Source organism: Thalia democratica, chromosome 7 (assembly GCF_965202585.1).
Source record: "Thalia democratica chromosome 7, ktThaDemo2.hap1.1, whole genome shotgun sequence".
NCBI classification, from domain to species: domain Eukaryota; kingdom Metazoa; phylum Chordata; class Thaliacea; order Salpida; family Salpidae; genus Thalia; species Thalia democratica.
This window is the reverse complement of record NC_139171.1, coordinates 13,986,445-14,058,533: the sequence shown is the minus strand read 5'-3', so window position 1 is coordinate 14,058,533 and position 72,089 is coordinate 13,986,445.

The following is a 72,089-nucleotide window of genomic DNA, read 5'->3' as shown; positions in this document are numbered from 1 at the left end:
TAGTGTTATTTTATTAATTTTACTGTAATAATTAATGTAACTTTTAAAACTAAAACGAGCCTAAGACCCCTTTTTCGCTTTGTATCATGAATTCCAAAATATCTAGTGTAAGTTTAATTCTTTTCTGCATTATGTATTGTAAAACTTCTCTAAAATCGCCTTAAAACGTTTTTGGTTTTTATTACAAAGTTACAAATATTAAGTTTAAGTTTCATGTTTATTAGTAAGTAGTAGTAATATCTATATTGACTTTAAAAATTTTCCCGTAGTATTTAGTAACAGTTTTAAAACTACCTTAAAATACGCCTAAGATCTTTTTTTGCTCTTCATTAGTGTAATAATAAAAATCTCAAAAAAATTTCGAAACTTTTAAGTATGTCTTTTACTTGTTTTAGTAGAAGAAGCTAAAAAGAATAAGGTATTGTCATTGACTTAACGGATCCATAATATTAGGACTCAGCTAAATTCGGTAAAAACTATCAAAATTTGATCCGGCTGTATCTGGATATTCTTTAAGATTAATTTCCGATTGAATCCGGATCTGAAACGGCGTTATCCGACCGGATCAGAGTACAAATACTAGGATCATGTCGATCACTAAAAAGTATTGTATGAAACTAGCTAGTGATATTGCTTGCTGAAAGACCACATTAAATTTCTAATGCTTTCTCATAATGCTGAATCTCTGTAACTAAAAGTAGTTTACAACTATGTTATTGTATAGCTTTCAATAGAGTATAGCTTTGTATAGAGTATCAAGTTATATTTACTTAATGTAAACATATTCACATACTAACATTCTTAAAATTAAGGTAAATGATATATTATTTTACTTAAAATAGTAGTATTGAATAATACTTTGATACACAACTTTGATTATTTGAAATTTGTACAAGTTTTTGCATTAAAAACTGCTTTTCGTTCTCTTCCTTTAAAAAAGAATAAAAACTTTTTAGCTAAGTTTGGACAGTTTTGAACAAAATGTTGAAAGGATATACCAAACCTGGGAAAGTTTATTTCAAGAAATCAGAAATAACTCTGATATTGAACGGTTTCAAAGGATTATTGATCAAAACAATTGGAACTTTAACACTGAGCGTTACAGCAAGATGCGATGTCTGAACAAATATATACATCAAATCGACGCGGAACTGAAAGAGAATACCATATGCCTGAAAAACTTGCAGAACCAACGCTTTGCGTCAAACATGACGAAGAAACAAGCTATTATTCGACAAACTCATAAGATACAATTTATTGAAAGAAGGCGTACAAATATTGAGCAAGCTGAAGTAAGGCTTGAGTTGCTTCGAGACAGGTTTTATCAAAAGTTAAATGAAATAAATGATCGTCTTCGAAACTTTGTTCTGAATCAACAGCAAAATGATATTCAATCACAAGGCTTGTCTTCAGAAACAATTAAGACATTCCATCTTTTTACAGCCGATGAGTCCCTTGTTGGGGATCAGTGTAGTATTTGCATGGAAGATATAGATGTTGGTAGAAAAATGAGACGTCTCACTTGCAATGGTCAGCATCATTTTTGTCAGGAATGCATTGAAGGATGGTTTGCTAAACACAACACTTGTCCTTTATGTAGGCATAAGTTTGATTAAAATTATTTTTACAGCTATAAACGTTTTATTTTTCAAATAATTGTCGTTGAAGTTCATTGCTATCAATAAGTTTTAGCAATATTCTAATATCTTTTTATAAATAATGTGATAAAATAATTTAAATACGTATATTTTGGTTTTTAAAAAATTTCTTTTTACATTAATCTTTCTCAAAGTCAAAAGTTTTTCAGTTGGTACATAACTTTTTTTTTGTATTTCGATTACTTCATAACAAACTTAATGTTATAGTTTGTAGTTTAAAAATATTTTTTGTTTATTTCCAGTTATAAAGTTTTTTAAATTAGGTTATGTTTGACGAATAGTTTTTTGTGTATTTATAACTATATGTGCACTTTTTTAAGTTTTTTTTCAATTACAATTAGCTTTTTATTTATAAAATTTGACCGACTGATTAAGGATTCACTTATCAAATATTTTAGAAAAAATGTTTACATATAATTGTTTATATTTTCATCTGATTCGTATACTAAACGTTGTGTAAAGAAATTATATTACAATATAATTTAGCTATAAATATTAAAACAGACTCGTTTTTTTTTAAGTAAGTCTACTTTAAAACTAAATTTGGATTGATGTCAAGTTTTAAGTAGTAATTTAAATTTTTTTTATGTTCGTCAGAGACTTTAAAACAGGAATAAATGTATAAACTATCAAACTTAAAGAGTCTATCTCTTAAGTACACATAAATCCGTAGTAGACATGAAAATTACTTTTTGACTTAATTTAAAATTACTTAAACTCAAATAAAATTAAATAGACAAATCATGTCAAATATCAGCCTACAGACAAGAATTTAAACTTTTTTAAAACCATCTCGTTTCAAAAACCTTTAGATACAAACTTTTTCTTAGTATTGATGTTAATAAAGTCCTTGTAAGAATACATGTTTGTAGCTTAATTAAAAACTTTATAATTAGATCTCAATGACCTTCCAACAGTTCGAACATCTGTCTAAAGTCTTTCAAATCCTAGATTAAATCGTTTAAACAAACCTAGCTTCATAAAAAATCATTTGAATCAAAGCCTCTATGATGTTCGAACAACGAGAGTAATATTTTTTATAACTAATTTAAATTACCGAAGTACACAAAACTTTTTGTTGAAAATTTTAGAAAACATTGTTATAGTTTGCTACAGTTTTTTATAATCACTAATAACAAATTTTATCAGCCTTTTGATAGTCATTTGATCTAATACGCAGAAATCAAAGTTTATTTAATTAAGTAAATGTTTACAAAATCCGAAGCTACAGTAAATGTGAGTTAACCATCAAAAAAAATCAATTATTAAATAGCACAACTCCTAAGCAATTTAAATTTGAGGATATCTTCTTCTTAGTTTGACCTATTTACAAACAAATTTTCAACGGCAACCTAAATACTGTTACTAAAGTATTTTTTTTGATAGTTTTAACCCCAGTCACCAGAGTTTTGTAGGTATTTATTGTCCTAGTATCATATCATTATTAGTGTTGCAGAAAACCTTGTTTTAGGCTTGATACCCGAAATAAATACTCAGGTTTTGTGGAGTTTAGTTCTTAGGATTAACAACATCTTTAAATTATTTTTACGATCCTCTTCATTGATAAACATCACGTTAGTACTCAGTACATTCTTTTAAATGTTTCAAATCTTTATCGTATTCGTGACTATGACGCAGCTAGCGTCATTAACGTAACAATCTAACATTTTTAAAACACTTCCGCCTTCGAAACTGGTGCTTTTGCTTGTAAAGATTTTAATTTTGACATAACAGTATTCACATTCTGGCTACTCCTGCACTTTGATCGTCACATTAGTTTCAGATTGTTTATCGCCACTAGTAAACACAAAACAGTCATCATACTCGAATAAACACAATACTGTCCTCATGCTCGAATTAACACAATACAGTCTTCATGCTTGAACAAACACAATACAGTCTTCATGCTTGAATAGCATCGTTAAAGTGGTGTATTTCTCAAGAAAAACTGTCAGTGCTGCCACTTTTGATCTTACCGTCGTCTACTTGGTTTGTCCTTTAACAAGCAGTCTTATATTTAACAAAGTAATATTAACTCGAGTTTTTTGGTTTTACAAACAAAATAACTTTCATTAAAACAAGATATTTTACTTAAAATTTTGATAAACCTTTTGATAACTTGCGGTCGATATTTGAATTTTTTTACTGTACTGAATTGGTCATTCTCAATAAAACAACGTTTATTATTAAATTGCTTTATTAAGCCTTATTTAATACTTTTATAATACTAACCAATTTTATTTTTTATCTGTAACTAATTTGTTGTGTGTGATAAAATGTTTGTCTAATAACATCTAAAAAGAAGAAACCAAATGAGGTTATAAAACAGTATAAAAATTTACTGAAAAGATTAGTTTAGTTATGTCAATAACTGAAATAAGACATTTAATATTTAATACTCAGTTTTTGCTTCAAAACTATGTACTTAACTTACAAAAACAAAAGATTAATAAACAAGTTTATAAGATTAATTTTTTAGTAACTAGAGTTGATTAGTGTAAATTTTATTGCTTAATAGTTTTCTATCCTTAGCTGCTACTATTAGCTCTCTTAGCTTTAACTGATTTTATTGAATGCTATATGTATCCTAAACACTAGATTATTAAGGTTTTAAGTTCCTACTTAGTTCTATAAGTGTAATACTTTAAAAATTTAGTTACACTTATTTTTTTTTGCCACAATTGATACTTTTAAAACTATAAGCGTATGAAATACTAACTAATAGAATAGTAAATTAATTATCTACGAAATATAAGGTCTGAAACTTTTTTTTTTACTTTCTTTTTCATATCCCAGAAAATCTAATTCAACGAGAATCTACATGCTCGCGTAGAATGAGATTAGTAGTAAAGCCAAATATACCATACAATACAAGCAGCAAAATTTCGTTAAAATTATAAGAATAAAACTTAAAATTTTGTACTCACTATCGTAAAAAATTGCACGAGGGGACAAAATTGCGCAAAGAGTCACTTTTGCACGAGCAGACAATTTCGCATATTTTTTGACGGCTCGAGTATTTTATTTATTAACATATTTAATATTTTTATTACTTTAATTTTTTTGATACTTAGTTTTTATGTTTATTTAATTAATTATTTTACCTTAATTCTTAACCTCGGTAGGTAACTTTGTTTTTATTTTTTTTAATAAATTTTTTTTAACTACCACTATAACCTCTTACCCTTTATCTCGGTCGGTAGATTTTTTTGATTTATTTATTTTTGTTTATTCATTTTTCTTTTTTATTTTTAATAATAATTTATATAAGTTATTTTTTATTTTTACTATCACTGTCACCTATAACCCTCACTCTCAGTCAGTAAGTTTTTTTGTGTTTTATTAATTTATCATTTATTTCCTTTTTCTTTTTTTTATTGTTTATTTAGTTTTTTTTTTTAATTCTCGTGCAAAGTTGATTCACCGTGCAAAATTGACCCTTGGTGCAAAAATTTCTTCGTGCAATTTAGACTAAAAAATTTAGCAAAATTAGATTAAAGTATATAGTAATCAGTTTTACGGTATTTGATACTATATAACAAGTTATAACTATAACTTGTTATATAATATTAAGTTAGTAAGTTAGCTTAGTAAGTTAATGTAAATTACAAAACTGAAATAACTTTTTTGTTCAGTTTTATTTTTAATTAGAATTTGTCTTTTAACTTCTGAAAAATTTTTATAACTATTTATATAACTAACTCCAATTTCATTTTAAATAACTTAAAGTATAGCTAATCTAGACTATAGGATAAAAACAGTTGTTTTACTTTTTTTTTTCTAAACTTATTTAGCATTAAATTTTATGATAGAATAAACATACTTTTAGGTTAACGTATAAAATTTTATTTTGTGTATCCGATATTTTTAGGACAGAACAGTGCCTTACCGTTTATTGACCACATGTTTGTTAAGCAAATCTGTTTTATATCTAGCAAAAAACTCAATGAATGAGTTATCGTTAAAAAACGGATAGCATACTAATTGTAAACAACCTTATTCTTAACTTCATAATTTTAAGGTCAAAATAAAATTAAATGATAAACTAAGTCAACATAAAAATCTAAAATGCAATTAACTATATAAAAAGATATCAGATACTATCATACATTAGACTAAACATCACATACATCTGTTTTAGAAATATTTGATTTGAAATAAAAACAAAAACATAATTGTTTACTTCGCTACTTCATCGAAAACTGTAATTTAGGGTAAAAAAGTATTTAAAATATACTATTGTTGCTGTACATATACTTAAATTAAAACTTATAAAACAGTGTAAAACTAATAACTGAATTTTGTAATTTTAAAACTATTAAAACTTACGCACAAAATAAAAACATGATAATTAAAAATGATTACTAGCCTTGTTACCTGGCAATATAAGATAAGCTTTAAAATGCCTCCAATTGTAAAGCAGAAAAATAAACTGTTATGTTTGATAACTACCTTAGGTACAATATAAGTTGTATAATCTTTACATGTTTAATTTAAGACAAATTTATCTATTAGACTATCAGAATGTTTTTAAAGATATTATATTTTTTTACTGGATAATGTTTAATAACTTAAATGTACAAAAAGTTGTTTGATTTTTTGATAAAACCTTAAATTTATAACTATTCCATTAGTTTTTGATATAATAAATCGTATCTACAACACTTTAAATTATCTATTATGTTATGAAAATGTAGTTATTGTATGAGTGAGTGATCATGTATTGTTCTTAAACATATAAAACATTCAAAGTAAAGTTTTCACATAGTTTCACAGATTTAAAACAAAATGTTTTAACTTTGTTATTTAGATTTTAAAGTAGAATTCTGGTATAGAAACATTTAAAAACCATTTAGAAACAAAATTTAATCACTCTTTAGTATCACTTAATTAACTTAAAGTAGATAAACTTATACTTATAACTATTTAAATATTTTAATGATTAGAAGTGATTAAGAAGAAAAGCAATATCAAAACGACAACGATAAATAACAGACATAAATAGACCAAAAATTTATAAACAAAACTTTTAAAACTCCTCATAAACCAATAAGTTTGCGTTTGTGGTTGAGTTGTTGTATCTTCATTAAGTATAATATCGTTTTCGTTATCTATGTATATTGTACTTTGTTGATTTGCTGAGGTATTTTGCATATTTACCTTATCATTCTGTAGAATACTTTTTGGTTTTAATAGATTTTTTTTTTGAGTAGAAATCTCCTTCAAATGACTCTTGTCTTTACAGGTTACGTTTTTATTTAACCAAGGGTGCTCTAATATTTCTTCTTCTGTCAGTCTATCTTTCACTTCTTTTGAAAGCATGCTTCTTACCAGATTCTCACATTCTTTACTAACTTCGACTTTAAACTCAATTTCTTTGTTAAGAACCGCTTCATCATCTTCAAAAGCGAAATCGCCTTGCAAACAGAAGTATAACGTTTGAGCTATACACCAAAAGTCGACATCTTTTGAATAACAATCCGCTTCTTCTTCAATTTGTTGAGGCATTCGTAGACCAAAAGTTCCATAAACAAACTCTATTTCTAGATTAGTTTCTGTATCATTAAAAACAGAGTGACCGAAATCTAATAGTTTTATTTCCCCTGTTTTCGAGTTATAAAGGAAATTTTCTGGCTTAATATCATGATGAAATATTCCATTTTGGTTTAGTTTAAAAATCAGTTTACAAATTAGTTTAAAAATAGTTTTGCATTTTTCTTCAGTAAAATGTTTATCAGGTTGTTTAGTGGTGCAATAAAATAAAGATTCAAAATCCTTATCATATTCTGATATAATGACAAAACAATTGTCATAAACATACCAATCTAACACTTTTAAAACTCTTCCATTACCATTGTCGACACTAAAGTTTTGTACTATGCTTTGCACATAAAACTATTTAGGCATTCCGTTTTCTGTAAGATAACCTTTAATATCTCTACACTGGAATCTCTTAATTGCAACTTTGATCCTAGACTTTTTAATTTTACCGATAAAAACAATGCAAAGTTCACTTTCAAACAGCACAGAATTTATACTGTATTTTTCGTGAAAATTAATAGTGCTACCATTTTTCAACTCTTTGTTATCAATTCGAACTAAACTACCGTATTTGGACTTATAAGTAACACAAGAACTACTTCTTGTTAAAATTTTTTCAAAACACTTTTCGTTTTTATCCTGACTGCTTTGATTCACAAGATCTTTTGACTTAATCATTACTGTTATTAAGCGATCTGTTTCAAATTGACTGTCTACGTGAGTATTAATATAAACTTCATATTAATTATATTTATAAGTGATAATGTTGTTGAAAAACAGACTAAAATTTGAATGTTTTATTGAATATTTATATGTTTTTTGTACTGCTAAAAATAAGTTTAATCTATCTTAGTCATTAACATTTTTTTAAGATAAATTTTGTAAATTGATCGCGACTAGTAAGTTAAATTAACTACATAAACTATACAACATCAAGCTATCTCAGTACTAATTCAGAACATCATATATAGTAAAAAAAAAGCCTATTATTTATTTTACTACAAAAAATAATACTTACAAATATATGCAGTTGAAATTTTTAAAGTTACAAAAAACGAAAAATATAACTAAATCTATTGATGTAAAGTCTAGCCTAGCTTAACTTAAAAGATTTAATTTTAGTGTAATGTTTATTTAAGTTTTACGGTATTTTTTATTTTATTTTAAAAATCTTTAACAAGGTTAGACTACGTAAAAAGTTTTCATTCTTTTTTCGAAGGCTTCTTAACTGTTGATTGTTTAAAATATTTAAGTATAAAAAAAAGGTATATTGTAACATTCATTTGATATATTTAAAAAACACATTTACTTAAATAGCTAATGTATGGATTTCCAGGAACGTATATAGATATCTAAACAAAAAATGTTTATTTTACCTGTATTCTAATTTTTATGATAGTTGAGTTAGAATACTTATAAGTTTCAAAAACAACTTTTTAGGTATTTTCCTATAAAATTAAAATACTCTGTTATGTTTTTCAGTTCATAAAAAGTTGATAATTTTAAACTTTCTTTTTTAATAAGTTTTATGTGCTATAATGATGACATATATTGTTGTTTAAGAAATGGTCCGTAAGGTTAGTCATAATGAAAATTATAGAATAATTAATAATTAAAATAATAGAACTGTTATAAACAAGGCGTTTAGTATAAATATTAGTATATAATTCTAAAAACTAATTAAGTTGAAAAACAAAATTAGTCACCTTGAAGACTTTAAAAAAAAAATTTAATAAAAAATTATACTTTTTTGTAAAAGAACTTTGATTATACAAAACAAAACCTAAGTATGTTTATACAGATATGTAATATAACTAATAAATAGCATATAAATAGACATAACATAGTTTTGAGCAACATTCTAATTTGGCTTTAGATACAAATTAATCTTTTAATCACATTAACTTTAAACCAGATCTCACAATTTGAAAACTAACAGAGAAAATCTAAAAACAATAGTTTATAAGTCCGATTTCACGTGTTTACAGTATCATGTTCAGCTGGATAGAAAAAAAAAAGTCATATGACGATTATAATTCTAAATATTAGTTTAAATTTGTACACAATGACATTTTGATAATTTTATAAAATTAAATTTTAGGCAAAAATTATAAAAAGTATTTTAGTTTATCTAACGAAATAGTTGTGCTCTTTAACTTAAAAAATTATAAATAATAAAATGATTAAAAATTTCAAAACTGAAATTTATCTTTAACAGTTTTTAATTTAAATTAATGTTTTAAGCAATAGTATATGGTTTACCGTAAACGGAAAACACTAAAAATTAACCAAAATTAAAAATAATTATTTTAGACTTTTAAAGCACAATAAAGTAATAAAATAAGTAGAAGGTTATACATGAGTCTTTAGGTGTTTTATAAAACTAATAAAAGTTTTATAGACAAAAACTAAAAGGATTGTAAATTTATTATTTTAATTTTAAACAATTTAGGTAAGTATAACAAATTGGTAAAGCTAATGAACTTTAAGTTTAAATTGAGACAAAAATTAATTTTAATTTTTTTAATTAACTAAAGTGGAAGCATTTTTGTTTTAAAGTCTACTTAAATAATAAACAAGATAACTAATAAAAGTACACAAATTGAGTTTAATTTTAAAAGAAGTTTTATACTTAAACAAATAGTTTTTATCTGATTAAATATCAAAATATAATCAGCATGCTGTTTTAAATGTTTTGCTATATTTTTAGAATTTATAGTCTGGTAGTAATCCAAAATCAAATCATTAAATCAAAAGTTTAGCAAAGTAAAACTCTTGCGCTAGATTCTAACTTGCAAACAAAAAATTTAATCCAGAAAAGTTATATTAGCTTAAAACTAACTTATGCAAAAAAATATTTAATCTCAATCTAATAATAATTTTCTATTATTATATAAATTTATAGTTAACCTTGACATTCACACTGAATCTTTTTTGTTTTTTAACTCAGAGACTAAACAAAAAATTATAAACTTTATCATATAAGCCGGCTACCAAAACGATTACTGATAAACTTTTTAAAAGGAATTTTTATAATTAATGCTGTCTAGTTAGTAAAAAAGTCTTTATATTTTTTAATTTAATATAAAAACAGCAAAGGAAGCAGCAATTATAAGTGTAAATGTTAGTTATATATAAAAAAAAAAATTTAAATTTTTGTAAGTTAAGTTCAGAGCTTAAACGATTAAAATTAAGTTTCTTAAGCAAATACCAATAATTTAATACAAATAATTAAAAAAATTATTTTTCATCTCCTAGAACTGTTTTTGATATGTAATCTTTTGTTTATATAAATTAACAATAGCGAATTTTATAAAAACAACACTTAGTTTTTTGTAGACTCTGTATACAAACCATGAACTTTAAAAGCCTTAAAAATTTTTCAATACATTTCGTTTTTTTTAAATTTAAACTTTAATAACTTAAATTTAAGCTATGACACCTTTTAGTGAAAAAAAAAGAAAAATTTAATTTTTTTATATGTTTTACAAATTTTCAATTTGTTTACACTATACTTTAAATTTTTACTTTAAATTTTTTTAGAATAGAAATTTACGTTTTTGTTGCTTCTTTAAATGAACTATTTAGCTTTGAAACTAAAAATAAATACATCTAGTATCTGGTGTAATAATAAGTAGTTGATTAGTGAAAAAATAATAATATGAAAATATATGTGTTAGTTCTTACATAAAATATTCTGTAAAAGATGTTTAACAGATTTATGTATAGTAACATTATTATTATTATCATTATCAAAGTAACACTATTACTGTAAGTTCTAAGTGTACTAGTTCAATATAAATGTTTTACATTTTTTTAGTATTTCAAATGTAAATTTATATTAATAATGCGGACTTTTATTTTTCTCATATGTTTTTATACTTTTTAATAATTACTTCTCAAAGATTAACAACAAAATGAACCTAACTTGTCAAAGAGTTAACATCAACTTTACATTTCAAAGTATTTTAATTAAGTTTTAATGTTGTATGAACATGTAAAACTTACTAGAGTTATCGTAAATGACTGACATATTTTCTAGATTATTTAAACAAAATTGCAATTAGCTCATAGATAAGGAATCGGCAAACTGTGGCTCACGCGCCAAATGCGGTTAGCAAAATAAAGATTGCGACTTTCGAGGTATATTAAATTTAAAATATACTTAAAAGCAGAGTGTTTTTGTTAAAATTCACAATTACACTCTACATTTCATATTTACATGTTACTTATGCTCTATTATTGTTGTTTTTTCTACATTTTTTTTCTAACAAAAGTATCTGAAATAATAACTTCAGTTATTTCAAAAAATAGTAGTCAGTATTTAGTACACTATAATGTACCTTTGTTTTATAATATTCAATAAGTTTTTAGCCCTACTAAGTATTAAAAAAATTAAAGTTAAATGTACAAGATTTTTTGGCTTTTAGTAAACTATATTGTCAAATACTAAGTCTTATATAGATGCAAACAAATAAAAATAAAACAACATAAATAGATAATTCTTTTATTACAGAGTACTAGAACGTGCTAAAACTTTTAACTATACTAAAATACATTTACTGAAACCTATGCCTACATAAAGGACATGTGTTGTGGTTAGCAAACCATGCTTCAATACATTCCTGGCAAAATGTATGTCGACCATCGCAATCGAGACGCATCATTTTCCTTCCAACTTCAATGACGATCTTGCATATGGTGCATTGATCACCAACAAGTGGCACAACAGCTTCAAAATGGTGAAACTGTTGGATTCTTTCTGCTGTCAAACCTTGTTGCAGACCGTAGTTAGGTAGATCGTTAGGTAGTTGTATAGGATATCCTATACTTCTCTGTATGTATGTTAAACTATGAAAAATGTTGTTTTATATTTGAACATTGAAAACTGATAGATATTTAGTGAATATGTAGAACTTTTAAATTAAAATAGTTTCAACACTTTGTTTATTTAACCAAAAATAGCTTATTTTTTTTGCTCCCATCTACTAGATACTTATTTTGTTTTTTACCTTGAAAATAACACGAATATACTGTTTACCTTTTTTAACTACAAGTTAATCTTTATATCATACTTTTTTTTGTTATTTTCGTGTTTATGCTGAAACTAACTTTTTATTATCACCATCTTTTTCTTTATTTATTATTTATGATTAAAATATGTACACCATTAAACTTATTTAGCGAATTTAACTTTGTATTTTGTAAGGAATTTTATTCTTAATGGCTAATACATCGGTTATTTTTTGCTTTAAAAACTATTAAACAATTAACATCTTAAAGTAAAAAATATAATAATATATGCAACAAGATAAATGAATTTAAAACACAATAAATAGAAGCCTTGACATAGTATTTCAAACAGTATTACAAATAAATGCATTAAAACAGTAGAACATTACAGTGCTAAACAATTTGACTACAGATCAACTGTTCAGACTTGAGTTTGATGTGCTAAAATAAACTTATTTTAAAATTAGTTTTATCAACATATTTAATTTAAATTTTTAGTTAAAAATTAATTTACTTGTTTTATTAAAAAAACATTATTTTTTTTAATTAAAAACTAGACAAACCAAAAAGTTGATGGCGTTTTGATTGACAGCTTGAAGTTCACGTACAATTCTTTGAATTTCAGCTTGAAGTTCACGTACAGCTGTTTGAACTTTAGCTTGAAGTTCACGTACAGCTGTTTGAACTTTAGCTTGAAGTTCACGTACAGCTGTTTGAACTTCAGCTTAAAATTTACGTACAGTTGTTTGAACTTCAGCTTGAAGTTCACGTACAGCTGTTTGAACTTCAGCTTGAAGTTCACGTACAGCTGTTTGAACTTCAGCTTGAAGTTCACGTACAGCTGTTTGAACTTTAGCTTGAAGTTCACGTACAGCTGTTTGAACTTCAGCTTGAAGTTCACGTACAGCAGTTTGAACTTCAGCTTGAAGTTCACGTACAGCTGTTTGAACTTCAGCAGCAACCTGGTTTGCTGATTGCTCCAATATTTGAGTGGCATCGGTAAGGGAATCTTGCATTCTTTGTAAGTAGTTATCCATTTTTAATGTTTGATTAAGCTTCAAAAAAGTATAATTTAAAAATAGTTTAATTAAAATTTAAAAAAATTAAAATCTAACTAAAATACATATCTCAAAAGCTCGTCTAGTGTTCTTTAAGTTACTTAAAATGTGTGCATACCAGAATCAAAAAAATTGCTCATCAAGCTGTAATTTAAGAATCTACTAATATTAAGACTACATAGACTTTGTACGTAACCGTTTTGATTCACAAAAATAATTTTAGCGCTTATATAACATTGATCTTGACTTATTTTCACAGGGATAACTTCTTTATACTTAAGGTTAAAAGTAAGTATTTTAATCAGATAATCCTCTCTGAAGGAAAATTAAATACTTCGTTTATCTTAATTTTAGAATATAAATTTGTTAATATAGCTTTTATCAACTAATAAAATTAAAAGATTATAAAATTTTTACCTAATTCAAACATTTTTAATGTTATTAATAACTACAGACTTAAATTAACTGGCAATAACTATCTGTTTCAAGAAACACTCCATTTAAGAAAATGACTTAACAAAAACAACTAAGTCGGTTTAAAATACATATCTCTCTCTATCTACATGATACTAATATTGATCATTTTAAGTGTATGTATGTTTAATTCCGAATTATGCACGGGTAATAATTTATGTGCAGTTTTGAACTGAGCTGTTCTCGATTTCTACACAGTTAGGTTAATGACTATACATGGTCATTTATACATGGTTTGCGTTCTATGAAGTTCCTTTTGCGCTCGATAAAATTCATGACTAAAAACACTATCTCTTCTTTCTTTGAAACATAATATTAAACTTAAGCTATTATTAAAATAATAAATGTTTTAAATTAATTTTAATTTATGTAAAGAAGACGTTTTTAAAAATATTTTTGAAAATCCCTGATTTAGAGTTTGTTACAATATTGCCAATCTTTGAACGAAAACATAGCTTAAGATACATCAAGCAAGCCCAGTTTTTGAAGAAAATTTAATTTAATAAAACCAAAATATTATTTTCAGCCAAAAAATTAAAAAATTTTTTAAATAAAGCTTTACTGTCTTAAAGTATAAAGTTTAAGAAATGAGGTTAAAAAACACAAAACTTTGAAAACTTGTAAAGTTTTAGATTCAGGAAAAATATTAAAAATTGTCTGAGTCTTTCAAAAGTAGTACAAAAAAATCTGTATCAACTGAATTTTATAAAAAAAATGGGCTACTGGTTTTAAATAATTTTTCCAGGTTTTCTGATCTTCTTTCTTGATTTAAAATAACAAGTTTTATTGTTCATCATCAGAATTCATAGTTCATATATAAGTAAAAACTAAATAATATTGTAAATTAGTGGTCTTCAAGCTGATTAAAACTTGTGCAGCCTAAAATGCAAAAAATATAAATGGTGCATTTCAAGACTTAAGTAAGTGCGGCAGTAGTGCATAAAAACTTGTAAACACATTTAATTGTTTTTATTAGGCCTTAACGAAAACCTCTGTGCTTTCAGTTGTTTAAAACGATGTTTGTAACATGAAAATACTCTATGAACTAAACTGAGAATATATAAACAAACAAACAGTTGACCTTATGTCCATTTAAGTAATTTTTTGTTGAATTTAACATGTTTTAAGAATAGTATTTTACCTATACTTCATAAGATCTTACACACTTTTTAAACAACATTTCTACAATGACTATTAAAAATTAATCCTCCTAATATACATTTTTAACAATTAATATTTAGTCAAGTTAATTTAATCAACTTTCAAGAGTGATTGCAATCTTTTATAAATAAAAATATTTAAATAAAAACTATGAAAAAAATGAAAAACAAAACAAATAAATATCCAAACAGTTACAAAGGCAGCATCACATGTATTCTGGATAATGGCTGAAATATTTCTGTATGTTGTTGCTGGCATTTCATTTGTTAGGTGCTGTGAGAATTATTGCTGAAATATAAAGAAAATAAATAAACTAATAAAACCTAAATAGTTTAAAAAGTTTACGATTCAAACTTGTTTTAATCTTATTTAATAAACAGCTTGGACATTAGTAAAAACTAAGTATTCTTCTTTGAAAATTCTTTTCAAAAAGCTTAAAGTAGGAGTAAAGTATCTAACTTATAAATTACTGAAAAATTTAGTTTAATAACTGAAATTTTCGTTAGCTACAAATTAAAAAGCAGTATTTACTAGATAAATTAAATTAATAACTTTATCAATTTTTAAAGTTTAAAACAGTACAAAGAATTTGTAGATTGGCTTATTTTGTGTTATGTATATATTTTTCAAATAATATTAATTTAATTAATATTAGTTAATTGTACTTTAATTTCATATGAGATCTGATTTCTTTTCCGTCAAGTATAAATGCTATAAACAAAACTTAACTTTTATAAATATACTTTAAAATTGTTCTTTATAAATATAAAATAAAAATTTAATTTATTATACTAAAAAAGATACTAAAAAAAATTATTATAAAACTTATATCCACTAACTATGCAAAGAAATTTAAACCATTAAAATCATGGTAACATATTCTATGAAAAAAAATTCTTTTGTATTTAAGGAAGTTTATGTAAAAATACGGTGTATATTTTTTTGTTTAGTTTTACTTTTACAAGCAGTAAAAAAGTTATGATTTAAGTTTAGTTAGAAATATCTTACTAATTAAACTAATTAAAAAAAATTATATTTAAAAATTTTAGATTTAGCCTGGTATAATGAATAATTAAATAAAATACTTAATTTAAACAATAGTAGGTTATTTTAATTTTTATTTTTTGTTCCTACCAAACAAAACTTACTAATTTTAAAATATAAGAAGTAAAAAATTTTGCAACTTAAACAACTTAAACTGTGGTAACATTTACAAGATTTAATAATTTAGTAGCTATCTTAACTAGAGGAGGAATAGAATATAAAGTTAGTCTAGGAAAAATGTTTAGCTTTGTTTTTATCAGTGTAAACATAACATCTTTATTTGTTTTTTTCTAAGAAGTTGTCTTTTTAATAGAGGGCTTTAACTTAATTTTTTTAATACTAATTGATATCAGTGTTTAACTAAAAGTGAACATACCAACCATGTGTAAGTGATTATTATAAAGTTGTCTAAACTTTCTAAATAAACATGTCTTAAGTAGTTGATGACAATTTTTTATTAAATAAGTTTTAAAATTACTGTGAATTACATCTACACTGGTTATATGGCATCAAAACTTACTATAATGAAACTTTTTTATAAAAATTTATGTGTTCTATCTAAAAACTAAGTTAAATTTATTTTAAATGTTCAGATTTTGATGGACAAAAAAAAAAACTTATACTTACTTAAAGCTTCCATATTTTAAACATTTTTAGAACTATTCTTAGCTTTATTTAAAAATTAAATTTAATTTGAAAAATAGAGAATGTTAAAGTAGATGTGATTAAAAAATAAGTTTTTAGTACTTATTTAAAAAACGAACAACTTAAATTTATTTGTATTTATAATTTAAAATGAAAACGCTCAAAAAAAAGCATTAATAAATTGTGTGTAGATTGAGTCTTTTAAAATACATTTAGATTAGGGTTTCCCAGTTTTTTTTCAAGTGGCCCCCTTTAAAAAGATTATTCAAAAAACAATCATTAAAAGCACCTAAGACCTTTTTTATTTCTTTTTTTATTTTTTAGTCATCATTAAAAACCAAAAATATTTGGTGTAAATTTTAAATTATAATCTCAAGGCCTCCTCTTGCTCCTTAACTGTACATAGTCTTTGCTGCTTTTGGCGCCTTTGCTGCTGATGGCCCACTTTATGAAACCGTGATTTAGATCATTTGACAACATATTTAAGCTTTTTTTGTATTTTTTATCTAATTCATACTTATCTTAAGAAAAATACTTTTTTAATTTTTCTTAAAAGTTGTAAAAAAGACTATTTTGATATTTATATCAATTTTTTAGTCTATCAAACTACTTTCTTTTTTATTAAAAAAAAAATTGGTCCTTTTTGAAGCTAATTTCTTAAGAACATTATTATTTTTTCTAAATAGAGACCAGTGGAAAGCAACATTAAATGATATTAAATTATGTTTTAGTTTTGAACAAAATCATTTTGTACATATATATATATATATATATATATATATATATACTGATATAATTAATAAAATTAGTTTTTAATAAATGTAATTCAGCCCATTAAAATTTATTCTAAATAGTTGATCTGTTCTCAAAATATTTAACACTTTTTAGTTTTATTACACGAACACCTTTAATTTTGTTTTTGATATCACCTTAATTATTTTTTCAAGATACTTTTTTTCTGATTGTTTGGAAATCATCTAAATTTTTACATTTATTATAAAAACTGTCGTCTGTTGAGTAGATTGAAAATAGTAAAAAATATACTTTAAGCAATGTATTAGCCCTTACAGTTTAATGTTCTTCAGTATGAATAATTGGTTAAAATAAACAAACTATATAGTTTATTTTTGTTATTTATCATATTTTTAAAAATAAATGTTTTGTTCAAAAGTATAGCATATTATAAACAAAAACAATGAAATCTCAATTAACTTTGTTTTAAAATCTGATCTAAACTTCATTTTATAAATATAAAATGTGTACACAATGTGTTGCTGCTTAGCAATATAAAGAAAACAAAAACATTAAAATAAATTTGTTCTTATAAACTAAAATGAAATACAAAAAGTGTTAAATCTGTTTAGATGTTAACTTCTGAACTATATGAATATTTTACTATTTTTAATTCTGCATTCAGGAAAGATTTAAGAAACAAGCCCTAGAGAGATATAATAAACAAAAAGGTCTGACAGCTGAAAGAGTTCAAAAGTTCCATCAGTTTGAAGCTGATGAGTCACTAGTTGCTGATCAATGCGCTTTATGCGATATGGATGTTGAATATGGAAGAAAAATGATGCGTCTCGATTGCGAGGGTCAACACACATTTTGCCAGAGTTGCATCGAAGGATGGTTTAAGAACCATAACACATGCCCTGACTGCGGACATAAGTTTGAGTAATTATTGACTTGATCGTGGATTACTATTGAAAAAAAAACCGTTAACACAAACTTGTTGTATGTTAAATTATATTAGTTGTGTAGTTTATAGTTGATTCTAAGTGAACAGTTTCGTTTGTTCACTTGAGTTTGAAAATCAGAATATAAGTTTTAAATTTTAAAGAATTCTTTTAAAAAACTTCAAAAGAAGTTGGTATGATAAAAGCATTCGTGTTCCTAAATGTATTTAAAAATAAAGAGTTCAGTAGGTTTAATACTACGTCTGCACAATATTTTAAAACCTTAACTCATTAGATATAAAAAAATTAGTTAGTAAACAAATACACGATTCTAAATTCTTATAATTGTTAATTATTAATTTTCGTTTTAAATGACTTGAAAACTAGTTAAGTAGAAGTCTTTTTAAGTACTTTTAAAAGGACTTTACTATCCATGCTTAATTTATTTGCTTCAGTCTAAGATGCTTCGTTATTTTTAGATGTGTTGTTGATTGCACTATTTTCGTCATTGTTTTCGTTCTTGCTGCAGATCAAGTTGTTTTCATATACTCACAAGTAATTTTTTTTCTCATTTGAGAAAATTGTTAAATATTAGAGACTTTAAACTTGTCAAGTTTGCAACTTCTGGGCAGCTGTCGAATAATTCTTTAAGAGCTTGATGCTCATCTTGGAAACCAAAACTGGCCACCTTTTTATTTCAAATTGTAAAATTTTACTATACCAGTTTACAGGGGAGCCGATCATTTCTAACCCGCTATCATTTCTAACCCGATCACTTCTAACCCGATCACTTCTAACCCGATCATTTCTAACCCGATCGTTTCTAACCCGATCCATCTAACTCGATTACTTCTAACCCGATCACTTCTAACCCGAACATTTATAACCAGATCATTTCTAACCCGATCACTTCTAACCCAATCACTTCTAACCCGATCACTTCTAACTCGATTACTTCTAACCCGATCACTTCTAACCCGATCACTTCTAACTTAATTATTTCAAACAAGATCATTTCTAACCCGATTACTTCTAACCCGATTCAACCCAATCATTTCTAACCCGATCATTTCTAACCCGATCACTTCTAACCCGATCATTTCTAACCCGATCATTTCTAACCCGATCACTTCTAACCCGATCACTTCTAACCTTATCATTTCTAACCCAATCTACTTGTTTATTTTATTTCTTAATTTTAATATATATTGTTTCAAAAACTAACTAGTCTTATAAAGTTATTAAAGTTTTTTTTTTTAGTTTCTTTGAAGCATTGTAATTTTAATGTCTTACGTAAAAAAACATTGTTAGTATGAACTTTAACTTTAGTATTAACTAAACATAAGTTTTTTTTTACTTTTATCACCTTATTTTTTAATATTTCATTCTACACATAATTTTTTTTTTTTCATTATTTCATATTTTTTTGTTCTTTAAATCTACTTTAATAGCCGTTTTTCTTTAATAACATACAATTCACTAAATCGTTTACTTTACAATATTTTGAACTATTCTTTGTAGGATTTTAAAGTAAGCACTTATAACTATATTTAAGTTGGATCTTATAACAATTCACGTGACTATGATAATTTTAACATAAGTAAATTTTAAAAAGTAAACCTTGACAATTGTAATATTCAGCTACAAATAACCTTAATATTACGGTCCAAAAACTACAATGTAAGTCTGTTGTAAATGTTGTATTATTGCTCACTAATGTACTAGCGATTTATAGTAGGTTATTTTTAAGTCTCATTTTAATAATTTTTACAAATTTTTATACAACTTACATAGGCCTATTAAGATAATCGAATCTAAACAAACACAAGTAAAAATTAAATACTTTTGTTCTGTTAAGTGTAAAAGTCTGAATTTTAGGTATAACCTAGATATTAAAACAGTTATGTCGTATAACAAACTGCAAAAGTATATTACGTCGATTGAGCGTCTTGATTTCACATCACTAATAAATTCCTACTTAGTCTTAAAGCAAAAAACGTCAATAACAATTAAACAGACATGTTTGTTTGTATAACAAGTCCGAGGTTAATCAAATCTCGCCCAGGTAATCTTCTTTAAAACCTTCACTTAAATCTATATAACATACAAAATGTTTTAATTACGACTTAAGTTAGTACTTTAGTAGACAAAAGTTCTTTAAAATTTACTTCATTGTGAACAGTTGAAATAACGTAAGTATAAACGAAACAAATACTGAAAAACATTTTGAAATAGAGTAACAAATTAAATATAGTTAAATTAAGTATAACTAGAAGCAAAAATTTATACAAACTACATCAAGTTTTTTGTTTCCTTTAATCAACTATTTTTTCAGACGATTATTACACGCAACATATTTACTTTTTATTCATTACAGTAAAGCCAGCTTAAAATCTATTGACTTTGTTCACGGTGTTTTTTTTGCACCTCTAAATTTCTAAAAACGATTTTTGCACCTCTAATTTTCTATAAACCTATATTAGAGTTTCACAACACAAACAAATTTTATTATTTTATTATAAATTTTAGAAATATATAAATTAATCAAGTAACTTATACTCATATTTCATATTTAACTTTAGCTGAATAATTATAAGTTCTTGTGTTTTTGGAAACCTGTAACTCAATAACTTTTAAAAGATATCAAGAAATTTTTTAAAGAAGTTTCTACTATTAATCGTGAGAAGCTGTTTTTGAAATTTAAATTTTGAAAACTTTTAAATTTTCATGTTAAATGTAAATTTGTTTTTCTTTATATACATCATATTTTGAAAGAAAATGAAAAGCAAAATAATAAGTTTTCGACACTTAACTTTTATAGTTAAGTTTATTATGTAATATATCTTAATAAATTTTTATATATAAATTACCATTTGCTAAATGAAAGAAACTTAAATTTAAGTTGTAGTAAATGACAGGTTCTAAATTTTGAAAAACGTCTACCTCTACTTTTGACTATTTAAACAGTATACACTTTCGTTTTAAGAACTTAAAATTTAATTAAAATAATTTAAATGAAACCACCATACTAATAAAGATTACTAAATTTTATTAAGTGTATTATTTCGAGTTTCATTTATACTGATATTAATATTCTTAAAAAGTTGTATTTTATATAAATTCGCCTTAAATTTGAATGCAACTTGCCAATCTGGTCTCCATAACTAAAAAAATGTATATTAACCATATAAAATCTCTTCAAAGAAAAAGTACGGAGTAGTCTTTAATGGCTGCAAAACTCATTGTATTTCTTACATTGACGACTATCAAAACTTAATACTTAATGTTTAAAAGACAGAAGACTTAGAATTTTCGTAGTGCTATTTAAAACTAATTAACTACAGCTAACGATTAATTCATTTTAACTTTATTTAAATAACTAATTAACACGAAAATAAACCATTGATTTATAAACCTAACGAAAATAAACCATTATAAACCATTGATTTAACATGTAGAACTTGGGTAACCCTATAGTTTAATTTTGTTAGCAGCGCCTTTCCTCTGTAAATAATGCAAGGTTTTTCAATATTTTCGATAGATATTTATTTAGCCTGTGTTCCTAATGTGCTTTGGACTTTAAATTTAGTGGTCAGTCAATGAACTTATTTTTTTTATTTTTTTTTTACAATTGTCTGTACCTTAATTCCAATAATATTTATTTTAGTTGTATCGATTATGCTTTAGCAAAGCGACAAAAATAATTGATAAGAAAACAATGAAATACAAAATGTTTGCACAAATGTACAGAACCTAACTCTAAAAGTCAGGATGTGTATATCCGTTTGATTTTTGAACAAAAAAAAAATTTATTCATGAACTTATGTAGTTTGTTTGAATTCGGACATTTAGTATGTTCTAAAAGAATTTTATAAAAGTAACCATTAACCTTCTTTTAATGAAAAAGTGCGTAATTCAGACTGTTTTGCTGATTGCTGCACTAAAATTATTGAAATAATTTACTAAATCGTCTCAATATGTGTTGCTGAAGTTTTTTGGGAAAGTTTTTTGTTGGAAAGAAAGTGGAGGTTAATTCTAAATTGAAATATTGTGCAGCTATTTTTGGTTTTATTGGAACTCACTGATCGATGAAAGAATTGATGTTAAATTTGCTTATTCAGAAGTTAAAACCAAATTTGTTAAAAACCTTCTTCTTCAAATCATAAATAAGTCAATTATTATTATACAAAAGTGTTAAATTCTTTTGCTGTTAATCTTTAAATACTAGATAAAACTATAGGTTTTGATTTAAAGGTATATAAATTTGCGTCTCTTTGTTACGTGGCATTCAGTTTAACTGGCCCAGATTTTGATGCCTGGGTCTAGTGTAGGATAACAAACTTCCAATGGCAAAGAATATCAAAATTAAATTTTAACAAAGCTAACTAAACATTTAGTTTTATTTTAAACAAAACTAACTAAATTTCATTAAAAAACAATTTTGTTGAGATTAATTTGTTTTAAAAACAAATCCTTATTTTAAAACAATAATAAACAAATATATTAATATAGATCGGGTTAATAATTGTCAGGTTAGATTGGGTTAGAAAAGATCGGGTTAGATATGATCAGGTTAGAAATGATCAGGTTAGATTTGATCGGGTTAGAAATGATCGGGTTAGAAATGATTGGGTTAAATCGGGTTAGAAGTGATCGGGTTAGAAATGATCTTGTTAGAAATGAACGGGTTAAAAGCAGTGGCGTAGCGTGGTGTTTTGGTCAGGGGGTGCGCAATTTTTTTTCTCAAAAAATCCCCTAAGTTGCAACTTTTGTAATTAGCTATAAAAAGATCTTTTTATAAGTAATATAATTGAAAAAAATTCATTAAGTAAAATAAGTTTAAAGCAACTGTTTTAAAAAATAATTATTTATTACAAAATTAAATAATTAAAAAAAGTATAAACTTTATTAGAACTACTTATACTTATACAAATGTAAACTTACAAAAAAAATTTGTTTTTACTACTTACAGTAAATTTTATATCTTTAAAAATGAATACATTCAAAAAAACGAAAGTATATGTTTTATTCAAGAAAAAATATCAATTTCATAAATTTACAATACAACAGTGATAACAACACCTCATTGCATTTTATGTGTTACACAAAATTATGTTTTAGTAAAAGAAACTGAAATGTTATAAACAGAACATATTGCTTGCTTATTTAATGTAAGTTGGGTATAAATGCTAGAAAATTAAATCTGAATTATAAAAAAGTTAAAACAAGTTGAACTTAGCTTTTTTTTTTAATTTTAATAAAATACAAATCAAAACTTGTCATAAAAGAAACATTTAATGAAAATTGTAAAACACATTACATAACGAAAAAAAGTTTTATGGCAAGTTTTAAACGTAAGACTTAATGACAGTAAAACTGAATATCTATCTACAAAATATATGAATATCTGAATTCCTACAAAAGCAAATTTTTTTATATAAAATAGCTAAACAATTTCGAAAATATTAACAAAATAAAATGTAATTTAAGTCAGACAAAAAACAGAATTTGTAAAAAAAAACTACAGGTAATAATATATAATAATAAAAAACATATCTTGAAACATGTCATGTTTATCAAAAGCTAAAGTACTTACAAAGAAAAATCTATGTTTGTCCTAAACAAAAACTTAAATGCATATTTTTAACCTTTGTAATGAAAATGCATCCTTCTATCATTTTTGTTTATAAATAAATTCATAACTTCCTCATTAAAACCACTAAAGTTTTTAATTAAGTCTCTACCAACAGAAATAACACTTAGGGAGTTTAGTCTAGACTGACCCATGGTATTTCTTAAATATGTTTTTATTCTCTTTAGAGATGAAAATGTCCTTTTAGCTTCAGTTGAACACATAGGTATGGTTATTAAAATTTCTAAAAGTTTTATAGTTTCACAAAAACTATCAGAAAGATTGTTATTCTTTACGTACAGCAGAGTTTTTACTAATCCCCCTTTGTGCATTTCTTGTCGATTATAAATAACCATTAATTCGGTTTGTAGCTTTTTACAATTGACAACAGGATAAAAGTTGTTAACTGCTTCGATAAGGTCAGAAGGAAAACATTTTAAATAAAACGAATACATATTTTCTAAAAACAACTGGGATATTCTCAAGTGTCCTGAAAAGCAACATTTACCCTTACACTGTCACAAACTTCTTTGGCGGAAGAAGAGAGGCATATTTTTGCATGATCTGTAACACTAGAATTACGAACTCTATTAACAGCATCTTGAAAATTTTTCACATGTTGTTCGACTTTTTTCACAGTTAGATTAGTGCTTTGCAATATATTATACAAAATATCTACTTCTGGCATAAGCTTAGAAAAAATCTTCAACCAAAAGTTGAACTTTTCATCATTTAAGATTCTTATGCAGTTTTCTGCCGCAGCTATAGTTGAATAGCCGTAACTGTCAGTGTGATTAACAAAGTATTCAAATCCTGTTAGTAACTCGGTTTTCCTTTCTGCAACTTTGCATACGATTATTGAGTTGTAGTTCCATCTAGTTTTACATCCAGATGGAACATTTACTTCAACTACTCGTCTTCTTTCTGGTGACTTAGAAAAAAAAGTAGGAATTCGATCCAATTTAGCGAAAAAAAGTTTTGCCTCTCGGTTGCAGCTAGCAGCCATCGAAAGCACCAAATTTAGCTGATGAGCAGCACAATGTACGTAATAAGCGTTTTTATAAACTTCCATTACTTTAACATGAACCCCTCCTATTCTTCCCTTCATGACTGAAGCACCGTCATAAGTCTGAGCAATTAATTTTTTTTTGTCACCCTGCATGATTTTCTCCAGCTCATTTAAAATACTTCTGAAATACCTTCTGCATTTACTCTTTTTGGCTGAAAAAAACCCCAAAACCTCTCAACGACACTGTCATTGTTGATATATCTTATCACTATAGACAATTGGTTTTGCACGCTCACATCTGTTGTTTCGTCCGCAATTACTGCTACAAAGTTTGTCTGCCGTACTTGAGATATAACTTCCTTCCTGTAAATTTCCAAGGCACACAACAAAATTTCATTTTGTATAGTTGGAGACAACCCTGAAAATGCTTTACTTGTTTCAAAATGCATTTTAAGATCTTTGTCAAGTTTGCTAGCAAACTTAAGCTAAGATCTAAAGCCACCAGGGTTTAAAGAATCTTCCATTTCATTATGCCCTCTCAAAGCTATTTCTTGGAAGCCACAGAAAAGCACACTATCAATTATAGTTAACAATACTTTTCTGTTTTTCAGTACTTCTTGATTGTGTTTATCAATGCTATTCTTGTAGCTTTTGCTCAAATGAGCTTGTATACAATTTTTGCCGAGTAAATTAAATGATACCATGTTGTAGATGTGCTTTGGCGAATTGGCATGGGTTCTAGTTCTTTCAGCAATTTTTCCTAAATTTTTAAAACCTGATTTGGTCCAAGCATCCTCACCACCAAACAATATGCAAGGAAAACAGTACAGAGCTAAAGTATGTTCACATCCACACAGCCACTTATGCGTTGTGTAATACTCCTTGTTGAATTTTCTCTTGAACTTTCTACCTATTAAACAACACTAAATAAATATTATAGTAACACAAAGCTTTAGGGTTGCCTTCTTTAAAACAAAAAAAATACTTAGCTAAGTGCCCTTTAAAAAATCTTTAACAATTTTTAAGGGGTTATTTTTCTAAAAGCTCATTAAATTTTAAAACATCCAAAACACTCATGTTAGTCTAAATAATTGTTAATATAATACTTTTAGTACTATGAAAATTACCATTTTCGATAACTTGCATAGATCGCTTTAAAATGAAAAACGACTGATTTTTTGTAAACTTTTAAAATTTCTGTGAAAACTAACGATAATATTTCTTTTAATAAAGTTATTTTAAAAGTACAGCTTTTAAATAAGTGTGTCATTATCTGTTTTTGTTGATAATAGAAAATAAACAAAACTCTTTATGACTCAACCAACAATATAGTTATATTTATGAAATTTATAAAGTACAACTAACTCACAATTTTTCAAATAAAAAAGTATATAAACTAAACTACAAATAAGTAGTCAACTAAGTGTAAAAATTAATAACTTTTAATTTTAATTTCTAACAACTAAAAATCTTTAACAATTTTTAAGGGGTTATTTTTCTAAAAACTCATTAAGTTTTAATACATACAAAACACTCATGTAGGTCTAAATAATTGTTTATATTATACTTTTTGTATTATGAAAATAACAATTTCCTGATAAGTTGCATAGGTTGCTTTAAAATGAAAAAAAACTGTTTATTTGTAGACTTTAAAATTTCTGTGAAAACTTACAATCATATTTCTTTTAATAAATTTATTTTAAAAGTACAGCTTTCAAGTAAGTGTGTTATAAACTGTTTTTGTTGATAATAGAAAATAAACAAAACTCTTTATGACTCAACCAACAATATAGTTATATTTATGAAATTTATAAAGTACAACTAACTCACAATTTTTCAAAAAAAAAAGTAAATAAATTAAGGCCATAGAGGGGAGGGTGGTTAAACACTTTTTTTTTACAAAAATTAACTTTCACTTTTATATGAAAGCTTTAATTACAAACTATAAGCCAGTTTTTATAGAATGCATGAATATCATTTAACATTTGAGATGTTTTATTTTTTGTAAAAAGTTACCAATACAAATGTATGGACCGCAATTTTATCAGGGTCAATTTTCTGGGAAATTTAAAAGATTATTAAAAATCTATATTCTTCTTCATTTTTCAAGCAATCTTTTTAAATTTTAGAAAATGATCCTTACTTAACAAAAAAAAAAAACGTAATTTTTGAATTTCGATAATTAAAATAAATAAATACTTTAAAAAAAAACTTTAAAGTTTTTTTTTTATTTTTCATAAAAAACACATTGTTACTACAATTTTTTAAATTCACAAGTAATGTTATTTTTTTATTGTCTAAAGATTAAACTGTTAAAGTTTAAAGAAGATTGCTTGAAAAATGTAGGAGGACATAGATTTTAAACAAAATAGTCTTTCCCTTCCCATAGGGAACCTATTGTGCGGCCCAATTTTGACTAGTCATATCTCAAAAAGTAATTCGAATTTTTTATTAAAATAAAAAGCACCTTATTGCTTAGAAAAAAATTTATAAAATAAGATCAACTTCTAAAAAACTTGGCTTACCCCCCTATGGCCTTAACTACAAATAAATAGTCAACTAAGTATAACAATTAATGCCTCTAAACATTCTCTCTGTGCATTTTCTAGATAATTTTAAATATTTATTTTATATCAACAAATAGAATTGTATTAAACTCAAAATAACTCATACTTTTAGTTTGTTGCAGCTTTTAATATACTATCTCTATCTTTTATATAAAAACTTTAAATCTTCAGTATTAAAATTAAAAGTCTTAAATTTTTTATTTTTTTTAGAAAAAATCTAAAGAGCTAGTTTTTTTTTTGTTTTAACTTCTACATTTTTGGATATATTACAATATAAAACTGTAAAAATATATATTAACAAATGAAGAAAATCTGAAATATATACAAAAATTAAAATTTCATACCACTTGAACTGCAGTCTTGAGTAATAGCAATATCTGGTGTTGGTCTGCTATTTTTCAATTCAAGTTTTTGATTTTCAGATAATTTTCCTATCTGACATATTTTTAGACTTGCAACATTCCATACAATACTACTTTGCATATTTCTTTTAGATAATAACCTAAAATTAATGAAAACATATTTTTACTTTTTATTTAGTATTATAAAACAAATTTTTAAAAAACAACCAACTTTGAAGATATCAAGATTGCCTTGCCACATTTTGAGTCAAAATAACTGTCCTGAGTTAGTTTTAAAATATCATGTGTCATCATAGGCATTTTAAATTATTTTAAAGATATTTTTTATTGTTTTTAAACTAATAGAAACTAGGCTCTTAAAAAAAAGCTTTAAAAACCACTAAATCTACCCTGAGTTAACAAAAAACCAAATATATCCTTAATCAGCCTGAGCTTAAAAATACTTAATTTTATAAGAAACTAAAAAATTTATCCTTGTTTTAACTGAGTCATACTAAAGTTTTCCAAAACTTCATAGAATCTTGAGTTATCCTTAGTGTGTGGAAAGATTTTACTAAATGTTTCTGATACAAAACAAAAAGTTTAAAAGATAAATTTTTGAAGGTCAACCTTTTCCATGCTTTTAAAAATTCACAAGAAATATAGCTTTTCATTTATTTTGAAATCAGTGTTTCTATGATCTTTAGGGAATAGCATTTTTTAAATATTACAAACAGTGGGTAGAAAGAATTTTTTTTAAATACCATTTAAACTTGATTTAAAATTAAATAAATTTATAATTAATTAATTAAGTCTTTAAGACTAAATATTGATTGTAAAAAATCTGTTTTACAAGTTGCTATAATATTATTCATGATGTGACTGAAGAAATTTTAAAATAACTAGCTACAAAAATTGATTAATTTTTAAACTTTTTGATTTGTTTGTTATCTTAATAAAAAAAAAACTACTTTTAATAAAAATTTTAAGTTTAGGGTAATTTAAAGAATACTTTTTGTACAGTGAGATTAAAACTGCAATCACAGTATGAACTGTTTATTTATTATTTGTTTTTTTTTTTGTCAACTATCTTTTAAATTATGTTGTTAATATTTTTTGTTCTTCAATTTATTTTTAATTTATGAGCAGTTATTAATTGCTATTTTTACTACTATTTGTTTATTCTTGAATCATTATCACTATACAACAGGTTTAGCTTTATGGTTTACTAACAAAATGTTAGCATTTGTCCTTGTAGAAAACTCTCTCATAAGGTTATACTATACTACTCTGGTGCACTAACTGGTTGCGTACTGTTTGAGTGTAAATTCTTATGAAGTTAATTAAGTTATAAAATTTTTCCTTATGGAGTTTTGCAACAACATTGGTGCACATTTGAAATCACGCACCGAATCGGTATACTGGGTAATTTCCCTAACTTGTCACTAATTGGTATTTGAAATTTCGTTTTACTTTTCAAATACTAGAAAAACTTAGTTGAAAAACAGCAAATTAATCAGAAAAAATAAAGAATAAAGAATACAGATATTACGTTTTTTTTACTACTTTTTTTTTTTTTGGGTGGCACGCATGCGCCAGCGTCCCTCCCCACGCTACGCCCCTGGTTAGAAGTGATCGGTTTAGAAATGATCGGGTTAGAAATGATCAGGTTAGAAGTGATCGGGTTAGAATTGATCGGGATAGAAATGATCGGGTTAGAAGTGATCGCGTTAGAATTGATCGGGTTAGAAGTAATCGAGTTAGAAGTAATCGGGTTAGAAATGATCGGGTTAGAAGTGATCGGGTTAGAAATGATCGGGTTAGAAATGATCGGGTTAGAAGTGATCGGGTTAGAAGTTATCGGGTTAAAAGGGATGGAGTTAGAAGTGATCGGGTTAGAAATGATCGGGTTAGAAATGATCAGGTTAGAAGTGATCGGGTTAGAGTGATCGGGTTAGAAATGATAGCGAGTTAAAAATGATAGTAAACCAGTTTACAGACATGAAGCAATTAGTCTTTCACTAAAATCTAAGCAATAAACTGTTTTATTGCAAAAAGTGATCAATCAATACCAGGGTTCTGTTAGATTCAGATTAAAATGATTGAAAAACAATTATTTAATTTAATATTTATGTTTATAAGAAAAAACATATAAATTTTATAACAAAGCATAAATTACAGTTTTGGTACTTTAACAAGTTTGTTCAATCTTTATTGTAAGTTTACAACTGCTTATTAGTTTATTCCTGATGCAGTAAATATACACATATAATTATTTAAAACTGCAAAGATAAATTTTTACTTGCTCTTAATTTGGACAAGCTTATATTCATTGTAATAATTAAACCATGACAAGTTTCTTTTCTATGAGGATTTTTCATGTTTTTGTTAAAGACTTTAAATAAGTCATATTTTAGTGTAAAGAATAAAAAAAGTTAAAGAAACAAACTACTGTGATCAATTTCACTTTATTTTTAATTAAAAAAATTGAAATGTCAATGAGTAGTTGTGGTTATGTATACTTTTTAAGAAGCAAAGCTCTAAATAATAGTTCACAAACGCTTTTTTAGTAAAAAAGTAATTGTTTTTAAATGTTATTTAATCGTTACGCGAAGAAAAAAAGTAGAAAAAAGAATATCTCTGCCAAATATTAACATTAAAACAATAAACAGCTGTATCGCTAAAATTTTATCTATTACTTTGTTTTAATATATTCAACTCTCTAAATATCTAACTAAAGTGTACTACACTACTTTAAATTTTAAACGGCAACAAATGTGATATGTTTCAAACTTTTCTTATGTTTTATAATAGGGTGGGCAACTACCTAATGAGTAGGCTGAATTCGGTGGAATTTTGTAAATAACAAACCGCATTTGTTTCGCATAAACTTTTCCGGAACGCTTTTTTTAATCTAATTTACTTTCTATAGCGTTACCTATTGAGAAAGCTCTACTAACAGGATTCAAAAGCTTACAAAGTACAAGTCTACATTTAATTTTATTTAAAATAGAGACTTTGTGATATATTTGATACTTTTCAAAGCCTTCCAAACAATATTGACCTAAGTAGATTTATAAGAAATATATTTTAAATAACTTTATTTTACCACTCAGATTAGAATAAAAGTGTTCAAAAATAAACTTCAGATTGTCTAACTATTACTTCGTAAAATTGTGTTTTCCTTTCATTTTACTAGTATAAATTTATTTTTTTGTATGTATTAATTTATCTTGTAATTTAATATCTTATTAGCAGATAAATAAGTATTTTTTTGTTTAGTATTAAAAAAATGATATTATAAAATTTGTACGCTTTAAAATATAAAAAGTTTAAAAATATTTTCTAGACAACTAAACAACTTATTAATACTGAAAATAATGTTAAACTTAAATAATGAAATATTATTAGTTTTGGGTACATATGTTTATATAATACAATGTATATTCTTATACTTAAATTAATTGCTCTTGTAAATTATTCTTTATTACTCACTAAGTTAACAGGAAGTACTATAACAAAACATATAAAAGCTATTTCAAGTATATCTGTCAATTATGTTTAAAAAGATTTTATGCTTTACTGAAATTGTTAAGTAATTTAATTTTCCCAGTTTAGTACAAATATATATACAAAAATGCACGAGACTACTTCAAATTAATAAATCAAAAGCAAGACTAGTTGTTACATTTTAAATTGTAACAATAAATGTTTTGTTAAACGTAAATATCTAGTTTTTTCAATCAAGTTTTATTTTTTCAAGTTTTTATTCTAAAAAACAAATAAATGAGACAAGTTTGAATAAGTTTAAAAACAAAACAGCTTATAACATAAAAGATAAAAGATGTAAAAATGTATCAGTTTGACAAAGTGTTGGCTATGGTCAATTTTTTTATATAAAACTGTTTAAAAAAAAAGCTCAAGTACGTATGAATGACCATGTATAAATGCATGCTAAGGTTGTATTTTTAGTCAATTTTGGAAATTTTTAACTATAATTTCAAATTCCAAAACAAATTAGTTTTAAAATAACAAAAAATGTTAAAACTTGTTTACAATGTTTACAATGTTTATTATGTCTTTCCAAGATGTTTATTTAGAGCTTATGTGCAAACTAAACAAGTTTTTTCATAACATAGATATTACGTAAATATAAAACAATAAAAGTATAAATAAAGTAAGTTTAAACAAATGTTGTAGTATAGTAATAAATATCTATTGCATTAAAAAAAAAAAAAAAACAATTAAAATGTAAAAAATGTTATTTACTTTTGACTTCTGTTAAGCTACATGTATCATATTTTTAGTTTTGTAGCAAATAGTAACTGATTTAAAAACTGGTTTTATTTAAAATGATTAGGTTTCATTCAAAGGATTAAAGTCAGTTATTAATTAAAGTCAGTTTAAAACAAGTTAAGAAACACAAGATATTCAACAAGTATTAGATTTTTTAGGTCATAAGCTTTAATAAAAGCAATAAAATAATAAAACATTTTATTGCATGAACTATACAGATGAGTATAAAGTTTAATTATTCAACAGTTTGTGTAACTTTCAAAGTTTGATTTTAAAAATAAGTTTTAAGCTTTATTTGACGACTTGAAGTTATATATTTTTATAAGTTTTTTAAGAAAAAATATTTTAGTTATAAAACTAAACATAAACTTTGTTAAATTTTTGTAAAGTTTATTCAATTTTTAACACTTAACACTTTTAGACGTCTATAGTTATATTGCGTAAAACTACTATTTCAAAGTGTAAGTTTAAACAATGAAAACAAGCTATTTTATGAATATTAGAACACTTAAGTACAAGTATTCTAATACTACAAAAAAATTTTTTATTGGTTTTTTTAAATATTGTTCAATCCTTTATTGTTTTTCTTAATAAAATATGATAAAAAAACGCTTAATTTTGTTACAGATACAATATGTGTGTCGAATAAAAAACAAAGTTTTTAGTGATTAATCTTTAAACTTGTTTATTTGTTGACCTAATAATACTAACAAAATTTTCGTATACACTTGTTTTTGATAAACAAAGTTATTGGTAAACTGGTTTAATCCTAAAAGATTACTTAAAGAGATGTTTAAGTAAAAAGTTTGTGTTCTAAATTACTTTTAATGTTTTTTTATTGTTTCTGTCATCTATTCAACGCATGTAAAGCTATTAGTAAAGAACTTGTACAAATAAACTCATTACACATAATTGATTTAGTTTTCTTATTTCAAAAACGAAATTTACAGCATAAAGTTTGAAATTTTTAGTGTTTTTTTTTGCATTTTTTTTCATTTGAGCTAATTTTTTTTAAACTAAGATGACTTTGTTACTAAAATACTGTATTTTAGTTCACTTTTATGGTGTTTATCTTATTTTTAAAGTTTCTCTTAGTAGCTTGATGTAATTTTTTTTGTTATATTTTGGCAAAGTTTTTCTCATTAGAAGTTGTAATTTTTCAATGTATTTTATACTACGTTGCAGGTAAACGTTTGCTAATCTTATTTTGAACTTTCTTATATATAAATAACGCGCTTTAAGCAAAAGTTTAATAAGAATAAATTAGCATACTAAGCACTTTCTGCGTTGTAGTTAAAGTATACCTCTACAAACGTTTTGCAAGTTGTTTTACTGGTTAGATTTACTAAAACTACTTTTGATAGACAACATTAAACAATCTATTGTCTATTTGTTTTTAATTTCGCACAGAAAAAGTTTGTAATTGCTGTTTAATAGTTTTTAATAGATCAAATAAAAATTAACAAACTTACAACATGTTTTAGAGTATTTTTAGTTTAGTTTTGTATATTTTTGCTATAAAAAAAAAGTAAATCTACTTGATATTTTTTGTAAATGTACAGAAATACATGATATTTAACACTGTTTTGAGAGGAACAAACATAGTAATAAAATTTTGTATTGTTATTTACATGTTATGCTCTAATTTTTTGGATTGTAACGTATTTTGTACTAAAATAATACTTAATCAAAACAGGTATTACTTTATTCCATGTAATGTAAGATTTATGTGTGGATTTAAAAAAAGTTTATCTCAAAGATAATACGTTTTTATAATATTTAACCGAGAAGTTGTTTTTCTATTGCTTTAGACTTATTTTGTTTAAAGATAAACCAGGACAAATATAATTACAATTTTAGTTTGTTTTTACAGAATTTATTTTTTTTAATTCTTCAATATTAATAGCTCTTAAACAAAAACCTAACGAGTAGATCAAAAGTTTTAACCTTATCGTTAACATTTAATGAACTCTGTTAATTACTAATCAGAAATGTTAAGCGAACTAATATATTAAATAAGTATATTACACTTACAAAATGCTTTTCAGATTATGTATAAAAACAAAATGTCTAACAAAAAAGTCGAAATTATTAGAAAAAGCTACAACCGTCGCTGGACGCGATTAAGTATAAAAGTTTATTTAGATGATAACAAATTTGAAAACACTGTGATCAACTTTGGTCGATATTACAAAGATGAGGATGAAGCTCTCGAAAAATTATGGGAGAGCTTTCCTTAAGTCACAAACATAATTCATTTGAAATCTCGAATATTGGAAAATTTTCTTGAAATGCGAGAACTTACGAATTGTGAAGATATGAGAACAATACCTTTGCACTCGTCTTGTGACAAGAACAAAAACAAAGACAAAAAACCTGCAATTAACACGTCAAAAGACTACGGAGCTTCCCAGATTGAAGCAAATAAATCAAGCATTGATAATGAAGAAGATACGGTTTTATATAAAGGTTTTGCTTGCTGCATGAGTACATAAAACGAAGTTTTTCTTCAAAACTTTTACTATGTACTTACGAACTGCAGGCATGAAATTTGCAGTAAATGCAGAGAGAAACTTTAAGGTCTTAGATAAAGGTTTTTTTTTTTGATTGCTTGAGCTTTTATGTTCGTTTTGCAAAGAAGGATTTACCGCTGAATTCTGTGGAATTTAGAAAAACCAGGAACCATCTTCCATGTTTATTATTCTATTTCTAAAAATTAAATGTGTTCTAAAATTGGACATAAAAAATTTATATCTGTAAAATACAGCTACTGTTTATTTAGATTGTAAAGTTTTAATAAAAAACCCTTTATTTAGAATTAGTTTATATTTTTTAGAAAGGCTGTTTTTGTAAATACCTTACACGATTTTATGTAGGATTCTATTTTAGCAACTTCTTTTAAAGCTATAAATTAATATTAGAACAAACTGAGGCAAACATTTAATGAGCAATTTGTTTAAATCATAATATTGTAAAAATCTTTAAATAATAACTTTTTTAAGTTTAAAAATTATTTAAGTATTTTAGAATCTTATACAGTGTTGCAATTATGTCAAATTTAAGCAGAAAACATTTACGAGCACTTCATACAAAATTCAAATCGAACTTTACTATTTACAAGTACTCTGAGTTTCATCGTATTCTTACTGTATTTACAATGTATTAAGTACTGTAATATATATGTAAATACATATGTATATGTATAAAATAAGATGGTTACTCAAACTTGAACCCCTTCTACAGAGCCCACTTGAAGGGCTTTTAAATAGTTTATTGGAAAAATACGATTTTTAAATGCTAGTACATATGTTTCATTAAGCTAAACGCTTTAATCATAAATTAGTTCAAATTAAAAATAACAAGCACTTTACTAAACAGACATGAAAAATTTGTAAAAAAAAAAAACAGTATGACGTAATACTATGCATTACAAAATTCGGTACAAAAGTTATTCTTTCCATCTAACTAATCAAACAAGTAAAAATTCTTAAAAACTACAGTTAAGTGACTATAAAATACTTCAAAATTTATTTTATTTTAAGAGGAGCTTTTTCCTATGTCGACAAGACGATATGAGTTCACTCCTCTTATTTAAACAACCTTCCTTTTTTTAACGCATACTTAACGGTTGTTGATTCTTTTAAGCATAGCCTACAAACAGGGTTATTACCATCTGCTATTGGCGGCGGTCTTTTAATCGCCTCCCAAGTTAGTTTAAAATCAAAGTTTTTGCGCTTTAAGCCGCAAACATACTTTGAAAGCTCAGTCTAATTTTTGTATACATCACCTTTAAAAGATTTTTAAGGTTAGCATATCGAAACTGAACTGAGTTGAGCGTAAGCCGATGTAGAACTTCTTTTTAAGTACAGAGTTAACTGTTGCCTTAAAAATAATGTTCTCTGCACGGCTATTTAAATCATATTTAAAGCCACCAGTGCAATTACACTGATTTTTGATTAAATTATTTTTGTTTCAAATCCTTTGATGTGTGACGTAATTAATCTCTCTAAATTCGCCATACATGAATAACTTATACGCATATTATGTTTGTTAAAGATCTTTGATAATAGTTTATTTTGGTTGAAATGTTTTTTACTATATGTATAATGCCTGCCGATATTTGTTTTGACTAAACTACAGAATGGAAGATTAAACAAAATTATACTCCGTTTTTTTTTTAATTTTTTCTCCGTTGTTTCAAAGTTAAGTTTATTGTTGTAACCGTTTATATTATCAATTTGTAATCGTGCTTAGTCTTTAAAAAGTTTTCTTCGTTGCTTGATCGTTTTTGAACGTTTAGTAATTATTTGTGATATTTGTTTTATAATATTTTTTGGGTGGCTAGAACATTTATTTATATTCATAGTTTTTGCGTTTTGCTTTTTGTAAGGCATATAGGAGAGATCATACCAGTTGAGCTTTACGTCTATGTAGTCAGTCGTCAACATAAGTGATTTAACAGTTACTCGTAACCCCATAGATTTGAAAAAGGCGTTTGTTTGTTTTTTAGCCTTTCAACTTTAAAACCAGAAGAATTAGGCAGTACAGCTAGACCATCGTCCCTGTACAACCCAAATCTTTCTAAACCAAAGATATTTTTTAACCGGTCTAACAAAAAAACTCCTACTAATTTACATAATTCTGAACCCATGAGCGATTCCTGCGCTACATAAAAAAGAGAGTTAGTGTTATTTGCTCTCCTCTTTCGCCACAGGTTTCCTTGTTCATAATTTCCTGATTTACATGCGTTTATTATCAGACTTAAGTCTTCAGTAAGTACGCTAGTATAATTACCAGCAAATTTTAGTGATTTCATTACTAATTCTTCACTTATATAAGGATAAAAATCAATTATATCAAAATAAAAAAAGCCTTACGTTTGTTTTTCTAAACTAGCGAACCAATTTAAGACTTTGTCTATATTAGTCCACTGCATAATTTTAGATTTTAAACGCACAGCCTTATTAATGCAGATAAACTTAACTATGCGACCTACATCGGACTTAGAAGTATTGATTAATTTACACTTAATTTGATGTGTCAAGAAGTTTCTTTAGGGACTTTGACCGTTATGTATACGTTTTTTAAAGTAAGTTTTTTAATCCTATCTTGTATTTTTAAGTTTTTAGTTCAAATAGATTTATGCAAATTGTATATTTTATTCGCGACCGGTTTCGGTGGCAAGAGATTGCGACCTTTTCAAGCAAAATTAAAATATGAAACTGAATATAACAATGTTAGTTATTTATACTGTTGTTTAAAAACTTATTCATGTTAATCATTATTAATTCAATCCGTTTTTTTAAATACTAGTACCAATTTTACCTAAATATACTCTGATATGCTTGAATTTTCGAATATGCAACATTTTTGTTTTTGTTTATATTATTTACGCATGAATAAGTTTTTAAACAACAGTATAATTAACTAACATTGTTATATGCAGTTTAATATTTTAATTTTGCTTGAAAAGGTCGCAATCTCTTGCCACCGAAACCGGTCGCGAATAAAATATACAATTTGCATAAATCTATTTAAATAAGCTCTTTACATCCCAGTAAATTGAGCATTCTTTTTTAGTTAAGGCAAATAACTATATAAGTTTTTAGTTTAAATTTCGGTATGATAACCATAAAAATCTTTTAGAGGTCTTGTATACGAAAATGAGACTGAGCTTTCAAAGTATGTTTGCAGCAAAAAATCAAAAAAAAAGAACCTTAAATTCACTTGGGAGGTGATAAAAAGAGAGCAGCCAATAGCAGATGGTAATAACCCTGTTTATAGGCTGTGCTTAAAAGAATAAACAGCAGTTATGTATGCGTGAAAAAAGGAAGGTTGTTTAAATAAGAGGAGTGAACTCATATCGTCTTGTCGACATATGAAAGGGCTCCTCTTAAAATACAATCAGTTTTGAAGTATCTTATAGTCACTTAACTGTAGTTTAAAAGAATTTTTACTTGTTTGATTAGTTAGATGGAAAGATCAATGTTTGTATCGAATTTTTTTAATGCACAATATTACGTCATAGTGTTTTTGTTATTTTCTTTAACTATTGCATCTCTGTTTAGTAAAGTGCTTGTAATTTAAATTGAACTAGCTAATGATTAAAGCGTTTAGCTTTATGAAACATATTAACTTGTATTTTAAAATCGTAATTTCCTTATAAACTATATATATATATATATATAATAAACTTGTGTAAATGTTTATTGCGTTTAATTGTTTTAATTGTTTTGTTCAGTATTGTTAAAACTAGTAAGAGAACATAAGCAATTCTAATGTAAACTAGTTTTTTTTTTTTTAATAAACAAGACTTTTTTTTTCTTTTAATTATAACTGAGGGTATAACTAGATCCGTAAAACCAGTCTATATACACCCCCGGCTAAATATAAAAAAGTGTACTTCATACTGATAAATAATTGGTACTTTTTTTCTTAATTGACTCAAATTTATTAGATGCTTTGTCCCAAGATCAGATCTAAACATTACTCCTGAATTTAAAGTGTTTGAATCAATAGTTGGCTGAATAGAACATGATGAAAATACAGAACTAAACTTCATACTTGATCTGTTGAAGCAGGTCCGATTGCCTCTATTGTCTTATGAAATCGTGAAAAAAGTTATAAGAATGCATCCCTTGTGCTGGAATATAAACCTATTCTGATTAAATAATAATACAAACTAATAAACTTGGTTCTTCATCACTTTAAAAAGTAAAGGTGAATCTTTGGAAGGTTTTCAAATTTATAATCGATGTTGTATGCATGAATCAATTGTTTTTATGGTTTATTATTTTTTTTCATATACACCAGATACATTGAAAGAAAGACAAGGCTCTGATCAAAAATAAAAATAATTTAAAATTTAAGAAAATCATAATTGTAGTTAATAAGATATTACTTTGAAATATTTATCAAAAATTTTTCAATAAACTTAACCAATAATTAATCAACAAGTGCTTTCAAAAATAAATAATACAAAAGAGTGCAAACTGTAGTCTCAACTTGTAATATTTTACTAAAATGTAAAATTGAGCAGTTTGACATAAAATAATTGTCAATATTTTAAACGAAAGTTTTTATAATTTTTTTAACATTTATAAAACCAATTCACTACACATCTGGGAAAGACAGAAATTTTTGACATTTCCATTTTTTATGAAAGTCATTATGGTAGGTAAGATCATCAAAGTTAGTTCAGCAAAAAATTGTTTTTGGATAATTTGAGAAATGATTATTTCAACTGACTTAAAACAAACAAGATACTATAACAAAGAGTGTTTTTATTATCACAAAAATAAAAACTTACTTTTAAAGACGTTTTCAGGGTCAAAGTTATGCGGTTTTTTTTTTTGTGAAATTAACTCATAAAAGGTTTTGTACAAATTTTGTAATCTTTACATTGAATAGCCAGATTTCATTTAAGTTTTGAAAATGCTTAGCGGGCCGAATCATCTACTCGCGGGCCGGATCAATTTTTTCCGCGGCCGGATTCCATTTAAGATTAAAAAAGGTTTGGGGCCGGTCATTTTCACTCCGCGGGCCGTACGTTGACCACTCCTACTCTAGCAAATATTTAAGGTTAGTTTGGATGAAAGTTGGTATGATAGGCCAAAAATATAACAAAAAGTTCGAGGCTTAATTTAACTAAAACATGTTAGAGGGCAATTAGTGCGTAACAAACATAATTTTTAACAGTAGCTCCAACCTTTTTTTTTAGTTTTTTCTTCTTATAGGAAGCTATTACCAAATTTACCTCAAATACTTAAGGTAGTATTAAATATTGGGAAAACTTTAATTATAGTTGTTAAACATTGAGCTTATTAACTTTAAAAAACTTGAAACTTAATTAATAAAAGTTACAGTAAATACTAACTTTTGAATAGAAAATAAGTAAACTTTTATTAATAAAATTTACCCACAAACAAGGAAAATTACCCCAGTTTGTGAATCGCTGCTTATAAATTTAAAACAGTAACGAAATTATAGTTTATAAAGATTTCAGTAAAATTCCACTAATCTCATTACTTAGTGTTAACAGAAAAGTTCTGATTAATCAAGATGTAGCAATTATACTTTGACTATTTTCCGACCGCGTACTAGATATAAACATTTATGGGGATATTCCTTTTTTTTTTTACTTGTAATTTACAACTTAAACGTTTTCTGAATTTTAACTTTGATTAACTGTTAAAAATGATATTATAAACAGTTATACTTTTATCAAGTTATTAAGGTTAAAGTGCAAAACGTCAGTCGGAGTAAAAGTTTATTTTAAAACATATTATTTTTTTAATTTTGAGGTTAAGGTTAAAATAGCTCTACTATATTGTTTTACGATATTTCTGCTGGAAACAACTGGTTTGGTTAATATTTTTAAAATATTTTATTAACTTAAATTACGTTTTAGCAGTGTTATATTTTATTTTTGTAGTCTTTAAAACCTACAAGTAATTAAAAGTATTTTTGTACAAGCTGTTAGTCAAATATTTGTTTTTATAAATGTTATCATAAAGTTTAAAAAATTTTTTAGTTCAAACCATCCCTTAAGAAACTGCCTAAATAAAAGAAATGCGACTCAAAAACTAACACTTATCGAGTCACACAGTTACTAAAAAGTGATAATTATACATCTTTAAGCAAACAAGCATCAAACCTGAATTTTTAGGAATAGAAGCAACGACGCGCCGCTGAGGTTCAAAGGTTAAACGAGCGTTGACATTTCCACCTAACAAGCTCTAAATGTGATTATGACCCCATAAGGTTTTCACTTACAACAAAAAAAAAGCCTAAAGATAACTTTTTTCTATTAAAATCGAGTCTATTACCATTAAAAGACTAACATTTTTATTTTGGTACAAATATAAGCTAATACTTTTTTTGCTTTCGTTATATACCAAAAAAAAAACTGTTTTACTAGACTTAGTGAAGTTGACTACAGTCATAAAATTACTTAGACTATCTTGATAGCAATTACAAATGTTACATTGTTTTCTTTGTTGCGGCATTGTTGCAAATAAGGCTAAATTTAATTTCTTATAAAATAAATAAAAATTACAGCTTTTTATTGAAATTTAACAAATTGTTTAACATAATCAGTGATTAAACATTTGTCTTAACGTAATATTATTGACACCTCTGAAATAGATTTTTGTAATTTTATTTTACTTATTTATTTTCAGATAGAAATAACAACAGTTCTAAATGTCTTGTATTAGCCACCAAGAAGATGATAAGTAACAAATTGAAGAAACTATCATTAATTTAAAAAAATATTATGAAAACTAAGTTTTGCTTTGTGCAAAAATATATTTTTTATGCAATTAAACTGAAGAAATCGTCTGAAGTTATAGTAATTACTTAGAGGCTTATTTACGAAGACAATCCAATCTTTAACAATGTCTTTAATTTAGTGAAGTACTTTATGTTAATTTTAGACATTAAACTAGTAAACAATCTGCTGACTGTTTTGCCTGGAATTAGTTTAATAAATAACCTAAATAATAAACTTTAAAGATAGGTTTGCAAAAGAAAACTTTTTTTTTAATAGGTAGTATGATACTTTTGAACTATTTTATGCTAAATTAAAAACAAATTGCTCATTTTTACTTGTAAGCTAGGTTGTAAGTCAGCGGCACTAAACATCAAGTCTGACAAAGTAAACAAATTGTCATATTTTGTTTAAAAATCGCTAACAATATTGCAGTGTTAGAACAATCAGTGAATAATAATAAATATATTATGCGCCCCGACCAAAATATGCACTTTTTGTACTTATCTCTTGAATCGTCAAATAACACATTAATAGAAACATCTAAAAAGTAGCACGAAACTGTATCTAATTTACAAATTTATGCTCTTTGTTTTCTTACATCACATAAACTGATAATAAACATTTTTTTTTACTTTTAATGAATCTTTGTACAATCAAATAAAATTTACCCATGGACTTCCAATCAACAAACAAAATGAGTCATTCAACCACTTCAGCTTTGTCCGAATTTGTTGAAGGAGGTTTGTCCAATTTTGATAAAGGAAACGCAGTTTGTGCAGTTTTTTACGTAAAGCTTTTTAGAGTATAGATAGAAATATCTTACTAAGAAAATTAAAATGTTATGGTGTGAGAGGAAATATGCATATACTATCCAGCTCATATCTAGATGGGAGAAAACAGTTCGTTAGCTTCGGAAGATATGAGTCAACCTGTGAAAAAAGTGAAGTTGGGGTACCGAAAAGCTCAGTATAAGGTCCGTTGTTATTCCTAATACATATAAACGACTTGTAAGAATTTTACTAGTCTTAGCGTTCTCAACTTTGCAGAGGACACAATTTTTTACAAAACATTCACAATAAACACATATCTAAATGACAGTAAAACTTTTAGCACAGAACTAAAAAAGGTATCAGATTGGCTAATAGGAAACAAACTTAAACTAAATCTTGATAAAACCGGAAGCATGATTCTACATCAATCAAAAATAAAGTTTTTTAAAAATAAAGATCCTAATGTAAAGTTAGGTAAAACAGTTATATCAAACACAAATAGCTATAAATATTTGTGTACAATTATATACAGAAACTAAAAATGGTCAGAACATATAGAAACTGTAAAAAAAATTACAAAAAACACTGGGTTTATTATATAAAACCAGACACTTATGAAATAAAAAAGCATTATATTTATCTCTAATTCTTTGTTTATGAGCAATGTTAGATATGACTTGTTGTGCTCGGAAGAGCAAATAAAAATATGTATAAATGATATCAACGTTCTCATAAATAGAGCACTTAGATGCATTTATTATAAGAAATATGATGATAGTGTAAAAAAATTAAAAATTCAGAAAAAAAATTTAGATGTTAAAAGTCTGTATCTATATGAATAAGGTCTGTTTATGTTAAAGTTAAACAATAATTTGTTTTCACATAACTTTAAAAATTACTATTAAGTGTAAAAAGTTTCCATAGTTATCATACAAGGTTTTCGGAAAAAAAAAAATTTTCTTACCTAGATTCAACAACAAAATAAGTCATAATTCACTACCCTTCCAAGATAGTAAGTTATGGAATAAGCTACCCCTATGTTTAAAAATTTTAAGTCATTTTGAAAATTTCTAGTATTAACTTAAAAGTTATCTTTTAAATAATGCTTCTCAAGGTCATTGGTCATCATTCCTACTCGTCTAATTACTTTTGTTTAAGAAGTTAATAGTATTTGTCAGTTAATATCCTAATTTTTATTACTTTTTTGTTTTTTTTTTGTTCGATGGTTGATTTTTTTGGTTATAATAACATTAGTTTAGTCTCGGTTTTAGCATTTTATTTTGAATTAAGTTCAGAATACTTAGAAACTTTTTCATGCTTACAAACTGTAACTTTTATGGGATGCAAATGTTAAAAAAAATATAGATGTTTATACTGTAGCAAAAAATAAGGCATTTAAGTAGTAAGCTGAAATTACTGTTTTTATCAAACTTATTTTTTGAAAATCTCTTTTTTTTTAAGAAATCAAAGAAAAATTCTTCTATTTATGTTTGCAAATTTTGTTTGCTTTCTATTAATCCAGTTTAAGACATGGATAAGTATTAAAAAAAAATTCTAATAGAAAAAAATTTATTGTTGTTAAAATCATTATTGTTTAAATAGTTATTGTTTATTTTTGTACGTTGTTTTTTTCTTATTAAAAGCATAAATTTATAATACTTATCTGCATGTTTTCATTTTTAAAAGTTAATTTCATATAATGTAAAAATCACTTTTTTAATTTAAAAAAAAAATTTACTAAAGTTTACTTAACTGTTCAAATGTAAAATTATTTTTACTGTTTAATTTAAATTATGAAATAAGATAAAAATAACCTTTTTAGTACAAAATACTTATAAAATTTCTTCGTAAAATTATTTCAGACGATGACATTTTACTTTCTTTAAATAAGTTTTAACCTATGTTTTAATTATTCACTCGTTTGCTATTAGTACTATTTATCTCCTTTAAAAAATTAATTTAAAGTTATATATACTTTTTAGTTCTTATGTTACTTAATAAGATTCATAGCACTTTAATAAACACAAAATTCAGTAAATTTTCGTTTTATTTTATTTTTTTTCTTTTTCATTTTGTTTAACTGATTATATTATTACTAAAAATTTAAATATTAGATGATAAAAAAAACTCTGTGTAATATCTCGTAAGAAACTTTATAATCATGTGTTGTACGACTCGATAACCAACGGGATCATTTGTACACCAGGTCCTTAGATCAAACTTTTTGAGCGCTTTCAGTTTCTTATCGTTCAATAAACAATATATATGTACATGAATCACCAACGGCTGATAATAATGTTAAACATCAACAGCTGATAATAAGCTAAATTACCGACCAATCAAATTTTAGAACTATGTACCGACAAAGAGTTATGGGTAAGGGTGATAGTAAAAGGTAGATAAAAATAAGATAGAAAAATAGAAAAAAAAATTGAGTGGGAATTATGCGCGGTTGGAAATTTTCCGCGGATAGGAATTGTAATATACTTATAATAAACCGTTAGTATTTTGTAGAAGGATGAAAAGTATTGCTACGTCTTAAAAGTAGTGAATATGTTCAAAAGAAATGTCAGCCCTTTGAAAAAATTAGGTTAAAATAAATTTAATCTTTTTATACCATAATATAATAGTTTTTAAATATTTGTTAGATTATGAAACAAAAAGTATACATGAGTTTTTATTTAAAATTATAAGCTACTTTAAAGATATTTATTGTGGAGTGAGATTTAAAACAAAATATGTTCGTTGACATTTAATGGTGCCATTTATAAATGTTTTATTATATTTTACACAGTTAACTGTTTAAACGTCCATTTGTAAAAAAAATAACTATTAGTATGTAAAGGTTTAACGAAACTTAAATTAAAACATCTGCAGCAACTTGATTAAGGTAACTAAGGTAAATTTGTTATAGGGACATCTGGCTTTATAAAATAAATTGTGTAATTCTAAAATAATCTTTATGCATAATTTCTATGAGAAACACTAGTAAAAGCTACAAGACACAAATACACAGAACAAAATGAAACTCAACTAAAATAATCCACCAACAGCGTTTTGTTGTTTTTATGCATTTGAATAAAACAACAACTTTTTCTTTAAAACATTTTAATTTAAAATTAATGGAAATTATACATTAGATTTACACAAAAAAAAAACATAAAACTATTGAGATAAAAGCAAGCAGTACAATAATTGCTTTTATAACTTTTTGTTTAAAAACAATATTTTTATTTATAGACTTTTTAAGATCTTCTGTCAACTTCAATATTTTCTTTTCAGCCAAGTATATTTCGTTTGAGCACTTTTGTAGATCATCCGAATTGTTTTGTAGATCTTCCTTCAACCTTAAATTGCAGTTTTCAAGGTTTACAATTCTTTCAGTGAACAGCTTCTGAAGGTTCTTGGCAGTATCTTCGTAAACTTTCAAGATGCTTTTAGTTTCATCAGATGATCCTTTGTACACAGGAACTGCATCTTCTTTTTTAGAAGGGTAAATTTTTCTCACAAAATTGTTTCTTGTAACTGCAGATCTACAGTCAGGACAGGTTAAATTGGTATCCAACCATTGCTGAAGACATCCATTGTGATACAGATGTCCGCAGTTCAAGACTGAAATTTCTTCAGTACAGAAATGTATATCTTCTTGACAAATTGCACAGCTTACTGACATTTTTTAAAGTTCTGTAACAAAATGATATTACTTTTAATTTTTTTAAACAAAATCCATGATGTGTTTGTTTAAGTATCATGAAGAAATAAAGTTTTAGTTTTTTGATATTATTTGTCAAATGATTATGATAAAAATATAAGTTATAAATGATTTAAACATAACTAGTTTAATTTTCCATGAAAACTTTATAATTTTTAAAAATCTTTACAAAATATGAACTGTGTTTCACTCACTTTATTAGTACTACTCACCACAAGTAAATTCTATTTATTTACTATTTACCTATTTATAAGATTTAATATTTTATAACTGATAGGTTCTACTTTAGACTAATTCATATAAATCAGACAAGACATATTGAGAAGTAGCAATTACTATTGAACAGTTTGATTTAAGACTAATTGAGAAGTATTTTTTAAAACAACGACAAAACAATTATCAAAATCTCTATTTTAAAAATGTGAGTTACTTTAAAAATTTTATAAATCACTTGGCAAAAGTGAAACTTAATAATAAACCAAGTTTTAATTCATTAAACTGTAAAACGATTAAAGAATCTTCGACTATTTAAATCTATTTAAAAAAACTTAAAACAACTAACTTAAGGTAAAAGAAGTTAGCAATAAAATATAAAAGGCTTAATCAGGATTGCCACAGATCAAGCTGAGAAAAATTTCCTGACTTTTTCTAACTTTTTACTCAAGTTTTACCGACTTTTCTAAAACAAACTCCTAATTTAAACTTAATCTAAAATACATAATCAAACACTTAAACCTATCTAAATCTTTTAATTTTATTCATTTACAGGTTAAAACAAAAATTTTTTGCTGAATTCATTCATCTAACTTCAATTATATCACTTTAACCATCTATGTATGATTGATGTATTTTAAACACACAACTCTATCAGCAAAATATAGTCAGACTTAGCAAAAAATTTGTAAAGCAATCTAAAGGTATTAATATCTAATAGTATAAAATATTTATCTAAATCATGTAATACTTATATAAATTGTTTACTTAGTTAAATAAAATAAGTACCTTAACCATGTAGTACAAAATCATTAAATTAAAAATCATTTATAAAAGAATATACTTAACTAACTGTAAACTTACATAAAAAAGTAATTTTATATCTGTTATATAATATATTTCCTCTTATCATTTATTTTTAAATTTAAATGAAATTACAAATAAGTTAAACTACAATAGAATATACCTTTTATTAAAACTTATTATTCAAATTTAAACAATTTTGAAAAACTATCATGTGGTATAGTATACAAATAAACTTGTTACATAAAATACTAAACTTCTACTTAGTTATAAAAAACTTGATAATTTACTTAAACAAAAATCACTTTAGTTCTTGAATTCTGCAATATAAACTTTTGTGTGTATATCACAGTTTCACTATGGAAGTTTCCTTGTCACAGACAGGGTTGCCAAATATTTTTTCAAATTTTATCCAGGTTCAAAAAATTTCCTCCTGGACTTAAAAGTTACACGTTTTAGGGTCTATTTTTAGTTAAAAGATTAAGTTTAAGCTAAAAACTGTGTTAAATAGTATAAAGACATGGAAAAGATATCTTAAAGATCCATTAAATGTGTCTTTTAACAAAAATATTTTGATGACAAAAAATGTTATATATATAATAGATTTTTTTCGGTCAAATAAAAATTTTATTACTTAAAACGTTTGAAAGTTGTAAAAAACTCGACGTTTTTCCTAAAATTAAGGTTTTTTTTTGGCAACCCTGCACAGATAATCAATACCAAAAAGCATACAATAACTGCTTGTTCCTTTATTTCAATTTACTTAGAAAAATAAGGAATTTCGTAAATTTGAACTGCTAAAATCTAACTTTTCTTAAAATTTGTTAATTAACCTTTTTTTTCGTGACCTTTTTTGAAAAACTTGCATTTTTTCTTGACTTTTCCTGATTTTTGTCTTTTTTTTAAGTGTTTCTTGATTTCATGATTTTTGCTGACCTTGTGGCAACCCTGCTTATAATTTATTAAACATTTGAATGTAACTAAAATAATTTAACCAATAAATATACAATTCATTGATTAACTCTATAATTAAATATTATATACAACAAACATACACAAAGAATTTAAGATAAAAATTCTTTCTGTAGATCTTTTACACAACTGGGCAAAACACAAGTGACTGCACAAGGACATTGTCTTTGTCAGTACTTTTCACGCCTCACTAACCCTTGTTCTGATTGACTCATTAGGTTGTGGTGTGATCATCAGTTACTTCCAAATATGGACGTTTTGTCTGACTCTCATATTCGGGGTTTAAAACAATCAATAATGCAAGTAAATACAGCACTTGATTAAAACATACTACTAAAAAAAATAGCTAGCAACAGCTGTGTATTAAACTATCTTATATTGTTTTCTAGCATTTAAAATTACAGTTGTCTGGAAAACTATAATTTAAACTTTATTGAACAAGAAAATCACCTATTTTTACGTGCAAATGAAGCAAAAACAAGAAATGTTTTTGTTAGATTCAAGAAAATCAGCTTGGTTGCTAAAAACATGTTTAATTTATATCAAACTAGCTTAAGTTTTTGGTAAAACTAAAAACTTGAAGTATGAGCAAGATTTGAATAATATAGTTGTTATATAATCTTAAGCACTTAAAAGTCATTATGATACAAAAAATCCCAGAATAAAATAATTCTGAAGTCAAAAATCCTAGCCTGTAACATTGGAAGAAAAAGAACTGCATTAACTTTAGTAAGTAAAATCTTGCAAACAAACTGATTTAGGATGATTTGATTTTTAGTTCTATTACATCGGTTTACTATCATTTCTAACCTGATCATTTCTAACCCAATCACTTCTAACCCGATCATTTCTAACCCGATCACTTCTAACCCGATCACTTCTAACCCGATCACTTCTAACCCGATCACTTCTAACCCGATCATTTCTAACCCGATCATTTCTAACCCGATCATTTCTAACCCGATCATTTCTAACCCGATCACTTCTAACCCGATCACTTCTAACCCGATCACTTCTAACCCGATCATTTCTAATCCGATCACTTCTAACCTGATCACTTCTAACCCGATCATTTCTAACCCGATCACTTCTACCCCGATCAGTTCTAACCCGATCACTTCTACCCCGATCAGTTCTAACCCGATCACTTCTACCCCGATCATTTCTAACAAGATCACTTCTAACCCAATCACTTCTAACCCAATTAAACCCGATCATTTCTAACCCGATCGTTTCTAACCCGATCATATCTAACCTAAAATTTATTTAACCGATCTGTATTAATATATTAATTTTTTTTTAAGATAAGAATTTGTTTTAAAAACTAATTAATCTCAACAATTTTTTTTTGTGAAGTTTAGTTTATTTTGTTTAAAATAAAACCTAATATTCAGATAGCTTTTGTTAGAATTTAAATGTTGATATTAATTGGTTTATTTATTGTTTTGACAATAAAATTTAAAATTGGATAATTAATTAAGTGTAGTTAATTAGTTTTAAAAAGCATTAGGGAAAGTATAAGTTTTTTGTATTCTAAGGATTAAATATTAAGTTTTGATAGTCGTCAATGTAAGAAATATAATGAGTATCGCAGCGGTCAAATTCTCTTCTGTACTTTCTTTTGAAATGATTCTATATGGTTAATACATAGTTTTAAGTGTAGAAACCAGATTACCAATTTGCCTCCAAATTCAGGGAGAATTTATATGAAATACAACTTTTTAAAAATATTAATATCAGCGTTTAAGAAAATTTAAATAATACAGTTAATAAAGTTTAGTAATTGTAATTATAATGGTGGTTTCATTTAAAGTTAATATCATTAAATTCTAAGTTCTTTAAACGAAAGTGTATACTGTTTAATACAAAGCCAAAAGTAGAGGTAGAAGGTTTATAAATATTCAGAACTTGTCATTTACTCGAACTTTATTTAATTTTAATTCTTAAATCAACTGGTAAATTGTATATAAAGATTAACTGTAATTAAGTTATAATTAATTATAATAAACTTAACTATGAAAGTTTAGTGTCGAAAACTTATTATTATGCATTTTTCTTTTTCTTTTGAAATAAAACTTATGTAGGGCAAAATAAATTTACATTTTTCAAAAAAAATTTAAAAGTTTTCAAAATTTGAAATTGCAAAAACACGATCATTCTCACGATTAATAGTAGATATTTCTAAAATAACTTTCTTGATATCTATTGAAAATTGTTGTTTTACAGGTTTTCAAAAACACAAAAACTTTAGATTATTTAGCGATCATTGATATGAAATGTAAGTATAAATTATTAGAGTGAACTATATAACTTAAAAACTTATAACAAAATAATAAAACCATTTTGTATTGTGAAACCTATTATAAAGGTTTAAATTTTAATAAAGAAAAAACTCATCATATTTATAGAGATTTAGAGGTGCAAAAACCCACCGAAAATAAAGTCAATAGACTGCAAGCTGGCTTTACAGTAATGAATAAAAAATAAATATGTTTTGCGTAATAATCGTCTGGAAAAAAATTTGATTAAAGTAAACAAAGAACTTAATGGAGTTTTTATAAAATTCTGCTCCTAGTTATACTAACTAATATAATTAGTAACACTATAACTAATATAATTATACTAACTAACCTAACTATAATTAATTTATTATTCTATTTCAAAATGTTTTATTTTTAATACTTATTTTGTCTTTACTTTCGTTATTTCAACTGCTTATGAAAAAGTAATTTTAAAGAAATGTTTGTCAATTAAAGTACTAATTTAAGTCGCAATTAAAACATAAGCGAGATTTAATTACCCTCGAACTTGTTTTACAAATAAACTTGTCTTTTTAACTATTAGTGTTAAAAATTTTTTTTTGCTCTAAAACTAAGTAGGAATTTATTAACGATGTGAAATCTAGACGGTCAATCGACATAACAACTTTTGCGGTTTAGTTATATGACATAACTGTTTTAATAGCTAGTTTCTATTAAAAACCAGGCTTTTCCACTTAATATAACAAAAGTTTTTAGCTTCTCCTAATGTTTGTTTGAATTACATTATCTTAATAGGCCTATGCAAATTGCATAACAGTTTAAATAAGTTATTAAGATGAAACTTAAAACTATCCTACTATAAAAGGTTAATACATTAGTAAGCAATAATAAAACATTTATGTCAGACTTTCAATGTAGTTTTTAAACCGTAATATAAAAGTGTTTGTATCTGAATATTACAATTGTAAGAGTTTATTTTTAAAATTTGCTAATGTTAAAACTAATGTAGTCACGTTAATTACAATAAGATCCGATTATAATATAATTATCACTGCTTATTTTAAAATCCTACAAGGAAGAGTTCAAAATACTTTAAAGTAAACAAAATAGTAAATTGTATATGATTAACGAAAAACGTCTCTTAAAGTGTATTGAAAAAACAAAAAAAAATAAAAGAAAAAAGCTAAAATTATGTGTAGATTAAAAAATAAAAAATGAGGTAAAAAAAATATTAAGATTAAGTTAAGTTAATACTAAAATTAAAGTTTATACTAAATTTACGTTATACATTAAAATTACTATGTTTTAAAGTAACTATTTTTATTTTTAATAACTTCATTAAGACTAGTTTGTTTTTCCATGAATTCCAGATAAAAAAATTAAAACGTAACATAAGTAAAATGGGTTAGAAACGATCGGGTTAGATATGATCGGGTTAGAAATGATCGGATTAGAAATGATCGGGTTAGAAATGATCGGGTTTAATTGGGTTAGAAGTGATTGGGTTAGAAATGATCTGGTTAGAAATGATCGGGTTAGAAGTGATCGGCTTAGAAATGATCGGGTTAGAAATGATCGGGTTAGAAGTGATCGGGTTAGAAGTGATTGGGTTAGTAGTGATCAGGTTAGAAGTGACCGGGTTAGAAATGATCGGGTTAGAAGTGATCGGGTTAGAAGTAATCGGGTTTGAAGTGATCGGGTTAGAAGTGATCGGGGTAGAAGTGATCGGGGTAGAAGTGATCGGGTTAGAAGTGATCGGGTTAGAAGTGATTGGGTTAGAAATGATCGGGGTAGAAGTGATCGGGTTAGAAGTGATCGGGTTAGAAGTGATCGGGTTAGAAATGATCGGGTTAGAAGTGATCGGGTTAGAAGTGATCGGGTTAGAAGTGATCGGGTTAGAAATGATAGCGGGTTAGAAATGATCGGCTCCCATTACATCTATAACTACAATGATCATCAAAAAGAATACCATAGCTAGCTTAAATACCGCACATAAATTAAAAAATCAACTACTTTAAAGCACCAAATCTGAAATAATAGTTTGTTAAATACTAAATATGTATAAACATTTTCTTTGGTTTACTTGTAGTTTTTGTTCTTCTATTTTGATAAGGTTAACAAAAAATGACTGATTAAAACATTGTTGTTTCAATATTTCATGAAAAACTTCATAATAAAAATAATATTTTCACTAAAAAATAACTTGGCAACAGCAATGTTTTTAACTTTCTGATAACTTTTTTAATTTTTGTCTTCTAAAAGAGTTGCCAATAATAGAAGGACAACAACTAGTTTGAAATAATTTGTAGCAGGGTTTTCCTTATTTTCATAAACTCCACTTGTCAAAAAATAAATGCTACTTTTTATTAGGTATAGCTACATTACTAGCTGTTTGCTTTTTTTCAAAGCCTACTCACTATTTACGCCCAAGGTAGCCAAAATTGCCCACTTTGGGAACTTTATAACTATCCTTAGCAAGAAAAACTTACATTTCTTAGCTCTAACTAAAAAAAAATAATTTAAACAATCCTTTAAATCTTCAAGTTTCTTGTTAGGCGCCCAGAAAATCAAAAAAGGCCAGCTTGATGGCTAAAGTTTGATTTTAATAAAATTAAAAAAAACTGATAGTATAAGTAATAAAATAGTTATATAAAATGTTATAAATAAATATTCATTAACATTTTTTTTTTAATCATAAAAATTAGTTTGATATTTTGAAAAAAAAAAATTAACTTGAAACTTGTAAAATACTATTAACAAGCCAAAGTCTGCTAATTTTCTTTTAAATGTTCAAGTTTAAAACAGATCAACAAAAAACATAACTACTTTATCTAACATTACTATTAGAATAATGAGTTAATTTTAAACTATTTAAAACCACTTAAGTTGAAATACAGACTGTTATTTATTTTAGAAATAGTAGGAATACTCTACATTGTTTAATATAAATTTTATATCTAGTAAATCTTATAAGTACCTAATCATATTCTTCAAGTGAAGAAATGTAAAATAGTACTATTATATAACACTTTACGTACACGGCTAGTAAACTTTTTTTTATTAATTTACTTAACAACAGCAGTAAGTGATACAAATTTGTTAGACAAGTTAAAAAGTAGAAATACTAAAATAAAATTAAGAAAAAATGAAACTACATATCAAAAAATAAGGTAAACTTGAAAAAAATTAGGTGTTACTAACATGAGAATTTGAAACACCCAATTATAGCCTAAACTTTCAAAACAGTTTGAAACATACTTGATTTTTGTAAACAGATAAAATTTGAAAATTCAAGATTTAAGCAGTAATAATTTATTGAGGTTTTTCAAGTTATAAAACAACTATAGTGTTCAATTAAAAAAGAAAAAAAATTGACTTTTTTTTATAAAAGTTTACTACAAGTATAAACTTATATGTCTCTACAACTTTTTATTTGTATAAATTTACAATTAAAACCATAAAATATGCTATATTTTATCAAAAAAAATATTACGGAAACATTTAGAATAGCAACCTTTTATATTTAATGTAACATTGTAGTTATGTTATGTTAAAGATTTAAACTATTAAAACAACACGATCAGTTATTTTTTAAATATAAGAATCAGAACTGAACCAGGAAATATCAGGCAAAAATCTGGTGAAAAATAACTTTAATACAACCCAATTTTCAAATGCAATTTTTACAAAAAAAATTGCACAAAATTTTATTTCCTAAATATAACTAAGTGTAATAAATTGTTAGTAAAACGTTCAAAAAAATGTGAAACTTAAAGTTCAGGTTGAAAGGTAGTACTGCATTTTAAGTCTTTTCTCTTACTAAATGTTTGCATTCCACAAATCAGTTATTAAATTTAATATTCAACGTTCAAAAAACTGAAGAAAAGAACAAACAAATATTCTAACATAGCTAAAATTTTAAATTTGAATATAAAATTTTGATTTTCTTTACTCAGTGGAGGTAATACCGGCTTTAAGTTTTTAGTCTAGAGTAGCTTGTGTGCCACGGATTAAAAAATACAATAAAAAATTATAAATAGTATTTAAAAAATATTTAAAATTTAGTAAATCCAAAATAAGTTACTCAACAAAACAACTTTTCTTTTCAATGTTATACAATACTAATTTCTAAATTAAACCTATCTATACTTGGTAAAATGGTGTTTGTGAAATATATGACAAAAAAAGTATTTTAACTTTATTAACTTTTGCAACAGAAAACGAAAATGCAAAGAAGTAAAATCCTTTAAAGCAAATGAAAAAATCCAGCTTTATGTTGAATGAATTTAAAAAAGAACAATTTTGCAAGTTAATACAATATGAAATTGATATAAATAACTTTTTAGTATGTTATAATTGCTAAAAGATTTTCTATCTCAAAAGCTTGTCTGATAGGTCTCTTGGATTTAAATAGTTGCAGCATCTAAAAGTTTTGTTGAACTAGATAACAAATCTGTTAAAAATTTGTTTTCGAGCAACAAGCTAGGTGTAGATTTAGATCTACTACTTTTCAATGCGGCTTACAGCTGGTTAAACTACAAAAAAGCCGAACGCAGCAAATACGCCAAGTTTATTTTGTCAAGGTACTGTCAACTTATAGCTCTATCTCCGACAATAACTTATATTTAGATGAAAATTTCCACTTTGTAGTCCGTGACGAAACTTATAAGTTGATGAATGAACTTTAAATGACCAAAAAGTTTTCAGTACGAACGATGAAACACTATCAAATATTCCAAATGATATGGAACAAATGAAAGGTGGTAAACAGACCTCAAAATCAGTTTGTATAAATAACGAAGTTTACGTTTGCGATGAGGAGGGTATCTCAAAATACTCAATTGCTGATAAAGCCTGGAAAAGAGTGTCTTTTCACGACGGTCTTTATCATAACATTGGTTTGAGTCAAAATTTTTGTGTATGTGCTTTTAACCAAAGCATTTATATCTTAAAAACCCAAAGGGGGAGCGAATGTTTAAAGTTTAACAGAAAAAGCCAAGAGTTATTACTAGTTTCCTCTACAAAAGAAGTAAGAATTTCAACTGCTTGCTCGGTATTTGAAGGGAAAATAGTTGATTCAGGTGGATATAAAAATACTTTAAGAAGTGTTGAAGGCTCAGGTTGGTGGTGTGAACGGGAAAATCTAAAGACTGTGTAAACATATGATCGTGCAGCAGACTTATGGTCAAGAATGCCAAACATGGTTAAGTCAAGACATCATTTCAAATCAGTAGCAATTAGGAACAAGCTGTTCGTGATTGGAGGTGTGGACTCACCAAATTGCGAAGTGTTTGATTCAGATTATAAAAATATTGTTTTGTTAAGAAAGGTTCCTAGATTACTTAAAACTTGTCTTTATTTTCCCGAAGAAGTCCTTCTAATGGGAAGCAAGATTGTTTTGTTTAGTTGTAAGAACAGAGTTCTGATTTTAGACAATGTCAATGGAGAGTGGTCAAAGAAACCTTACGATAAAAAAAGAGGCAATTCCCTTTTCCATTTTTCTACAATACCTTAATTAATAAAATAAGAAAATTTGGCAGAATTTTTAACATTTATTAAATGCAATAACACATTCTATGTCAGATAAATACTGATGTTTGATAAACACTTGTTTGATTTGTATTTAGATGACAAACTTTATTAGCTTGTAAGTTTGTTTGGAGGACAGATATCTATCCTGATTAGTTTAGTAAGTGTTATATTCTGTAGTATATGTAGTATTGTGTATCTGATTAACATCATAGCTCTGTTAAAGTGTAATAAAGAAAATATACTGCTTATTTTGTTGTTGTCATAAAAATATATTCCAATTAACTTGTTTCGCTTAGATCTTTATTAGCTCAAATTTATCTTTTCGTGTATGTTTTTTAAATAAATGTTTTAAATATTAAAACTATAAGAATATTTTAGTATTTAGAATTAAATTACAAAACAGTAAAAACCTTTTTTTTTATAAATATATTATTTTTTATCATGCTTACAACCCTTTATTTTATTTACAATCGATGCTTCTAAAAATTTTTTATTTCGTAAAGAAATGTGCTTAAAAAACTAAAACAATAAAAAAAATAATGTCTAAAATATTTTATTGTGATATATAAAGAAAACACTTATAGGTATAGTCTATATCATATGACGAATTTTAATACTAGAAAAAGCTTCAAAATATTTAATTTCACCTGGTTCTTGTTAATTTTTAAACAAAATTTTTAAATTTTTCATTAAGTTATGTAACTTTAAACTATATTGTAACACTTTTTTGCTTGTAAGATTTTTAAGATTTATTACTTGAAGCAGCAAATATATTTAAGAAGTGTACAACCAGGCAAAAATGCTTGACGTGTAGTTTAAACAAAAGTATATTATTTTATCACTAAATAATATGTAATATGTTACTATTATTTTTTAATGCAGTCTATTATATTTTTTTAGAGTTAGAATAAACTTTTTTATCTGATTATTTTATATTAAGATTTATTAATTAAAAAAAATTAAAAAATATCTAAATTTGTTCAATTTTACTGATACCTAGATTTAAAACGTAGATGTATATAAAATATGTATATAAAATGCATATGTATATGTATATATGTATATAAGTATGCATATGTATATAGTATACATATGTATACAAAATTATAAAATCTGTTTAAATAATATAACTTATCCCGCTTGGAAGGTCTTTAAAAAAGTGACTTTTAAATGAAAACAAAATAAAGTGTAGAACCAGTGTTTTGCGTAAATTATACTAATATCATAAACTTTTTTAAAGGTAAATAACTTCATAAATGTACACTACAAAAGTAAACAAAAGCTAAAAAAATATTATAACATATTTTGAACTTTGTTTAGAAAAAATTAGTGCAAAAATCTAACTTCGCCCAAATTAACAACTAAAAATTATTGAACCTTAAATAACTGACCATAAAAATAAATTTTAAAGTTGTTGAACTTTAAAAGAATTATTAATAATCGGGTAAGGATACAAATTCGCTAATTTTGTTTAAGCAACCATTTGTTTTTATGCATATATAACAGCAGCACTTTCTTATAAGTACAGTATACACACAGGGCTATTGTTATTACATCCCTAGGTATTAAATTCGAAGTTTTTGCTCCTTAAGTCACAAACATACTTTGAAACCCCTTAATATTTTCATATACACCACCTTTAAGATTTTTTATGGTTACTATATCAAAATCTAAACTGAGTTGAACAATCAAAAGCTGACGTATAACTTCTTCTCAAACTTTAAAAATTAAGTTACTTAAACGGAAATACATTAAAAAAAGATTAGAAATATAAACAAAAAAATTCAAAATTTTATTTATTTTTATTTAGTATTTTCTGACTATGCTCATTAAATATTGTCTTTCAAAAAGCCTGACGTTAGTAGCTTATTTGCAATATTTTCTTTTAAAAAGTATTACTAAATGATAGTTTTTATATATATGTTATTTTTGTAAGTTTGTATTGTCTAAACAAATATTTGTTTTAAGCAAAATGCTAAGTTTGAATTTATACTAAAATACACGTCGTATTTTAATTAAATGTTTGTTTGTTTTATTTTTATGTTCGATGCTTTAAAAAAATTTTTATCAAAGTTACTACTATCTAACAAACTTGGTTAAATACGGTTTAGTTTTATTTTCTATTATTTTTTTTTACTTCATACTAAATCTATTGAAATCTTCTTATCAGTTGTTACTATATATGTTTATTTATTTGGTCTGGTTAAAACACATTTAGTAATTTAGTTAAACATTTAAATATAAAATTTACTTCTAAAGCCAAAGTGAGACATTTTGATAGCTTTACTACTCTAAAATTCAGTAGAAATTACAATTAAAAGGTAAAAATGCAAAACATGTTTTAGTAGGAATCTTTTAGTCGCGGTCAAGTTTTATCAAATAGAAATTTTCTCAATTGTTATTTTTAGTTTTGTCTCTTTATGTTGTAGCTAAATCAACAAGTGCAAGTTTAACACTTAGAGGGTCCTATTTGTTTATTCATTTTCAACATTAGGATATCTAGTATAAGTTGTAGAGTTATTTTTCGCAGCAATTTTCAACTGTTTGCAGGCCAACACTTTCTACCCTTAAAATAAAAATATTTATAAAAACCGTTATACAACAAATATGGATTCTTATTATGAAAAAACATCCTTATTCCTCTAAGTAACATAGTTTATCTTTATTTGTCATAAATATTTTTAAATTTTATGAATTTCAATGGAATTCCATGATCTTTAGTGTTCTGTTAAGAATATTTTTGTAAAACTAAAATAAAAGTATTTCTGAAATGTGTGTAAAATAATTAATGTTAAAATTGACTATTAGTTTCAGATTAAGGTACATATAAATATTAAAAACAACACTGGTTGATTTATTCACATCAAATCATTGTTATTTTAAAAATTAATGTACAAAATCGGCGAAAGTCTGCAGAACAAGTCCGGACTTTAGTTTGCCGTGATACAAGCTCAAATTTAACAAAAGGGTTGATCATGCCAATTCGATCATCAGACCACAAGTTTCGGTAGACTGAGACCGGTTTCGTCCTAATTAGGACTCATCAGTCAGTCACAACCGAAAACTTGTTGTCTCAGTCTACCGAAACTTGTGGTCTGATGATCGAATTGGCATGATCAACCCTTTTGTTAAATTTGAGCTTGTATCACGGCAACCTAAAGTCCGAACTTGTTCTGCAGACTTTCGCCGATTTTGTTGATTGTACTAAAACGAGCGTACCAGATGTCTTGCCTAGTGGACAATTTTTTAAACGTTGCACGGCAAAGACAATGCTGACGTCACTAACCATTGCCAGCAAATGGTTGCTTCATGCGAAAGCATGATAAACCGTTTGTAGATTGACGACTACAAGTTTTTCGGTTGTGACTGACTGATGAGTCCTAATTAGGACGAAACCGGTCTCAGTCTACCGAAACTTGTGGTCTGATGATCGAATTGACATGATCAACCCTTTTGTTAAAAATTAATGTATGGTAAAACTAAGTTATAATTTAAATTTAAAACTTGTTTAAAATCTTATTAATAGGGTTGCTCTAAACGTTTTGCATAATGTTTTAAAAACTCATTTTAACTGTTAAAATAATAATCAAGGCTTTTACACATTTAATAATAGTAAAAAATGGGACTACTAGCGTACTTTTATTTATGTTGTATACATATGGTATACTTTTAAAGTTTTTTAAAGCTTTTAGAGATTATAAGCAACTAAAAATTTACTTTAATATATGTTAACAGAATATTATAACTGCCTTTAAACAGTCAAAGTAAACAAAACATTTTTAATATTGCATAATAAAATTATATCTCTACTAAAATAAAAACAAACATCACAAAGCTCTATTGTCTATTTGATAAAAGTAATCAAGATATATATAATTTTTTTTAACTTTAAATAGAACCACCGTAATACCACATTTACAATTTTATGTCAACAACTTATTCTAAAAAAAGATACTTCTAAAACTACTCTTACAACAACTATTTAAAATTTTGTAGGTTGTAATTGCGTCCTGAGTTAGTTAGCTTCAAGTACAATGAACTGATTGAAGCTAACTTTAAATTTCAAAACAAAACTTGAGCTCGACGTATTTGCTTTCAAACTAGAGAGCTGTGTAAATACAGCTAACTTAAAAAAAAACAAATAAAGTACACGAAAAAATTCTTAACTAGGAAATTATAAAATTGAATTTTTTCAAAGTATATTTTATTGCTAATTTAACTAAATTAACAGGATAATTTACGTAAAAATATGTTAAACATTTAAAGTTAATTAGAATAAATACTTAAAATTTTAAATAAAATATTATGACACTTTGATAAGTTTAAATAAACTGGATACTTTTCGGTTGTAATTTTGTTAATTACAATAATTCAACTTTACTTATTCTGTAACTATCGCATAGCCTGAAAAGTGTTTATAAAGAAAGACAATAAAACAAGTTATCGATGGAAATAAGACCCAAGTATTTAGTCTACCGAAGACTTGTGGTCTTATGATCGAATTTGTGTAATGAAACCTTGTTAACTCGAGCTTTTCTCACGGCACACGAAAGTAAAGGTTTAGGAACTGATGATTTTGATAGATGCTTTTTAAAGTTTTGAAGAACATTAAATTTTTTTAATAAGTTGCTAAATTAGTATGTTTATAAAATATTAACAGACATTAGAAGTGGTTAATTTAGACAATATTTAATTGCTTAAAAATTAGCTTAATTATTACTTGTTATTTAACAAGAACAATACTAGTATCACTAGTAAATTCATATATTACAAAACCCAAATAAATACTTTTTACATTAATATGAAAAAAAAAATCCCAAGATCTTTTTAGTTTTTTATTTTTGAAACAACTTTTATAACGTTTGCTTTAACAATATTTAAGTACCTGTTTATAATTAAATTAAAAAATCAGCTAAATTTAAAAAAAATATTATTTACAACTAGTGTAAATAAAAAAAAAAATTAATCAAAAATTAACTTTTAAAGAAAGAAGTATTTTAGAAGTAAAATGCGGGACGTAACAATAAAAGCATATGGACCGGTAAAATTTATTTAAAAAAAGTAATAAAATTAATAAGAGCAAAAAAGAATTAGAATTTTTTTTAATAAACTTTCAAAATTTAAAACTGATTTAAAGAAAAAAAAAATGTACATTTAAAAGTTAACTAGTTTACTCTTTACCTTTCACCAAAATATTTTTATTACGAAACTAGAAAATACTTATTAGCATATAAAATTGTTAACTGCACAAGCATATACATTCGATTCAAATCCAGGTGAGTCGACTCCATCTGTCCAAACATTAGTGTCTAGGTTGTAGATTTCCATAGATTCTGGGAAGTCGTATGATCCACCAATAACATAAACGAGGTTTCCAGCCCTGCAACAAGCAAAATTGCTTCTAGCGTGTTTCATTGGCGCCATCATTATAAACTTGTTTGTTTTTGGACAATACATTTCTACGGAGTCCAGTGAACTTAGTGGTTTTTCTTCTCCACCAAACACAAACAATTTATCTTTGTAAACGATGACTTGGTGATTTGATCTTGCTTGTACCATTCTTAATGGTGATAACGACGTAGTATTTGAAATTGGATCGTATATTTGTATTGTGTTGACTGGTTCAGGACGTACATCTTCATCATAGTAATTGGGTTCCTTTCCTCCAATAATCCAAAACTGGTTTAAGTAATAAACAACAGCAAAAGTTGTTGTTTCCTGTAGCATTATTGTATGAAAGCTAAAATCACTAATCTTTTTGTTTTTTGTGTTTAACATCTTACAAAATGGTTTTTCATAACATTCTCGAAAAACCAATAAGTCGTCTCCAGCTAAACATGAAAAGCACAAACTATGGTCTCGACCCGATGGCAGCTTGTAAAACTCGTTGTCCAGTGTTGAAATTCCTTTTGCGTCAACTACGTATACTCTGTTGTTGATTTCATAAATACCACAAATGTCACCTACTAACTGTGGATATTTGTTTATTCTAACCCATTTTTTATCCTCTAACAGATACTGGTAACTGTATTTGTTGTCAGAATTCACAACTACGATGGCTTTTGCTCCTGTTCGATCATCTTCGGTATCTTTTACTTTTTCACCTAATTTAATTTTTATATTACGTTAAATGCAAAAAGAAATTATCTTAAACATAAAAATTACTAATAATACAAAGTATGTTTTCAATTTTTGTTTAAAAAACATAATTTTTAAGTTTTAGTACAGTTGTTTTGAGTTGTAAAGAACCTTTAAGTGTTAAATGATTTCCTAATAAAAATTTTATAGTACCAAAAGTTTAATTTTAAAAATTGTTTGACATCTGAGCAGTGGCCTAAAATAAAAATTTTTCTTTAAATAATTTAAAAATTGAAGTCTGTTAACAACAGAGTTCTTATTTTTACACCAAATTTTGAGTTTTCGGTTTAAAAAAGTTTCATATTTTAAAAAAAACTCATAAAAACAATTTGTACGAAACTTTAAATGATTTGAAGATATTTTCAATTTGGCACCACTTAATTTTATAAAAGCCACCAGAATGCAAAGTGTATAGGATCCAAAAAGTTCGTCTTTAGAACTTTAACCTGATTGTTTTTAACATGTTGCTAGATATCACAATTATACATTGTGCCGATTTCAGATGATTTAAAGAAAATCTTTTAGAGGCATTTCTTGATATATATACAAATTTTTATTTGTTTTTAGGTTTTTTTGAGTTTAGTTTTTTTTAAGGAAGGTGTTACCATTATACTTTTTTTAGTCTTTTCAAATATTTTAGTTGTACACATTGTACCTTTTATTTTGTCTAATCTTTAATATTTTGTTATTATTGGCTAATAAAAAAAAATCAAAGGTGGGTTTTTTTTAAGTCCCAGACAGTTTGCATGCAGGTGGTTTTCAGATAATCGCAAGTTGCCAAAATAAAAGTTTGTTCGAATCATCTAAAATTTTGTACAAGGTGTTATTATGAAACTTTCGAAAAGTTAAAATTTGCCAGCTTATAATTAAATAGTCACTGTAAAAAAAAGCACCTTAATGTACAGTTATGACAATTTGAAAAAAAAAGTTATCATTTAAATATGTATAAAAATTAACTTCAGTTGGTACAATGTAAATTTGTGTTTGAAATGAACAATTTATAGAATAATTTAATCTTGATTTCTTTAAAGCATTTTTAAAATATCATCGTATTTATTAGCCCATGTCGTTTATAACAACATGTTTGTCTAACAAGCTAGCTTTCGGAGTTGAGCTGATTTCCTTATCAATACAAATCGTATGCTAACAGGATGATTATTTAATCGTGTGTAAAGCAGAGTAAAAACAAAAAGTTTGAATTAAAGCAAAAATACATTTAATATAATAGAAATTTTAACAACTGGTTGGCTTAAGTGAATTTTATTTTTACTGCTGTTCCTTTATCAGCACCACTTTTGATATTCAGCAACCTTACTAACTAGTACCATTTCTACATGTAAAATAAGTATTTTAACTTTTTTTGTAAAGAAAACTAAAAAACAAATTAATTTCCTTACAAACCTTAACTTGTTTTGTAGAGCAGTGTAAAACTATGATGAAAATATTATTATACATAAATATTGACTAACTTGTACTTTTGATATCACCATCAATACTATTCTCTGAAGACAATTTTTGCTCTAGTTTCTTTACTTTGGATTGAAAAACTTTGCTTTTCAGTTCTTCATTTTCAAGCTTAGAGCGCAAATTTTCTTTTTCATCTGAAGCTTTTTGTAAATAATCTGCCAACTCTAAGTTCTTATTTTCAAGATTTGCAATTCTTTCGGTAAACATTTTTCTGCAGGTTTTTTGTGGATTCTTCGTAAAATTTTAAGATGCGTTTAGTTTCATCAGATGGTCCACTGTACACAGATCCTGCATCTTTTTTTTTAGAAGGGTAAAGTTTTCGCACAAAATTATTTCTTGTAACTTCAGATTTACATTCAGGTCAGGTTGAATTCGTAGTTAAACATTGCTGAAGACATCCATTGTGATACAGATGTCCGCAGTTCAAGACAGTTTTCAGTAAAAAAATTTATATCTTCTTGACAAATTACACAGGTTACTGACATTTTCAAAAATTCTGTTACAAAATTACAACTTGTTTACTTTTAAAATTAAAGTCCATAAAGTATTTAATTAAGTATTATTTATAAAAAACGTTTTGGTTTTTATATGTAGTTCGTTAAATAATTATGATTAATAAAAATATAGTAGGAATAATGGTATTCCGGGATATAACTCATAAAAATGCATTATAGGGTATGGATTGTGTTACACTCAAATTATTGGTACTACTTATCATATGTAAGTCCTTACTTTATTTCTTATAAATACTAGATTCATTTAAGACTACTTTCTTTAAACCAGACAGAAAATTGAGTAATGTTTCTTTTATTAAAAAATCTAAGCTATATTTCTAAAAGTTCTTTAATAAAATGATGTATTTTTAGTTTTTTAACCCAAATTCATAATGTTTGGTTTGTTAAGTGTTTTGTAAAAAAAAAATAAGTTTTTTATAAAGTAAATATCGATATAATTATATAAAAAATTAACATATAATGAATGATTAAGACATAAATAGTAAAACATTTCATGACAATTTTTATAAACAAAAACACTATTAACATATAAATAGGCAACAGCAACGTATATATTTTTTTTAAGTTTACTAATAAAGTTGCAATTATTTAAAGTGAAAGAACTAGCTTAATTTTATTTGCACTAGAGTTTATTCACTTATTTTCATAAATAGCCCTTGTCAGAAATCAAAAACAGTTGTTGCCATTATTTACTAGCTTTTTTTATAGCCTGCTCACTACTAACACCCCAAGTAGCCTTAGTCGCTTATTCTATGAAACTGTGAAAAAACTATCCAACTAAAATAGTCTCTTTTTCATTATTAGCTCTAACTTTAGCAAAAATAAGATTTAAAATCATTTGAATCTACAAATTTATTGTTAGGCACTCTAAGAAACAAAAAAACCAGCTTGAAGGCTAAAGATTGATTTAAACAGATTTATGATAAAACTGGACGTAGTAACCAAAGTTGAGACAAAACGTTAGATCAGGGTTTCTCTTTTTTAAAAAACACTCTTTAAAGAAATAAAAAAGGTTGTGCTTTTTGCAACAACATTACTCAAAACCTACTGTTAAAAACACTAAAGATATTTTATTTATTTTTTGCCCTTCATAACCAACTCCAGAACATCTAGTTTAAATTTCATATTATGACCTCATAATCCCATGTGGCCCCTTGACTACTCATAGCCTTCTAAATTTCTGTCAGGGCTTCAAAGGAGTCACTTTGAACACTTTTGGAAACCCATTGTTAGTTTAACTTAAGAATTGAAAGTTATTATAATTTACTATAAAAAATAAGATCAAACATGAATGTGGAATAACAAAAACATTTTGTAGACAAAAAAAAGCCTAAGATTTTGAAAAAAAAATTAAGATAATTTGAAATTTGAAGAAACTGTAAAAAAGTCTAAGTCAGCTCATTTTTACCTAAAACTTCAATTCTAAAAATGGTCAACATAAAACAATATTATCTTATATACCACACAAATTAGAGAAAAAGATTAGCTACTTAAAAACATTAAAATTAAAATAGTAGTTAGTAAAGTCATAAAATATTGATAATAAAGTTGTTGTTGTTACTTCTGGTTCTTTTTTTATAACTTGAATATAGAAAAATAATTAGTTTGTGTAATATAGTTTGAAATTTTAATTGTTTATTTAAATACCTAAACATATTACTCAAGTTTAAAAATTTAAAAAAGTAGTACTATTGAATACCAAATAATTATATAACAAACTAGTAATCATAGAACATTGTTACTAAATTAAAGTTGTTACTCAAATTTATTCATTACTACTAACTTGTATCTATTTAAAAACAATTATTAATATACTTTAATCATCTATATCTTATCTTAAGCATTTTTTATCAAACATACATTCTTTAACTTTCCTGTAAATATAAAGATTAGCCTTAAATTTTAATTATACTAAACTAATATCATCATTATCATGTGAATATCCTTATAGGAATAATTGTTTAGTTTAAAAAGTAAGTAATATTACTAGCTTTAGTAAAACAAAAAGGATCTTTCTTCATTAGGTGGAATGTTTTAATTGACTTATAATTATATTTAAAAGGAAAATATTGACTTTTTTAAACTTGTCCTTTGATCATGATAGTTGCTGGATCACAGCTTCCTCCAAATCAGTCACTGGACTTCACAAGAGCTTTGTGCATTGTCTCTATTATATGAGATGCAGGCTGTTTCTTCAATGATATTGTTTATATAAAGAATGATATGTGAGTATATATACCAAAGTAGGTCATGAGAGTAAAATGGCTGATAAACTTAAAGCTAATATAAACACCAAGAATATGTTTAACTTTAATATTGAACTATGTCCGTTAAACTAAATAAATATAGTAATAAGAATAAAAAGTTTTTTTGTGTAATCTAAAAATATCGTGCGCCTCTCAATGAGTTTCGTGTACCTTTTTTTATTTAATTAATACTTTTTTTTTTATTATTTAGACTTAATACACTTAAAAGTAAAAAAAAATGAGTAAAATTCAGTAAAAATGTAAAGAAAAACTTTATAACAAAGTATAAATAGTTGTACGATGCTGTTTTACTTCAAAATAAGTCAACTTTTTTAGTTATAATTAATTAGGAATTAGCAACTTTCGACTATCAGACCGGAGCTAATTAGCAACGTACTTTTTAACAAGAAAACAACTAAATTTTATGAACAAGTATAACTGAGCTTTATAAAAATAAATACTTTGAATTAAATCATTGTAAAACACATTAAGTTTTGATTGTATTAATTTTTTGAGCTACGCTGCCGGCGAAGACTTTTTAAAGAAATTGGACCAGCGAAAAACTCTTTCTGATAAATCAAACCAAATAATTTCAAAAGGCTTTTAGCCTTATGATTAACCAACTGCTTTGTATATCATTAAGCACTAATAGCTTGATAATGTTATTTTAAATTAATGTTTTAGCAGGAAGTTACAAAAATGAATTAAATTTCTACCTCTATGTTATGACGTAATATAGCAAAGTTTAAAGTTCATTTCAGTTATGTTTTGTTCAGTAAACAACTTTCAAAGTTCGCACTTTTGTTTGAAGAACTTTATGTTTTCATTTTACTTGCATTAAAACCATTTGAATGTAAAAGCTATGGACAAGTTTTACTGCTCTAAGCAAAGTTGTGTACTGCTTTTAACAACTTTAATCTCAAGTTTTAGTTTTTTGTTTTAAGTTTTATCTGACTCTAAAAAACGTTTAAATCTTTCAATAAACTGTGTTTTGTTTACAGAAAACTTATTAGTTATAATACTTATTTTATTATTCTTAAAAGGAGCACTTTATAAATAAGCTTTCAATTGATTCTAATTGTCTGAAAGTTTCATACGATGTAAGCAGCAAGCTATTTAGTCGCTTTAAATTTTTTATTTTGTTAGATAGGACTTTATTATCCATTCTTTGATTTCTGAAAAAATGTATTCAGAGTTGAATTTTTCAACAACTCTTTAGCTTCTTTCTATCAAGCATCAGCGAATTCACTTTTTAGCAGCTTCTAGTTCTCTGAAAGAAAATTGAGTTTTTTTTTTAACTGAATATGGTTTTACTTTTTTCGGAATTTTCATTGCTTTCCTTGTGCAGTAATGAGTTTAATTTGTCATATTTTAATTACATCATTTTTGACCATTTATGTGGATCTTTAATCTATTTATTTTTGCCTGTACAGTACACTACCGCTTAAGTACGCAAATTGAACCCGACCAAAAAGTGCGTACTTAGCACGGGTAGTGCGTACTTTTTGAAGACATAGTATAATATGAACTTTGGTTGTTTGTTTTCTTTCTTACAACTAGCCACCAAATAATTAAGCCAAATAAACAAGTCTTTTGATTTTAAATAACATTTAATACATAATTCTAATCTGCAAAACTTTTTATTAGATTTTAAAATGATTTATTTTGTCTATAAAAAGTTTCTACATAATTAATACATACTATTAATATAGAAAGACAATGGTATAAAAAGAGTATTAAGCCATATTTTGTTTTGTTAGAGGTAAAGTACCAAACTACATTGTGTTTACCAAACATTTTGAAAACATCAATGAGTGTACATTTAAATTAAGTTATGTCTTAACTATGTTGTATTTGTAGGTTTTTTTTAGCTTTGTCATCTAGATTTATTTATTTAATAGCGTTACAGCTCAAATATCATTATTCTTTTCACTTTTCTGCAACCTCTACATACGTATTTAGTTTATCAACATTTAATAACAGGACTGTCACAATTTCAGGCGACTTAGACAATTCAGGATTACTCACCCTAGTTAAAAATTTTTGAAAGTCTTACGCTAACTCAGCAAGTTGGCCATTCTACCTTTCTTAATAAGTGCGTACTTAAGGCGTGATGCGTACCAAAAAAAGTGCGTACTTAAGCGGTAGTATACTGTACTAGCTTTGTAGACTGCAAAAAGTTCATAATGATCTAAATTTATATTATCATTGTTTTACTTGACACCTTTTTTATAAAAAAGACAAAATTGTTGAAGTATAAGTTCTTTTGTAGTCTTATACACAAATAGTTGTAGTCTTAATATTTTTTGATGACAATTATTCATGAAAACTTTGCCAAGTTTTACCGTTAAAAGCAGAAACTACTTTATTATGGTGCAAGTGTTCTGTTTTTTTTGGACTGCAGTTTTATTTTAAAACAGTAGAAACTATTAAAAATTGTTCGATTAAGTTTTTTTAAGATGAATACTTTTTTATACCAGTTCTAAAGTACATTTTATCAAAGTGTATAATTATAAAGTCAAACAGTTTTCTTTTATCATACCATTACTGATTGAAGTTGTCTGAACATAAGTTTTTAAAATAAATTCTTTAAATCATATATCAGTTCTCCCAAATTATTATTAATTTGTTTAGTGAAGTTGTTTTTTATTTTTTATATTTAATCATAAATCCTCATGCTTTGTGTTTCAGAGGTTTCTAATAATTTCATTTTAAACTATCTGCTTTGTCTGACTTTATTTAACCAAATACTATCTTATAATCTAAAAAGAAACTGATTTCAACATATTTGTTAAATACACGTTATTATTTGTAACATTCCAAGACTATTTCCATTAAGATGATTATTCTGCAAACCTTCTATACTTGATTTTGCAGCTTTATTTTTCTCTACTAGTTTTTCTTTGTTACTTACCACAACTGTGTTTTTGAGCTGGTTTACTTCAGCCATGAAGTATAACGCTAATGATAATAATTATATAACAACTCATACAAGTCATTTTCATGATAATTAGAGGTTTATACTGTAATAAATTAGTTTTAACATAAAAATGAATATATAACATAAGGCAAATAATTTTAACATTTTCATTTAAAACATGTTCAAGTTTGTTAATTTAAATTAACCCATTAATGAATTGTTTTAGCAGCTTACTGCTACACATCTCTATCTTCTGTGAAGCTTTATCAAATTGAATTTAAGCAAACTTGTTTGTCTCGTTGACAGTGTTAACTTCTTTTTAACAAGAGTCTAACGTATTTTAAACTCTTTTTAGCCCTATAATTTTTATTTTTTTCAAATAAATTCAACCAAAATACTAGCATGTAAGTTAAAAAGAAACTGATTAAAACATATTAGTTAAATACACATTAATGTTCGTGATACTCTAACAATATTTCAATCAACATGCACTATATTACCTTTTTCGCCTTCAAAACCTTTTCTCAAATAATTTTATTTGCAAACCTTCTATTTCTACTTTTGCAGCTTTATTGTTGTTTTTCTTAACAGAAACTGCGATTTTGTTATTAAGCTGGTTTATTTTATCTATGAAAATCTTGCTTGTTATAAGGAAATAATAGATTATATAAGTCATTTTCATTATGTTTAGTACTTTATATAGTTATAAACTACTTTTAAAACAAAACTAAATATTGTATAAAACAAAAGAAAATGAACTTGACATATTCATTAAAAACACGTTTTAGTTTTAAAATCATCAACGATTCGCTTTCTGGTATGACATCTTGCAGCTTACTATCACATACCTTCAACTTCTGTAATGCTTCATTTAATTGGACTTCAAGCAACTTGTAATTTCCCACTGGCAACGTCGTTTCCACTCTTTTCAGCCCTATCTTGGCTTTCCTTTTGCTTTAAACAAATTATTTTGCTAAAACCTTCACTATTGCATATGATTTTTTCTGCAAACTTTCTGTTTTTGAAACCTTGTTTTTTTCAAGTAAACTTTTGCTTTTGTTTATTAGTAGACATAATATTGTACTTTTAACTGATTTGCTACGTCGTTGAAAACAATTATTTTTTGAACAAAACATTATATAACAATTTATATGAACTATCCAGTTTATTGTTGAAAGCAGCTATTTTGACTGCTAACGCTTTGAAGATTTTTGTAACAAATCAACTTGTGACTTTTCAACTTTTTTTAGTTTTATGCGTACAATTTCTTTAGTTTTTAACATTTAAAACAAACAAAGTAAAGGAAATTAATAGTAGTTTATACTTAAAATATTTGAGTTTTAACCTGAAATAAAAACGCTAAACATTTTTTCCAAAGTCTACCATGGAAAAGAACTTTGATTCTATAATTCCTTTTCTATAATAACAATATACACGCAACTTTTTAAAATGGTAATTTCTTCATCTAGTTCATTTGTTTTTAAAATTGTTCTTCTAAACTGTATTTGAGGATGTCAACCTGTTTCAGATACAATTTTTAAAATATGTGAAATGCTTTGCTTGTTCTTCAGTAAAGCGAAAAAATTAAAGGAGTTCTTATAAGATTAAACATAGTACTTTGTTTTAAAAACAGTACAGTAACCTCTCGCTTATTTACGCACATTGTTTTTACAGAAAAAAGTGCGTAAAGATACGAGAGATCGTAAAGATACGAGAGGTACAAAATATACTTACAATAACGGCTGTTTTTTGAAATTGCTTCTAGTTGAAAGCGAACTGGGGACTTTTCAACTTTTAACAATTTGTTTACTATATTTATAAATATAAAAACAAAAGATAAAAGTACACATATATTAAAAAATAAGTTTATATAAAACAATAATGCTAGTAGAATATTTTTACTTATTTTAATATTAATTAGATTTTATCTTTATTTATGTGTGACTTATTTGATACTTAACATTTATATTCTAACCCACTTTGCAAATTCAATTTAAAATTAAGCATTTGTTAACAACTAAGAAATAGTGTAGTGTCTCTTTTAAATTTGTTTCTTTATCTTTTTACAAAATATGCATTTAGTGCTGTAATGGGATTTCTTCTTTTGAACAAAAGTATAAAAATTAATCTGTTATTATCAACAAAATTTCTGATATACTGAGGTATAACTAAATGTTTATCAATTATTCAAGGAACATAAGTTTACAAAGTCTAGATAAATAAAGAGGTAAGTTAGTATTTATAAACATATTTACAATTAAAAATATACAATAAACCTATTTTGTGCAGTATTAAGAAATTAAAATTTTTATTTTTTGAAATTTTTAGATATCTAAAATGCGTAACTAAACGAGAGTGCGTAACGTCACGAGTGCGTAAAGATGCGAGAGGTTACTGTACTTAAGTTTAAATTTAAGATTTTTTAGTGTTTTTTTTTAATAATTAAGTGCTAATCCAAACTTTATTTTTTGCTAAAAAAGTTTTAGAGTATGTATTTTACAAAACCATTTTTTACTATAAGATACAATTTGAACGCCAAATAAATTATTTCTCTAAAACCTTACATCTAGAGATGTTTTTTTTTTGCTGCAAAACAATCATTTTATTTTGATCAAACTTGTTTTTATCAATTTATTTCAGTTTATTATGTCAACAATCAGTACATTTATATTTAAGCAGTCTACTTCATCCTAATAAAAAAACCCTATCATAAGTTTGACTGATGAGTCATAATAAGGACTAAAGCTTGTGGTCTGATATTTCAAATTGTTATGATCAAAAACATAAATAAAACTTCATTAATAAAACCCTTTTGATAAACTTCATATTTGAAAAACAAAAAAAAGAAGAAAAATTATGGTATGTTTTGTTTACCAGCAACCACATTACTGTTCTTACGCTAGCCTACTTTATTTTGAAAGAAATTTTTATTCTTAAAGTTCATTTCATGTTATTTAGTATTTTTGTTATTACAAAAAGACTTGTACAGGAATTTTAAAAAGTAGTTAGTTACAAGAAAACAGAAAAATATTTTGTTACCTTTTAAAATAAAACACAGTCAAGTATATAAAATTTAGGCTATTTATTTATGTATTAACTTAATTTTTGACGTCACAATTTGTATATTTTTATCAAAATCCTTCAGATTTT